The sequence below is a fragment of the Cavia porcellus genome, unplaced genomic scaffold, assembly GCF_034190915.1.
Source record: "Cavia porcellus strain 051 isolate PalLab524CR breed Dunkin Hartley unplaced genomic scaffold, mCavPor4.1 scaffold_27, whole genome shotgun sequence".
In the NCBI taxonomy this organism is placed as follows: Eukaryota; Metazoa; Chordata; class Mammalia; order Rodentia; family Caviidae; genus Cavia; species Cavia porcellus.
Window position 1 is genome coordinate 7,904,320 of NW_026947510.1, and position 54,092 is coordinate 7,958,411.

Here is a 54,092-nt window from a genome sequence, read left to right on the forward strand (position 1 = left end):
ATAGTGGGACTGTTGGCCATACCTTGGGGCAGCGTTATCCACTCGTATCTGAGATCAGGGCTTTCTTGGTTAATGGTGGGTAAAGTAAAGGCGAACCTATGGGTGTCCTCTGGATGCAGGGGGATTGAGAAGAAACAGTCTCTAAAATCTATAACATAAATCGGCCAAGACTGAGGGATGGCTGAGAGAGCTGGCAGCCCCCTCTAGACCGCCCCCAGGGACTGCATCTGTGCGTTGACCGCCCTTAGATCATGGAGCAGCCTCCACTTGCCAGACTTTTTCTTAATTATAAAAATGGGGGTGTTCCATGGGGAGGTTGACGGCTTAATGTGTCCTAATCTAAGTTGTGTACTGACTATTTCTGACAAGGCTAATAGCTTCTCCTTAGGCAGGGGCCACTGAGGTACCCAAACCGGATCATTTGATTTCTAGGTGATTTTGATCGAAGTGGGTAGGAGAGCTTCTTCAGCGGCCCCTAAGAAAAACCCAGCCCTTGCCTACCTTTTCTGTTCTCTACTGGTATTGGGGATGTCCGACCCTGTAGGGCATTGCCCAAGCCTTTGCCGGGGGTATATCCCTGGTTCCTGAGTATATCCTTAGCCTGGGGGGAGCAGTTTGACGTAAGTGTGACATCCATCTGAGTGAGGATGTCCCTTCCCCATAGAGACACTGGCAACTGTAACACAAATGGTTGGAAATGGCCCTGATGACCCTCCTCATCGCACCAGAGAAGGGTTGAGGCGCTAACCTGGGGGGCTGACACCATCCCCAGACCTTGGAGCGTGTTGTCTGCAGTGTTGGTAGGCCAGCCAGAAGGCCAGTCCTTTCTGGAGATAATGGAGCGATCAGCTCCTGTATCTAAGAGGCCTGTTATACTCTTACCATTGACTTTGAGTGAAAGCATGGGTCTTTTATCAAGTGTCATGTGCAGCCCCTCGAAGACCTCCCCGGAGGAGCCAAAGTGTTGGTTTCCTCTAATCTTTTGTTTTGCCGGGAACCTCCCATGGAGACTGGGAAGCAGCAAGAGCTGCGCTATCTTATCTCCCTTATTGATCACCATCGTACCCGCAAGGGACTGGACCATAATTTTGACATTTCCCGTGTAGTCTGAGTCAACGACCCCAGGGATCACCGTAAGACCCTGGAGGGCGGTGGAGGATCTTCCGATTACCAGACCCACGGAATTCTCGGGAAGCGGCCCCCGGAAGGTGGTCTCGACTATCTGAACACCCATGTCAGGCGCTAATATGAATCTGGAGGCGACACTGAGGTCCACACCTGCTGATCCAGGGGTGGCCTTTGTTGAAGGCTGCCATCCTGTGTTGTCCTGTCTCTGGGGCGGGGGCCCGCCTGTGAGGAGGGCCCCCTCTGGCAGTTTTTTGGCTCTCTAGCATCTCGTCCACAAATACGGTTGCCCTGAGCATCAAAGACCGACCTACACTCCTCAGCTTTGTGTGGTCCCTTCTTGCATCGCCCACAAACATATGGCTCTTCATTCCTAGGACGGGGCCTAGCATCTGCATTGTTTGGGCAGTGACGTTTAATGTGTCCTGGCTCCCCGCAGGCAAAACACCCTTTGGCCTTACGTTCCTCTCCTGATCCGCGGGGTCCCTTCTGCTGTACAGCTGCTGCCAGGAGAGCGGCAACTCCCGAATTGGAGAGCGGCCCCCCGATCTCTCTGCATATTCTGATCCAGTTGTTAAGATCCTTGTTCTTATGGGGGGCTATTGCTGCTTTACATTCCTTTGTGCATTGCTCGAAAATCAACTGTCTAACCAGCGGTTGAGCCACTTCCCTATCGGAAAAGATCTTATCGGCGGCATCTTGCATCCGAGCCACAAAATCAACGATTGGCTCTGTTGTGCCCTGGACTATCTTAGAGAGGCACAAGGATGCCGCTCCGGCACCACTCACCTGCTTCCAGGCGCGAAGCCCAATGGTATTGATCTGCTCATAAACTACACCAGGGAACTGAGTCTGATCATCAGCGTGTTGGCCTTCCCCCATAAGCATGTCTCTATTCCACCCCCGGTTCCCTCGGTTAGCGTTTCTTTCCGCCTATTCGGCAGCGAACTCGGCGTACCAGGCCCGCCAATCCAGGTAACTACCCGAGGGCAGACACGCCTTTGCCAGCTGAATCCAGTCCGCGGGGGTGAGGGGTCCCGCAGACAGGTTCTCTAGCATAGCGATGGTATATGGCGCCGTCGGCCCAAAGGTTGTGACTGCATTCTTGAGTTCTCTAATCTGTTTTATCTCAAAAGGCTCCCATGCATTACGTCCCTGGCCCATAGCTATTTGCACGGGGAATATCCCATAGGGGCCACTGTCTATCCCAGGCAGCAGATGGTCCCCGAGGGGCAGACACCCCCCCTGCCAAAGCCGCCTATGAAAGTACCGTCCAGCAGACGGTGGAGCGTCGTAAGATGGCGGCCCATGTATCACTTCCTGTTCTGATGGAAGAAGGGGGAGCTCCCACGCGGCCGCCTCGCGGCGGGGGACCGCCTCGGGGGGGCGGCCCCCAAGGCGGGGCAGAGGGCTTAACTTCCTTCTCCAGCCAGGGGGCGCTCAGGAGCTCCCTGCTCTTCCATAGACCAATTTGGGCGGAGCGCAGCTCGCGGCGCAGCGCGGCGAAGGACCCCCACGATTCTTTGTCAGGTGGCCTATCCTCCTGGCATCCAGACCCTTCTGTCTCGCCTCCATTCAGGTCCTCCTCGTCCTCAGAGTCGGACGACTCCGGGGCCTGAGTCCTACCCTCCCCCCTTGTCTCTCTATTCCCCTTGATGGATCCTTCTCGGGAGCTCCCTGACTGAGTCTGTTCAAAAACCCTGCGTGCCTCGGTAAGTTCTTGAGAGCTTTCCCCGCTTCCGCACTCGACCCTCAGGCATACATATATCATTTCCCACAGAGGCCGAGCGGAAACCGATGCTCTGCCCTCCCTCTCCGCTAGAGAAAGGTCCCTACCCAGCTTTTCCCATGAGGGTAGGTTTAGATGCCCCGTAGGCAAGAACCAGGGGGCGAAGCTGTCAATCTCTTCTAAAAAATTTTCCAGAGTCTTGCGCCCCACCTTAAGATCTCTTGACCTTAAGAGCTTCCGGAGGACCTGCACCAGGGGCTGAGTGTCCCTACTCGGTACATTTCCCATTTTTAATATGTTGCTCACCGCGTGAGGTCTAAGGGTCCACCACTTACGCGTGAGCCTGAGAGGAGTCTACAAACCCTGTAGGTGCGCGCCACCCAGGGCCCAGGCTTATCCCCTACTCACCTGTCCTGTAGCTCTGTGTTGAACGACTTTATCCACCGCCTCGTCTCAGGGCTGATCAGTTCCCCGTACGGGCCACCAGATGTCGGTGTCGCTCCCGGCCGGCAGGAAGAACACACGACAAAATCTGGCGGTGGCGAAGTGTTCTATTTTATTTCTCTCCTCCTTCACAGTCTACCCCGGGACTCGTCCCGGCCGAAGCCTCTGTTGGTCCGCTCCCCGCAGCTCCTTCCGTGCTTCTCCTTCCAGGGGTGGAGGTACTGGCTATATATAGGACTGTGGCCTCCAAATCAAGGCGGGTTGCGTAAGCTGATTGGCTAGCAACATTAGTAGCTAGGCAGACTACCCTGCGAGGCGGGAACTTAGTGGGGTGATAGGGATCAGGAAGCGGGAAACAGGCACCATCTTGGCGGGCTCGATGGGAGGGGTAATCTAGCTCAGGCTTTTGTACTTTCCTATAGGCCTCGCGATCACCGCGTCTGATGACTTGGCAGTGCCACGGCTCCCAACAGAGTGGGGCATACATGTAGCTTAGGTTTGGGGTGGAGCCTACGGGGCCTTAGGGATGCACAGGTAGCTCATTGGTAGTCATTTCACGGGAGAGGGGTGGGGAGTATAGAGCCAAAGGTAAATTCCTATGGGCGGGGAAGATGGAGCCCCTTGGTTCCACCTTCAAGGCTTTACAGGCTACAGTGTCAGGCCTAGGGCAATATCCTTTCAGTGACATTCAGTCCGGCCAACAGATCAGCAGTTATAGCTCCTCCTTCCATCATGTGGGCATTCAGTTTATAGAACTCACTGAGAAGTTCCTCTTTATTGATCAAAGCTTCCATGCGTTCTGAAAGTTTCTTTTGCATTAATGCAAAGGAAACCAGGCTACTTCTTCTGCCTACTGGTGTCTTCAGCCCTGGAAGATCTTTAACACTTGCTGTTATCTTTGCTTGCAGCCACCGGAAACCGGAACAAGTTTTTCTATCAGTTCTAGAGACCCCCCAGAAGAATTTATTTTTATTTTTTGGTACTAGGGAACTCAAAACCTTACTCTTAGCAGGTAGGAGCTTGTATCACTGAGCTCAATCCTTGGCCCACGAATTTATTTTGTCCACAAAGTTTTCTTAGCTCTCAGGCCGTGCTTCAGAGACTGTCCATCAGCAGGAAATTCTGCGTGGGCACGTAGAGTCCAAAGTCTTGCTCAGGTTCAGAGCTGCCTCCATGAAGCCTGTGATACTTAGCTTGGCCATGTTCATCAGGTTCATGAGTTCCTTAGCCCTGAGATATTTAGGGTGGTGCCTGCCGGCCCCTCTGCCCGTGTGACTCAGCAGCAACAATGGCAGCCAGGACATGGCTGTGGACTCTTCCAGGGGAACAGGGGTGAAAGAGGCTGGCGGCACCCTAACCGTGATACAGCAGAAAGAAGCAGGTGGCCACTGGCAAGTCCAGCTCCACATGCTTGTTGAGGGAGGCTGGCAGCCCTGCCTGATGCTACAGCCAGCATCCTTGGCTCTCCACCTCCTCCTCCTCCTCCTCCTCCTCCTCCTCCTCCTCCTCCTCCTCCTCCTCCTCCTCCTCCAGATCCCCCATGCTCCTGTGCTATACCACCACCACCTCCAGCGTGCTAGCCTGTCCTGAGGAGAGCCCTTGGCCCTCAGTGGCCAGGTCCCTGCCAGCAGAAGAGTCCAGCCACCCGCCCCACAATGCAGCCTGCACCCTTAGTGGACTTCTTTTTTGTCTTTCTTATCCCCTTCCACGAGTAAAAAGCCAAATCTGGAGAGCACAGAGTGTCAATTGCTGTTTCTCAAAGTGTTGAGGTTTGGGGTCAAGGACAGATAATAAAAAAAATTCAACCATGGGAAGTTTTAAGTGCAAAGGAATCAAAACAACCAGAGTAACGGGTGTTAAGAGGTTTTTGGCACAATAGAGAAGTAGAAGGAAAGAAAAAGTGAAAGCAACCTTTTTATTTGAAGATGTGAAGAGACGCCAACAACCCTAGGAGGTTTGGCATTTTTCTCCAGCAGGATACAGGGGGGATGGGGTTATATGACCTCTGATCAGAAGTGGTGCATGGGGCGGGCATTGATGACACGCTAGGAATGGAGGACAGGGAAGGAGGGGTGGGCTAGGACTCTTGGAAGAGGCCTAGCAGCCTTGCAGGTCGACTATGGGGCCCCAGCTAAGAAGTGGGGTAAGCTGGGTCATGCAGACAAGGCCAACACTAGGTGGTGGGAGGGAGGGAAGAAACCTTTGCTAAGAACGGGACAGCAGAAGGGCCATCAAGAGGCCACCACAGCAAGTGAGGGGTCCACATGCGGAGGGGCCAGGCAGCTCCTCAAAGCACTGGGTCCTGCTCAGGGTGGTCCTCCAGCCACTCAGCCACACAGCTGCAGGCACCAGGAAGCAGCCCGAGGACAACACACTGCAGAGGCTCCTCACAGCCAGAAGCTTCCCCATGCCCTGCACCTGCCAAGAGCTCATCCTCAGTCCCTAAGACCTGCACTTGAGGGGAAGGGTGCTGGGCTACTCATTAGACTTGGAGCAAATTCCACACCCCTGCCACAAGACCCCACTTTGGCTTCTTCATGCACAAAGGGGGCTCCGGGTCACAGAGTGGACAAGACGGGCCCTGGGGACCCAACCATTGGCTCCCCACAATTGCACCCATCCACTTCCTCAGGGCCACTAATTGCAAAAAGAATGACCTTCCAGGGGAAGAAAGGGATGTTTCCGAGGGTTCCTTTCTGCTGGACATGGTAGTGCTTAGTGGGGTCTTTTTTGTCTTCGTTTACTTCTCCCATGAATAAAGAGCCAAGTCTGAAGAGCACGGTGTCAACCGTTGTTTTCAAAATGTTGAGGTCTAAGATGGGGACCCATCCACATAACACAAAATTCAGCCAGGTAAATTTAGGTGCAAAGGAGTCAAGATGACAGAATAGGAATGGTGAGGGGGTACAACAGAGGCAAGTACTCCCTAAATAGACTGAGTGCCCAGATTCCTAGCAGGCGTCAGGATGTTGCCCAGTCTCCCTGCCTCCCTCTCGCAAGCCCATTTCCTCACTGAGAAAGTAGAGGTGGGCACTACTTCCTGCTGTTCAGCTCTGCTCTAGATGCGGCCCTGCCCTAGCCTGCACTCTCCCATTCCTCTGTGGCATACAGCTGAGGAAGGCTGCTTCCTGGGAACAATTCCCTTGTCTGTGGGGCTCTCGTGGACACAGGCTGTTGATTCTGCTGACCAGCATCAGGTGTCACCCTGGTGCCTGGTCAATTCTAGGGTGGCCATTCTCTTTCATCGCAAGCCTGATATTTGACTCTCTCAACAGTCAATAGCCAGAAAAGAGCTCAGGCTCACTCCCCAGAGGAGCCATTCCTGTGGACAGAGACAAGGCTGGGGTACAAGCAGAGGAACACTCGGGGGCCAGGCAAGGCCTCATGCTTGCAACAGGGTTGCCTTAAGAAGCTTAGAAGACTGTGGCCCCTAATAGAAGGAGATGACCCGCAAGATGTGGACAAGTGGTGACCAGGCCAGGCTCCTCTCTGCAAGGGCCACGTCTGTATCATGGCTTTCATGCTGTTGGAGTTCCTAAGGAGGGTGCCCACCACTGGGTGCTGAGCAAGCCTTTGGGGTCTTCCCAGAGCCCTGAATGACAGTGGGGCTGACATGGGCACAGAACCTGTGCTGGGAGGTCCAGTGGAGGTGCAGGATGGGCCACCAGCAAGCTTCCAGGTTTGTAGGCAAACCCTTGGTAGCTCAAGCAGGGTACCCAATTCTGGGACAGGACCTTTGCAGGGACTTCTGGTGGGAGTTGGAGTTAGAAAGCCAGGTCACACAGGTGTCTAAGTCCCCAGGATGCTCCTTCTGTCCCAGGTTAGCGTGGGTCCTTGTTTCAGTGATGACAGGAGGCAGAACCAAAGCAGGGTTTGGCAGGAAGAGATGTACTTGGGAAATGAGAGGGCAAGGAGGTATCTGCCCCTTAGCAAGGGGGAGTGAGAGGAAGTGGGGTTGGCCAGCTTGGGTAACCGCAGAGGCTTCCATGGAGTGGTGCAGGACACCCCTGAAGGAGGAAGGGCCTAGGTTCAAGGGTACTGGTTGCATGGTGCTTGGTCACTGTCTCAGTGCTGGTTTCCTGGCTCTGGAGCTAATGAAGGACTCAAGGTGGGGATTTTGTCCCCCAAAAATCTAGCAATAATGAGGCTAGGCTGGCAGGATGTACTGCAGATAGGAATGGGTGACAGGGACACCCTGAGACCTTCATCCCAGGGGAAAATGGGCCAGTGCAGGGGGAAGTCTTGGTGATCTTCTACTTGGGAGAAGAGATGAGGTCGACTAAGGGAAGATGCACCCTAAGTGCTGCAATACTTGGTTTAACATTGGGCACATTCTGGCATGGGCATTGCTGCATGGCACCCCAGATTTCAGGAATAACTGCTAGGTTTCCTCCTCTGGCAGCCTGCAGTTCCCAGGCCTGCAGATGCCTCACCACAAGTCTTTCCCTCTCACATATTGTAGGACCAGAATTTCTTAGTTCCCAAGATCTCCAGCTGGTTTTGCTTGTTCAGCCTAACTGGCCATGATTCTGGATCCCTGATCCTCAATCCCTCTTCAGAAAGATGGCCAGAAGAGAGACATCACACTGCTCTTCCGGGTTGGTACCTGTGCTATGCCAGCAGTCCTAAGGCCCTGACTGTCCTGCAAGGCTCCTCTGCTTCCTCTGCCCTTGCTTTCTGTGGTCTAGAAAATGGGCAAAGCTAGGTGGCCTCCCTGGTGACATAAACGCTGCTTTTTGAAATATCCTGCAGATCCCAGGGTTCTCTATTCAGCAAAGCCTGTGTAAGACCCTGAAATTGGTCTTGATGAAATGTCTTGGGGCCAAAATGCACACTGGCTACCTCTGTGCACAAGCAGCATGTGCTCAGAAGGTGATAGTTTCTCAACAGAAGAGACCATTAGAACCCAAGCTTTGCCCAATGTGCCCTATTGATGCCTGCCCAGAGGCATCTTTTCTCAGACCTGGCTTGGCTGTCCTTCACATCCTGTGTTGTCCTGTGTGATTGTCCAGCACCTCTCACTGATGCCCACATGCAAATCACTGATCTTCTCCCCGGGAGAAAAGGGCCACTGCAGGTAGCAGGTTTCTGAGGCCTCCTAGTCTTGGGTATAGCCAACACATTGCTCTCTCAGAATTCCTAGAATTCCTCCCTGGCTGCCAGCACCTCTGATGCCACTGTGTACTTAGCATGACTGCCACCATGTCCTGTACACTGCCCTGGTGGTCTAGGGAAAGCTGGGCCCTGGCTTCCCCTGCAAGCATTTCAAACAAAGTTATCCCGAGGCCCCAAACATCCCCTCATGGGCCTTGCTATTTTTGCCTGAAGGTGGCACAAGACTGCAGCGAGCTACCCACTGCAGTTACTGCTTGGTGAAGAATGAACCTGAACTTCATACCACAATCACAGGTCTTCTGCCTGGGGAGAAAATGTTCACTGCAGGTTGCAGGCTCCCCAATCCTCCTCGTAGGTGGCAGGCTCTCTGGTCCTTTTGGGGAATCTAGACAATGGCTCTTTAGCAACTGGGAATAAGGATAGTCTTAAGCTATTGTAGGGCTCCCCGATTGGTCTCCCTACCACCTTTTCATTTCTTAGGGAGATTTTCAGACATTTCCCTCTGGTGTCATTTACTTGCGACCTGTTTGGGAAGATGGACTGCTTCTGGGAGTTGTAGGATTTCCTGAGTGTGTTTTATAGATGGTTCTTTGTCTGCAAGCCTCTTTCCCTCCAGATTGACGCAGGGGCATGTAGTACCATAAAGGCATACCTGGAGTCTGTATAGATTCTTCCTAATTTCAGTGCCCGAGTAAGTGACACTACCACTGCCTTTTGGGGATAAGTTCTAGCTGCAGTGACCTGTTTTGAGCTGGCCTTTCCATAACCTGCCTTTTGATGTCCTTCTTAGACAAAGCTACTTCCATCAGTGCCCCATGCTTCCTCGGGATGTTCATGGGGCAGAACACTGATGTCGTAGGCTGCTTGTCTCAGAGATTACTTGTTCAGGGCAGTGCCTAATCATTTGGCCTATAGGCATCAAAGAAGCAGGATTAATACCAGTGCAACTTTTTCTAATAATCTCAGGGCATTTAAGAGCACAGACAGATATTCACTAAGCCCTTCCCCTGTTAGTCACAAGTGACCTTTTATCTCCAGGATAGTTCTGACCGGATGGGGAGTCACAACTCTGTCCCTAGGTTAACTTAGCTTTTTTGGTTAGTATAGTTGTAGGTGGTATTGGTCTTAGGGTGGCTATCCAGCAAGTCATCCCATCTAATTTCTTTGCCACTGGTCTTATTCTTTGAATCAGTTCCCCAAAGCAATTCCTCTCTTTTCTTATTCATAGAAAAAGAAGAGTTTTTTTTTTAAAGTCAGGTATTCCCAGTGCTGGAACCTGAGTATGGGCATTCTTTACTTTCCTGAAAGCATTGTCAGTCGCTTTGGTTCACTCTAGGGGCACATACTCAGGCCTCTAAGTGCCTCATATATAGGCTTTGCCATTGGTTTAATATTAGGAACCCAGATTGTACAAAAGCCTGCCATTCCCAGGAAGGAACAAAACTGTTGTTTGGTGGCAAGACTCAAGATCTCACATAGTGTAGATCCAGTCCCTAGACAGCTGCATGAGAATATTACCCCAATATTGAACTGTTTGGAAGGATATATGCACCTTTTTTCTTTGGAGATTTATGTCCCTTCTAAACTAGAACTAAGGGTTTGTACAGTGTTGTGGTCAGATAGTTCCTAAGTTGAGCTGCAAACTGAAATATCAACTATATGCTGTTTTAGCTTTAGATTGCTCAAATCTTGTTTAGTGCCTGAGCAAAAAAGTGAGGAACCAATCCCAGAGTGTTGTAGCACCAGGGCTCCAGCCTGCACCTTCCTCTAGTTGTCTTCCTAAGCTGCTGCTCAAGCCCTCAAAGACCAGAGTCCTGAGAATCATGACCAGGAAGGGGTACAACCCACTGAAGGTCAGTGACTTGGTGAGGCTCAAGAAACTTAATCACCAGTTAGTGACCATCCTGCTGCCACGGAACCACACATGCCAGGAGTTTGGCTTCACATTCCTGGTGAAGCTTCTGTATCCAGCGGAAGATGCAGATGCTGAAGAAGTGTCACCATCTTCCACAGATCCTGCCCGCTCATCTCCCTTCCCAAGTACAAGGCCTACTGAGCTTGCCCCCTGCCTGCACTGGCCTCTTCTCTAGGGAGTGACCCATCAGAACATCATTGTGGCAGAGGCTCCCTGAGGCCCATTCCTATCTGTAGCATGTCCTGTCAGTCTATCTTGCCATCCTGGCACATCCTGGCATCCTAGCTATGCTGCTACTGGCCCTTCATGCCATCCTAGCCTTGCCACTCCTGGCACATCCTGCCATCCTAGCCCTGGGACTCCTGGAACATCCTGCCATCATGCCCTGGGACTCCAAGAACAGCCTGCCAGCCTCATCCTAGAGCCTCCTGTTCCAGCTCCTGCACCACCCTAGGGCCTGCCAGAAGTGGGAGATGGGCTGAAAGGTTGTGCAGAGGAAGATGAGATGTTGCCTGCTGTAGGACCTGTGCTTCTGCCTCCTGCCAGCCTGGGGCCATCACCAACACAAGGTGGCTCCAGTGTTAAGTATTGGGCAGCAGAGATCCAGATTACATTCAAGGAGGCTGAGGAGTCCTGGTACTTCCTGAGAGTGAGGTGTGTCTTGATGATGTCATTTTCAAGTCTCAGGGCTTAACTGTAGGGAGGAGAGGAGAGGATCAGGAAGGCAAGGTATGGGGCAGAGGGAAGACAATTGCCATGGGGTCTACTGCAGAGGAGGGAGGACCATGGCCATCACCATCTATGTTTCCAAATGAGCATCCATTTTGCACATCTTGCATTTTTAGCACAGATCCATGAGTCTTCCTGTGGATGTGTATGTCCTGATAATGGGGGATGGGCCACGTGGAAGGAAGCCTCCCTGATTCACCTTTCAGCCCTTTGTCTATGGAGCTGGAGGGGAAGGGAGGAGGCAAGGTCACTAGTACACTGAGTAGGAGGGGAGAGGCAAGGTGCACAGCCTGGGAAGGCTGTGTGTGCAAGGAGCTGAGATCCAGTGGGAGAGAGATGGAGGAGGAGGAGGGGAAAAATTCACCTGACTGGTGTCCTGCTGTTCTAGGGAGACTCCCCTGGGGTCAGGGAGGGCCAGGCACTACATGGCCTTCTGATTGTTTTCTTGGTTTCATTATTGTTATACAGGAATACTAATGATTTTTATGTTGATTTTGTATCCTGCCCCTTGGCTGAATTTGTTTACCAACTGTAAGAGTCTTCTGGTGGAGATTTTGGGTTTCTATGCAAAGACTCCTACCACCGGCAAATGAAGAAGTCAAAGTTGATCTACAGTGTTAGTCCTTATCTTCATTGTATTTGGGAAGGCAGGAGGGAGGAAGTGACTATTGAGAGTATGAGATAGGTTGGTCCTACTTTTTGGCTACACAAGTATATTCATTTTGTAATCATTGAACCAATCATTGAATCATTGAATGCATGAATGTTTTGTGCATATATTTCCATGTGCTAACATAGCAATAAAACATTGCTAACATAGCAATAAAAATGTTTGAATATTAAATATTTACACAAAAATCAGAGGCTCTCAGAATCACAGCAGAATTCTGGTCTGTGCCATGGCATGGTCATTTGTATCTTCATCTGGTGAATTTTAATTTTTTGAGATTTATTCATGTCTTAAACATTCATTAAACTCCCCCAGATCTACCAACTTTCACTTTAATTTGATAAGTGGTATAGATTTAATATGCTAGGAAGCTGTTTTTCTGGCAAGCACCCTATAATGGTGCTGACTGAAGCCAAAACATGTAACACAGGCCACTGAACATACAGCCTGGCCCTGTGGTACAGGGCCAAACCAGAGACAAAAAGAGCTTGGCCCAGCAAAGAATGCTTGACTAAGCTTGGGCCTAGCAACGAATGCTAAGTATAGGAAGCTGGTAAGACTGAAAGGCAACAATTCCACAGCAAAGTTTCTACATTCATTGGAGAAACAACTTGCAGGTAGTTCAGCAAAAGATGTTAAGGCCATGGCATTTGGTCTACACTTCACACTATGTTCACCTGGAGATCTTTATATCAGTGCTGAAGTCTCAGTACAGGGCCTATATATTTCGCTTGTCTTCATAGTGTTATAGTTTGTGTCTGGATGTCCCCTGAAAGCCTCATGCAGTCATGGGTGGGGGTGGGCTTTTTGGAGGCAACTGAATCTAGAGTTTGTGATTGGTTCATGGCCTCATGCTGGGATTAAGGTTGTGAGTGCTCTTCCCACCTAGGCTTGTTTCTCCCAGTTTTGGCTCTTGTTACTTTTTTTTGAACTTTTTTTTTTTTTTTTTTTTTTTTTTTTTCTTTTTTCCGGTACCGGGGATTGAACTCATGACCGCCTGCTTGCAAGGCAGGTGCTTATACCACTGAGCTAAATCCCCAGCCCCTCTTGTTACTTTTGGTATCTCCCACAGTCATGAACTGTTGGTTGCCACTTAGCTATGGTATCCTCTCTTGCAGCCAGCTTAGTATATACTGAAACCTTCACAAACTATAAGCTAAATAAATCTTTCCTTAATTTTTGGCATCATATACTGTGTCTCAGCAATGACAGGAAATTAAGACACATTGTAAGACATGGTTTTAGCCATAATTCACTTCATTTTTGTTGGAAATTATGCACAAATAAGCTACAAATACCAAAAGGAATAAAAAGAATTTGCATATACAGGAGTGATTTACATAGCTTCAAGTGATTTGTATAGCTTCAATGAGTGATAAAAAATATATTAGCCCTTGACTTCCTAATTTCAGTCCTCAGCCATTCCCCCAAATTGTTCCAAGTCTTAGATGCTTCAGTCATTGTCTCAAGCAGATCCCAACAGTGACAGGTATTAGATGGACTCAATCTTGCTTTTATGTAAGTGTCACTGGCCAAGACCTAAAAGACAAGGGAACTTGTGTGGGTCATGTGGTCTAGTGGACATGTGTGGGCTCTAGGTCAGGAAGAATTGATCCTGAGTTCTAGCCTAGCTACTTAATAGCTGTGGAATTTTGGACAAGTTGCTTGCCTTGAACAGTTACATAAAACCTCATCCCCAAGAAAAGGCACAATGACACTGAGTATAAAAATGTCAGCAGCTCTTCATCCTTCTCTGTTGTCTTGATTTCAGAAATGTGGTCCTAGTGATGCTCTCATCAAGAGGCAGAATCTGTTCCCAGATTGTGTGTATTTGCGACACCTTGAATAGCACTGTGATTCTAAAAGTGGACTTGGTTGGTGTTTAAGACTGCCAAGACCTTGAATGTTTTTGCTTTTGCTTTCAGAACTGTCCACATCCATGAGAATATGCCCATGGTAACCTACTGGAGGGTGAGTTGTCAAGTAGAAGAATGAAGGCACCCGAGTGCACAGCCATCTCACCCTCCAAAACTGAACCACCTTATTGCCCATCAGCTAGGGGCAGGCCTCATGGGGAGCCCAGCTGAGCAGGAAGGAGATAATGAGTCTTGGAAAGATTTGTCACTGAGTAGCATACAAGTGACAATCACAATATATCCACTACAGATAGGATGCGGAATCCAGTGATGTGTTGATTACATATTACATGGCAAACATAGATTCCCTATTAGCATTGATTTCCTTTTTCTCTAATTTAAAGTAGGATCTCGTGTGAAATAACATTGTTATGCAGAAACACATGGAAATGTGTAGACATATAGTTAGTGCTTAAATTCAGACAGAACCTACAACACAGGAAGAAACCAACATCCACAATGTGATCATTAGGTCAAAGAATAAACTGCCAAACATGTTAGCCTATTGATCTATTTAAACTTCCTCTTCCTTGTCGGTGTCACTCCCGGCCGGCAGGAAGGACACACAACAAAGTCTGGCAGTGGACAACCTTTTCTTTTATTTTCCTTCTCCGTACAGCCTGCCCCGGGAATCCTCCCGGCCGAAGCCTCTGTTGGTCCGCTCCCCGCGGCTCCTTGCGTGCTTCTCCCTACAGTCTGTCCCGAAGCCTCTACCGGTCCGCTCTCCGCGGCTCCTTGCGTGCTTCTCCCTACAGTCTGTCCCGAAGCCTCTACTGGTCCGCTCTCCGCGGCTCCTTGCGTGCTTCTTCTGCTTCTTTTTTCGTGGCGGGAGAGGCACTCACTTTTATAGGGTTACAGTGGCCAATCAGTTCAAAGCGCGCGATGCGGGCTGATTGGCTAACATCAGTTGTTGCTAGGCAGACTATCTTACAGGGCGGGTTGTGAAGCAGGAGATCTTACAGGACGGGTTGTTTACCAAGCAGGAAGCAGGAGATAAGCGCCATCTTAGCACACTCGATGGGAGGGGTAATCTAGCTCAGGCTTTGCTCTTTCCTACAGGCCTCACGTCCGCCAAGTAAGGCGACCGGGCTCGGGGCTGCGGCTCCCAACATCTCCCCCTTTTTTATTTTTTATGAATGTGCGCATCGTAGCCCTTCCTGGACTGGGTGCAGAGGCTTATGCCCTATGCGTAGGCCCACCGTAGGTCCTTGGCTTAGACCCTGGTCGGCCGTCCCATGGTCTGCCAAGGCCCTGAGGCCCTCGTCCTTTTTCTAGGGCCAGGCACAAACTGGACGGAACCTGGATGCACACAAGCTTGCACTCATTTCCTCTCCATAAAGAAATCCCCTCGGAGAGAAATTTAGACCTGGGCAGCATCTAACAGTCCAGCGGCTTACGTGCAGGATGGGGTAGGGCCTGGCTTAGGTTGAGTCGCACCGGGGGAGTACGCTCTTACCCGTCATTGACTCTCCTACCCAGCTATGTCATAATTTTTTAGAGGAGGAGTGTGGGAAGCTCACCGCCCCTAGACTCGGTCGTAGGCTAGGCGAGCGAGCCATGCATATGCCTGAGGATCTTTTTGTCCATTTTGGGCTACCGCTATTTCTATTCATCTTGTTGGTTGGTCTGTGATGGATCTCCGGTAGGGCAGGTCTGATCTTCAGTCGAGGGCTTTGTTGCCCGTGTCAGTCTCTCCGGTACCCACAGTGGTTCTCGTCCCGGTTCCTGTGGGAAAACACAAACCGCGCCTCGGTTCCAGCTAACCACCGGATCCGGGCCCATCCATTGTCCTGTTAGGACATCTTTCCATTTAACCCACCCTTTATGGTTGGAGGAAGGGTTGCAGTGCTCCATAGCTGGGGAGCAATTATCATTATTTAAATTTAAAAAATTGTGTGTGAATAGTGCCATGGATAATCGTGCCTTTGGGGCCAGGCCTTGGCCTACTCCCCCTTTTTGTTTTTGTAAAATTTCTTTGAGGCTTCTATGAGCCCTCTCAATGATTCCTTGACCTTGGGGATTGTATGGGATACCATGTTTTAATTGAACCTCCATCATTTTGCAGAACGCGAGGTCCCCTTTGTTGCACTGCCGCAGCCAGAAGAGCTGCAACTCCCGAATTAGAAAGCGGCCCCCCTATTTCTCTGCATATTCTGATCCAGGCGTTAAGATCCTTATTCTTATGTGGGGCTATTGCTGCCTTACATTCCTTTGTGCATTGTTCAAAAATCAACTGCCTAACCAGCGGTTGAGCCACTTCCCTATCGGAAAAGATCTTATCGGCGGCATCTTGCATCCGAGCCACAAAATCAACGAATGGCTCTGTTGTGCCCTGGACTATCTTAGAGAGGCACAAGGATGCCATTCCGGCACCACTCACCTGCTTCCAGGCGCGAAGCCCAATGGTATTGATCTGCTCATAAACTGCACCAGGGAACTGAGTCTGATTATCAGCGTGTTGGCCTTCCCCCATAAGCATGTCTCTATTCCACCCCCGGTTCCCTCGGTTAGCGTTTCTTTCCGCCTGTTCGGCAGCGAACTCGGTGTACCAGGCTCGCCAATCCAGGTAACTACCCGAGGGCAGACACGCCTTTGCCAGCTGAGTCCAGTCCGCGGGGGTGAGGGGCCCAGAAGACAGGTTCTCCAGCATGGCAATGGTGTAAGGCGCAGTCGGCCCAAAGGTTGTAACTGCATTTTTAAGTTCTCTAATCTGCTTTATTTCAAAGGGTTCCCACACATTACGTCCCTGACCCATGGCCATCTGTACAGGATATATCCCATAGGGGCCGCTATCTATCCCTGGGAACGGGTGGTCTTCATTAGACACAGGACCCCCACGCCACAGCTGTCTGTGGAAATAACGTCCCGCCGGCGGCGGAGCATCATAAGATGGCGGCCGTGGCTGAACAGAAAATGGCGGCCTGTGCGTTATTTCCTGTACTGACGGAAGAGGGGGGAGTTCCCATGTGGCGGCATCGCGGCGAGGGACCGCTTCCGGGAACGAGTTCCAGGGCGGAGCAGAAGGTTCTGTCTCCCTCCCCTGCCAGGGGGCGCTCAGAAGCTCTCTGCTTTTTCGTAAGCCTAGCTGAGCGGAGTGCAATTCGAGGCGCAACGCAGCGAAAGAGCCTTGCGTCTCCCCATCAAGCGACTTAGGCCCCTGACAGCTGGTCTCTTTGGCCTCCTCACCATTCAACCTTCCCTCGTCCTCGGAGTCAGACGACTCCGAGGCTTGAGCCCCGTCCTCCTCCTTAGCATCTTTGTTCCCCTTGACGGACCCCTCTCGGGAGCTCCCTGACTGGGCCTGCTCAAATACCCTGCGTACTTTTGTAAGCTCTTGAGAGCTTTCCCCGCAACCACCCTCACTCTTAGTGCCGCTACCTAGCATGTTTCCCATATTTTAATATGTTACTCACCGCGTGAGGCCCAAGGAATCCGCCACTTACGCGTGAGCCTGAGAGGAGTCTACAAACCCTGTAGGTGCGCGCCACCCAGGGCCCAGGTTTATCCTCTACTCACCTGTCTTGCAGCTCTGCGTTGGAGCGTTGTCCACTGCCACGTCTCGGGGGTGATCAGCTCCCCGTATGGGCCACCAAATGTCGGTGTCACTCCCGGCCGGCAGGAAGGACACACAACAAAGTCTGGCAGTGGACAACCTTTTCTTTTATTTTCCTTCTCCGTACAGCCTGCCCCGGGAATCCTCCTGGCCGAAGCCTCTGTTGGTCCGCTCCCCGCGGCTCCTTGCGTGCTTCTCCCTACAGTCTGTCCCGAAGCCTCTACCGGTCCGCTCTCCGCGGCTCCTTGCGTGCTTCTTCTGCTTCTTTTTTCGTGGCGGGAGAGGCACTCACTTTTATAGGGTTACAGTGGCCAATCAGTTCAAAGCGCGCGATGCGGGCTGATTGGCTAACATCAGTTGTTGCTAGGCAGACTATCTTACAGGGCGGGTTGTGAAGCAGGAGATCTTACAGGGCGGGTTGTTTACCAAGCAGGAAGCAGGAGATAAGCGCCATCTTAGCACACTCGATGGGAGGGGTAATCTAGCTCAGGCTTTGCTCTTTCCTACAGGCCTCACGTCCGCCAAGTAAGGCGACCGGGCTCGGGGCTGCGGCTCCCAACACTTCCTATTGCCTATGATCTTGTTTGCTGTGATCTCTGCAAGGGAGTTGGTTCTATGCACAGCAGGAGTTGGGAGCATTGGTCTCCTCTGGACATTTCTTGGTTGGAACTACCTCCTCTCCCAAGGCTATCTCGTCCTCTTCTTGGGCCTGAGAAGAAATATTCACAATGAGGGTTGTTTTCTCACCTCTGGCATGAAAGAGAGGTGTTCAGGTGCTTTCTCTATGAGAGGTTAAGGAATCTTAACTCTCAAGCCAGGAATGTGGCCACTGGGTACTGAGATGTGTGGAGCCTCACACTGGAGAGTAAGTGTTAAATAGCTAGTACAAAAAAACATTTCGACATTAATTCTAGGGAATTTTAAATTACACTTTTCTCTCTTATTTTATTGGATTGGATACTGCTGTCGAAAGGGAATGCTTCCCTTTTGAAAGCTGAGGTTGCTTTCTCAGAAGACTAGAGAGTGAAAAATTAAAATTTAGCATGTGTGTGTATATGTGTTTGTGTATGTGTAGTACTGGAGATTGAACCCACTGAGCTACATCCCCAGCTCTTTTTCAGACAGGGTCACTAAATTGCCAAGGCTGAGCTCGAATTTGTAATCTTCCTGCCTCAACCTCCCAGAGTGCTGGGATTACTAGCACCTGGATTAAACCTGATGACACCACACCTGATTTAAGAGAGGTTTTAAAATAATTATCATTACATTCTTTCCATCTCTATATAACGCACCCTACACACACACACACACACACAATTTCTGAATCGACATAGTGTTATACACAAGGGTAAATATCAGTGTCTTCTCAGTGTGGCCATTTCCCTCCACACAGGGAAACCCAGTTTCAAAGCAGCTACCACTGGAAGCTCCGGGTTCAATTGCAGCATTGGGTGGGGGAAGCTGAAATTAAGAACTTGCTCTGTGGGGGTTGGTGCCATCTACTGTCAATCAGGCCGGGGGGACGGGGGCGAACGAGGAGGAGAATTACCCAATCAGGAGCGCAGACACTGGCGGGGTTGCGCTCTCCCAGGTACCAGGCTTTTGCCTCGGGAGTACGGTCCTGGCCTGTACTGGCTCGTTTTTCTTGGGAGTACCAGATCGCCAGGCTGTTGTTACCTTTGCGTACTGGGAGAGCCACAAGAGGACCCCCGGACACCAGGCCATGGAAATGGTGAGCTCGGTGTGGCCTTAAGAACCAGTAGCGCGCCTGTTTAGGAGCCGTGGGAATTACTGGGGTGGGACCAGGCCTCCCCGCCATCTATAGCCGAGGCCGCAGCCTGGGTCCTCTGCTTGGTTCCCTGAAGTTGAGGGTGATTTGGGTCCTGGCCCGGCCACCAGCCGGGCGACGGGACCCGGAGGGTCTTGGGGAGCGTCCCGCCCACTTGGTTTCCTGAGTGGGAGCGGGTGTGCCTGAGATCCAGAGGGGGCTCAGTCCAGTTCTGCCCGAGGCTGGCAACAGGTTCCCCTAAACTCTGCCTGCAGGTCGAGCTGCCAGGCTGCATGGCGCATCCCATGTGTTGCCGGCCTTCGTATTAATGCTGCCAAGTGTTTTGTCCTTTTCCTCCAAGATGCACCCCGCCTCCAGCCTCCTACTGGGGCTCAAACTCTGGAGCGCCCTCCACTGAGCTACACCTCCCACTCCTTTTTATTTATCTTATTTTTTGAGACAGTCTTAAGTTGCTAAATTGCTTGGGCTGAACGAAAACTTGCACTCTTTGTGCCTTAGCCGCTCAGAGTACCGAGATCACAGGCAGACATTACTCTGCCCCGGTCCAGGGCATATTTTAAGTTTTCTGATTTTGAACATTTCACATGGGAGGAAAGCAGAAAAGAAGCAGTTGATGCCTTCTGAAAAAATCTTCGTGCCTCTTTGCCTTCCCTTTGCAGACACCTGACCAGAAGTCTTTGGGTCGAGCTCCCGCTAGGAATTTTACTGGATGATGTGTCCTCAGCCACTCATCCCAGTATTTAACTGGGTTTCAGGACTGCTTGACCTCAGAGGCTGACAGCAGGTGCCCACAGCTGCCATGTCCCTGTCCCTTGGGTGTCTAATGAACATCAGCCCCTGGTCCTTTCCTTCAGCAGCAGCCTGAGGTGTGAGTGGGAACCCTCTGGGAGCTGGGTGCCCTGGGACTGGGAGCAACACTGTGCTAATCTTCATCTAAATGCACCTGGTGCGTTTCTGTGTCTCACTTACAGTGAAGGTGGAAGTGTGGCCATGGCTTTGTCATACTGATTTCTACTTCCACTCACACCCAGAACTGATTGCTGAATCTCGTAATTCTATCTTTAGCTTTCAGAGACCATCTGTACTATTTCAAAAATGCTGTAATAAATTTGTACTGCACAAGGGTTTCCTGTATCTGTGACCTCTTGAGCACTCGTTATGTTTCAGCCTTAAGATAACCATTCAGCTTACACCTGTACCCAGGTGCAGGAGGTTTGCTGTTTGGTGCATTCAGTTCCTGATGCAAGTCTGTTAGAATCCAGGCTACTGGGTACTAACTGGGACACTGCACAGGCGTGCACAGGGATCTGTGGTCTTTAATCTCCTCTGTGCACTACCACTACCACTGGAGCTTGATCCCTCAGAACACCCATCAGAAGCTCTTGTTTGTGATCTGTGGGCACTTACACACTTCCCGTGTCCTGTGCTTGGAAGTGTAAGATGTCACCCCCTGAAAGGAAGATGTTAAAATTAGTGTTGATGTTAATTTGAGCCCTTGCTTTAGTGACCCTGAATATTTAAATAAATTGACAGTGTGAATTACAGTCAGATCTTGAATTAAAGGGAAGATAAAGAGTACTTGAGTGTGAGTAGCTGGAGGGACTTACTGAGGAAGAGGACTGGCCTGGCCCTCCATAGAAGAGGGGCATCAGGCTGAGAGGTGCTGTGGTGGTCTGGGGCCTGGTTGGTCATTATTTCAGTCCTCATTTGTAGTTATGGAGGAATCCTCATGGCAGGAGGGTAATTTTATTACTTGAAAATGATGGTATTATAGTGTGTGAGGCTCTCTGGGGATCCAAGGTGACCCAAGGCTTGGGACAATGGCTGGATGGATCTAGGCCTCACCCCAGGGAGGGCCTGCAAGTGCATGTTGTAAAAATTGGCACTCTGTAAATCTTGCATATTTAGTTACTCTTATGATGTTCTTAATTTTGGAAATAAGTGAGGTAGACTAGGTAAATTTAGGCAGAATAAACCTCGTTTTGGCAAATTTTGAAAAATTATTAAGATACCTTTATATCAGGTCTTAAGATAATAAAAGATACAAAGTAAAGGTCATCCTTTCTTCTTTGTAGCTTCCTGTTGGGCATCTGTAGGGCTACATCAAAGTCAGTTTTTGGCAAAATCACTTGTAAGTCCCTGTGCATCTTAGATGAAAACACATATTATACTTTTAATGAGTAATAGGTTAAGGGCCCAGGAATCTCTTCTCTGCAGTGGCCTCTGACAGTGTCAGACTATGGCACTGGTACTTTGTCCATTGACGGACTCTGTCCAGGAGGCATTTGAACCTAGAGGAAGAGCTACGCTCCACTCAGACTGCTAGATGTCCACTGATTTTGTGCTACTGACTCCCGATGTAGGCTTGACCAGGGCCTAACTGTGAGCAACAGCAGCCAGCAACACAGGCAGGAAAACCCCCTCCAGGAGAAACTGGAACCTGCTACTTTAACCCTGTTCCTGTCCTTACCCAAGGGATGAGGCTTGTGCAAGTGCTTAGGTAACCACATGAAACCACCATTTTTCCTTTGGCTTTTTGAGGTGTGTGTAAACCTAGTATTGTTCTCTCCTAGCTGTGTAGGTGAATTAAAAGCCAAACCATACAAAACTTTAGCGTTTGAGTGCTATGTGAATGGTCTCAGTCTTTTTGTCCTCAGGGTGATGTGAGATGTTGGAAACCCTTCTCCAGTTACATGGCACATTGTGAAAGGTAGGATCTATGCCCAGTGTGCCTTGGTGTTTGTTGTAGATGGTTTCTGAATTGCAGTGTAGAGAAGTTTCTTGACTCAGGTATGACTTTACCTCAGAGGGTCCTGAAGTATGAGTAGATGGTCATTCATGATGTCTGTGGATGGAGGAAGAGTCAGAATTCCCAATATCATTCTCCCTGAACATCTGTTCTTTCCTGGAGCTTTGGTTAAACCAGGACTTAACCCATCCTAGGCCACCAGCTCTACCATCTGCTTTACAATTGGGTTGTTTAGTCCAGAGGTACTAGTCCATGACCTATTAGAACCTGGGGCATACAACAGGAAGTGAACAGGTAGAAAATCAGCAATGTTTCATTTGTAATTACAGCCACTCTCCAACCACCCACATTATTCCTGAGCTCTGCCTCCTGTCAGTGACTGCATCACATTCTCATAGGAAGGAAAACCCTTCTGTGATTTGCGTATGGTAGGCATCAAGTTTATATGCTCCTTGTGAGAGTCTTAACACCTGATGATCTGAGGTAGAGCTGAAGCAGTGATGCTAGCATTGGGAAACAGCTACTAAGATAGCTAAGTGTTAGAGAGGGCTGACTGCACAGAGACCATGATAATTCAATTGCCTGAAGGCTTATCAAACCCTATCAGTGAGCAGCAAGTGACAAACTGTTTCTGGTAGGAACTTTAAGTTAGAATCTGATACTTTTTCGCTGTGGGGGTCTACCCATTATTTTATTTACCACTTGCACCTGTGCCTATTTTTCCTTTACTGTGTACTTGTCTCAGTCGCAGTTTGGGAAGCCCATAGCTAATTCTTGACAAATTGAGTAAGAGACAAATATCACTGGAAAGCTGCTTTGGAAGAGGGGAAAGACTCAATGACAAAACAACAATAGATTCTTTTTAAAAAATTTTTCTTTATTATTTTGAAGGTAGTAAATACAACAGAACAAGATGGAACAAAGCCAATTTAGACAGTGTAGTGAAATTGGTACAGAACTTCACACCAGCCCCTTTGTTGGCAGTCTTAAGAATCTTTTGGCTATGGCCGCTCCAGGGTGAAAACCAACAGCGTCTCCCGAGATCCGCACCATGTAGGAACTTAGGGCATTGGGAAACCAAACAACCAGCTCGCCTCCTTGTTAAGCTGTAACGAGCCTACTGGCGCACGGGCTAAGAATCAAACATCCCACCCCTCAACCCCGTTAGAAAATGGGAGCCAGAGAGCTGAGCATCTCTTGGGAAGTTGACCATATGCAATATAGCAAATAAAGGGGATTTCCTTCTACTGTCTCTTTGAAGGCAAATATTTTTACTACTGTTTTGCCTTATTCTGATTAATGGTATTGCTCTATTCAATATTCTGTTTTGATAAGTTCTATAATGTTCTGTATTTCGTTTTATTTTGCTATACCTGACTGAAAGAACTACTACTGTGAAGATAACAAGATATACCGTGGTACCTATTACTGTTACCCCAGTAACCTCGTGTGAAGTACCACAGCTGGATAAAATGATGAGGTAGCAAAGGATATTGAGGCACAGTTGTTAGAGGATTGATGAGTCACTGTGGTACACAATCCAGGTTGACACATCTATTTGCCACAGTGATTTGTATGATTTGTTATTGAGAAGGATGTGCATGAAGATACATTATGTGCATTTTTCTTGCCAGCCAATACTATTTAAGTCTTTGAATAAGTCCATACCAGGAGAACTGAATTGGTCATTTTGTGTCCGTGTATGCTCAGATGGAGCAGTGCTGTGACTGGATGACTTCTGGCTTCGCTGCTTAGGTCAACAAGATCAATCTATATGTAGCTCTACCCACTCTGCCAGTCATAGAATGCTGGTAGTGAAAAACTATCATCTGAACTTAACATTTTACAGGAGGTGATTGAAATTACCAACCACATTAAAATATGTGCCCTTAACTTGCATCTCTTCCTGTAGTTCTTTTTTTTTTTTAAGGAGAAAAGAAAAGAAAAAACAGTGAAGGGGTACAAGTTATACAGATTTACAGAAGAAAAAATGCGCAGTAGGAAATCACTAGTTAATGGATTACATATTGCCATCTTAGAAATAATTGTTCAAGTCACAAAATTAAAGCTTGTAGAGTGGACATTCCAACAATGATACTGCAAACAGTTCTGTTCAATGATCCAATAAAACTCTGTGATATCATTTTCTATCTTATACACTTAAATATACATGCAGTTATATAGTTTAGAGCACTTTCTTTTCCTCTCTTTTGTACAATGACTATTACACATTTTGGGTTTCATTGCTCCCACGGTTCTTATTGCTTTTTTGGAAGAGAGTAAAACCAAATGAGACATAACAGGACAGAATCGGTCAAGTCAAAAGGGTGGACATAATAGATAATATAAAAACATAATACAAGGTGATCAACAATGGTTACCATAATGCCTCCCGCTATCTCTAATAGAATTGCCTTTATCATTAGTTGTAATACAATTGAACAAAACAGTAAAGAACAAAACCGACAAAACCAAAACATTGGAGACATTGTAGGTCTTCAAAAGTAGATAAAAGTCAACGAGAATGGGCGTTATAATGAATCTCATTATCTTCTCAGCTGATGCCTAAACTTTCGAACCTGATACTATCCAGCAAAACAGAATAGGGGAACATCAGTTAAAAACAAGATGGTGAGAGTAATACAGGGCTTCAAATCGAGATAATAGAAAGTCAAAGTGGGTTACTATATTATATCCTGCTATTTTTTTCCCTTTAATTAAACGGATAAAAATAAAAAAGTAAATAATGGAGTGGAGATTGAGAAAAAAGAGGGCATAACAGTGAAACAGGGCAGATCAAAACATAACCATTTAAGCAGAATAGTGTTTCACCACCAGATATTTCCGACCCAAAAGTAGTTACCATATTGACTCTTTCCTTGAAGTCCTTGAGTACAACTTCGTATACTGTAGCATTAAGTATATCAAAACAATGTAAAACCATTTAAGAGAATGACAGCATTATAGAGTATTTAGAATCGACTAACAGAAAATGAACAATGGTTTCTGTATAGTCTCCTTGTCTTTAAAAGGTTTTTGCTTATACTATTGTACATAATAAAATCCAATAAGATACAACCTGTTTAGACCATTGGAGACAGAAGAACAAAAGCTACATGAGACTTCAAAACAAGATGGTACTAAATCAGTATTACCTATTAAGATGTCATTTTCTCCAAAATAGCTGTTCCTATCATCCAATCTTCTCTGTCTCATTTCTGTTGAGCTCTTTTTCTGTCAGTAGCTGTCAGTTTGTCTTCTTCATTTTGTTCTCTGCTCCATTCGTTGTGGCCTCCCTGCCACTATTTCTGGGTTCTTTGTATTTTTCTTTTTTTAGAATATCCTGCAATACTTTCTGTAGGGTTGAATTGGTGGTTGCAAATTCCCCCAGTTCCTCTTTATCCTGGAAGCACCTCGTTTTTCCATCAATTTCCAGGGACAGTTGTGCAGGATATCTCAATCTTGGCTGGAGATTATTATCTTTCAAAGCTTGAATTATTTCCCCCCCATGCTCTTCGTGATTTGATGGTTTGTGAAGAGAAATCTGCTGTAATTCTGATGGGTGTTCCCTTGTAAGTGATCTGTTTCTTGTCTCTTACAGCTTTTAATATTCTGTTCTTGTATTGAATTTCTGGAATTTTTATTATTATATGCCTGGGTGTTTCTCTGTTAGGGTTGTAGGTAGCTGGGGTCCTGTATGCCTCATACATCTGAGTATCTTTACCTTTTGCTAAATTAGGAAAATTCTCCTGGATTATTTCTGTGAGTAGCTTTTGTAGTTCACTTGTTTGTGTCCCTACTTCTTCTTTTATGTTCTTAATCCTTAAGTTATGGCTCCTCTTATCATCTTCTTGTCTTTGTATTATTGCTGTTTGTTTCTTTGTTATTTTTAAGAAGTTTTTCATTTCATTCTCCCATATTACAAGTCTGCCCTCCAGTTCAGATAGTCTGTCCTTAGTTTCTTTCAAGCTGTTATGCCAGTCTTGGATAGACTTCTTAATTTCTTGATAGTCCCTTTGAACCTGCTTCACATACTCAATGCTTTCTCTGTTTTCTCCATCAAGCAATTCTCCCCTCTTTTTCTGTTCTTCCATACCACCATCTGTTTTTTCCTGGGTGGTGCTTAGCATTTCTCTAACTATTCTGCATACTTCTAGCTTCAGGTCGTTGATAACTTCATTCCTGAATTGGTCTATGAGGCTCTCTATATGGCGCTTAATGTATATTGGTGCGGTGTCCACTATTGCCTGTTTCTCAGAATTGGGGGCCGAGGAGCCTTTCTTGTTGCTTTCCTTCCCCATATTTTCTGTTCCTTATAAAATGCAAGCTTACATAGGAGGCCTGGCTTCCCTGCCTGTCAGCCACAGCCTGATCAAATTGCGCTAGCTAGTTGTTCCCGCCCACCGCTGTGCACCAGGGAGTTGCGGAGGAGGCAGCCTACGCGGGAGTCAGTCGCTCCTCCGGGCCACCATCAGGCTCTGGGATCTGGGTTAGGCCAGCCTAGGGAGTCTGCCAGCAGCGTCACGCAGGCCAGGCACTTTTCACCAATCCCGTCCGAGAGGGGAATATGTGGCTGGAGTCGCCACCGCGCCCTGCTCTTACAGGACTGCCTGAGCCCAGAAAGTCCTCCGCTGGAGTCAAACTGTGGTAGGGGGTCAGTTTCTCTCACCCACCTCGCCACCAGTCAGTTTTCATGTACACCTCCTTGTCCGTCCTGTTTTCGACTCCGTTTGCAGACTCCCGTTCCCAGAGCTTCTGTGCGTCTCTCCTTGCCGAGCCGCTTGTGGAGGCAGCCAGCCGCCGGGCGGCGGGAAACCCAAATCGCAGTTTCCAATGGCGCGGGGTCGAGCCTCCACACCGAGTCTTTTCTGTTCCTATTTTAGCGCCAGGACTGTATTCTAAGTTGGTTTCTTTCAGCCCAGTTCGTTCCTGAGTCAGCAGAGCATATCTCTACCGGTTCGTGTCTCCTTAGTCCGCATCATTCCTGGCCTCTGAGCCGAGCCTTTCAGAGAGCCTCCGGTAGTTGCTGTTGTCTGTCCGCCATGTTCTCCCGGTCTCCTTCCTGTAGTTCTTTGAAGAGATGAACACAGAATGTAAATGCCTTCCAGATACACAGAAGTGAGGTGGCTTCCTAAAGGTAAATCACCAGACAGAACTTGAGTTACAAGAGCCATTCCAGAGATGTCTTCTAAGAAGACTGTCACCACTGCTAGCACATTTCAGTGACGCGGAATGGGTCACAAAACTTACCTACTTGTATGACATGTGAACCTCCTCAACAAAATCCACGTATCACTTCACGGGAGAGTGACATCTGTATTCTAGTTGGCAGATAAGTGGCTGCATTCAAAGTCAAAAGAATTATAGGACTGAAGAGTAAACACTGGGATTTTTGTTGTTTAAAATTTTAGCAGAGATTTTGGGAGATTTGGTTCATGATTACCCATCTCATCCTTCAAGAGTTTGAACACAACAGACCCCTAAACTGGAGAGGAGTGGCTCTGTAACCCATTTGTGAATAAGCCAGGTTCTGTGCTAAAAAAGATCAACTGCTTGAGGAAAAATCTTAACAGTGGCCTTAAAAGTACTGTATGTTTGAGACAACTTCAAATCTTCATATGTTCGGGCTGGGGATTTAGCTCAGCGGCATAAGCACCTGCCTTGCAAATGTGTGGTCGTGAGTTCGATCCCTGGTACCGATGAAAAAGAAAAAGACCAAAAAAAAAAAAAAATCTTCATATGTTCTGGATTAAAGTCAAGGTGGAATACTCTGAGCTCACCACAAAAGCACTGAGAAGCCAGCTCCATTTCCATCCTCCTGTCCCTGAAAAGCAGAGTCTTCTGCAATGAAATTACTTAGTGGACTGGATATAGCAGCACCCTTTGAGTGTCACTTGTTATGGTTTGAATTTAGGCAACCTCTGAAATCCTTGTGTGCTCACAGGTGTGGCTTTTGGAGGAGCTTGGATCATGGGTGTGTGATTCTCATCACTGGATGGGTTTTGTTGATGAATGTGATGTTGGGAGGTGAAGCTGGTGGGCAGAGGTGAGTCACAGGACCTGGCCTGGAACAGTGTATCCCCTCCTCCTCCCTTGATTTAGCTCTGCTTCCAGCTGTGCTATGAGCTGATTCTCCTCTGCCACGCTGCCCTGCCTTGGAGCCAGCTGACTATGAGCGAAATAAACCTTTCCTCCTCTAACTTGTAGGTGTCAGGTATTTTCTCCTGAAATGTGAATATAATTAAGACACATATCTCATTTCCCCCACATGGGACCATTTAGTTACAGAAAAACACTGATTCTGTATTATGATGAGATGTGTGATTATTTTATGATATAGTATAATGTAGGAATAGTAGAAATAAGGTGCAGAATGAATGTAATGCACTTGAATCATCCTGCACCACCACTCCACTCCTCCATCCTGTGCAAAACTTGTGTTCCATACATCTGTTCCTTGGTGCCAGGAACGGATGGGACTATTTAATTCCTTTATAATAAATGTTATCTTTGATATATATGGGTATATATACCTTTTGCCTTTTGCTCTTAACAATTGAGACAGTTCTTACATCCATGTGATTCATCTATTAGTGTTTTTCTGTTTTAATTTCTTAGTCTTTATTTTTTGTAGTGCTATAGTTTTATAACCTACATTAGTGTCAATAATGGTAGTTATTGTTACTCTTAAAATTTAGAAGTTCTTTGGGTGATTCCATATACGGGGAAACATTGGTTTGTGAGCATAATTTGTTCTGGAAACATGCTTGTCATTCAAAGCACTTGTATATAAAAGCAGATTTCCCCACAAGAAATAATAGAAACTCAAATGATTCGTTCCACAAGCTCCAAAATACTATTTATGTAATAATGATTACAGGGCCAGGGATATAGCTCAGTGGTGCAGCACCTACTTGGCAAGTGCAAGGTCCTGAGTTCGATTTCAGATACCATCCCTTAAAGGATAAAATGTTTAATAAATAAAAGTAAAAGTGATTACAATACTCTCATATAATATAAAATATGAAGAAAACTAAATTAACCTGCACTTATCTTTGAAAACTTTCATGGCTGGTTAAAGAAGACGGGAGTAGAGGGTTTTGTGTGAGACACCTTTCATTATCACTAACAGAATCACTGCTGTTTATTAGCTCAGTGGAATCTTTTTCGTTTTGTGCAACTTTAATGAGGAACCTATCCAATGGCACTTGCTTTTGGCTCCTTTGAAAAGTTTTGCAGAAATTCGACTTTGCACTGGAGTTAAACAGATTCATCACTCACACTGCTACAGCTTTAGGCAGGTGGTGCTTCTCTACAATATTTTACACTATTTTGCACATTTTACACATCTTGCTAATCTCGTTTGAAGTGAGGAAATCCTCTGCCTTTTTCTCCTCCTCTGCAGAAGAGATCTCCTCCATAACCTCTTGATTTCAGGAGTTGATCATCCATAACCCAAAAATGAGAGAGAGACAGAGATGGGTCATTGGCTCCGTTGTGAGCATGTGCTGTTCAGCATCACATACTGCTCATACTGCAAGATGCTGCTCGTTCATCAGGTTAAAATTTATTAGACATATTTGTTACTTGCAACTGATGGTTTTACTGTATGTCTTTAACTTCCTAGATAATTTTTCTTTTTCATGTTTTGGTACCATCTACTAAAATGAAAGCTTTAAAAAAATTACAAAGAAAGCTTGTTGAATTTGCTACAATAGGATGGGTGTTATTATGTGTGTCAAATGTGTACCAATAAAATTAATTTTTAAAAAAGCTTGTTGAAAACTGTAGTATATTATAGATTACATTTGTGTACAATGGTCTTTATCACAATGAGTTTTGCCATCTGCATTCATTCTATATGTTATGAATTTTTTGTGCCTTTGTAAATTTTTGTTTTCTCATAATTTCAACATGTTTTCTTTGCAACACATGTTTACATGTGCTGTACCATGTGTACATGACATCTGTATAAAAGGGGCATTTAATACTAGCTGTAAGACTGGACAAAGGCCTAAAATATGAACGGTCAGTATAAAGACCTCGAATATGGCTGGTCCCCACATGCTTTATTACTTATTTTTCGGGGTACACCTCCTCATGCCCCATCCCCTGGCTTTCTATTCTTTGTTTTTGTTACTATAGCTCTGTAGTATATCATGCGCCATTTTTCTCTCCCAAATTACTGTGGCTCATGTTGTGTTCATATCCAGGAGGAGATTTCAGGTGAATTTCCGGGGCTTAGTTTTGTGAGGAGCGGAATCTCCCTTCCATTAAGGTTCTTGAAAAGTGAGTACATTTTCTCAAAAATGAGTAGTAGATGAGCTAATGAGTTTCAGTTTCTTTTTTTAAAACATTCCTAACAGTCTGTCCTCTATCCCCATATCTGGACATTGGAGATTAATACGAAATCCTGTAGGACAGTACTTGTCAGATCCTATACACGTTCACATGTGACTTACTGTTTTGTGTGGTTCTTTCTTAACGTGGAAATGTCAATAAACTGGTGTATGTGTTACTTAAAAGGGGAGATAGTTTGACTTTTCCTCTGGAGAGAGGAAATGCAGCATACCTTACAAGGTTGATACCTCCTTCAGACATGAAAACTGAGTTTCTTTCATTATCTTCACTGGACTCTTTACACGGGAAACTTTCTTATTTAAAACTGTGTGAACAAAGATAAGCGGTAGAGAGGCCCTTGTAAACTTCCCCCAACCTCAGGCCGCTGCAGGGAGGACCTTGAAGCCGTGTGCTCTGAGGTCTCCACGGGCAGATTCTAGTGCAGCTTTGGTTACAGGACTCCTCTGTCCTGAGGGGGATCCCCAGCGAAGAGAAGGAAGAAATGGCTTTTTCTCAGGTAAATGTGTTGCAGGACAGGGCCTTCAGACCCTTAGAATGAGCACAGCTGACCACTCTGGCTTTCATCCTCTTGCTTAGCAGAGGTTTTCCCAGCCAGCTTATTTACATTTGTTCTTAGGATACTGAGTTAACTCCTCTACATTCTCCTGTACATTCGGAGCCTTCCCTCCCTTCTTCCATTTCGGTCTTTTGCTACCACACACAGTTCTTGGGCTGAATAACTAACCTTCGGTATCGGAAATGATTTCTTTCTGAGAATGAGCCTGGAAGAGGTTGGTATCTGGACACCCGCTGAGGGTTGGAAGGACCTTTGAATATCGCTGCAGGAAGGAAACGCGCAGTGTTTTTCTTCCTTCCCGATGATGCTCCCGGACAGCTGGGTTCACACAGGAATGAACGCGATTCACATTTAAACAGGACGAGTGTTCATTTGCCCAGAATAACTCGGGAAGTTCTGAAAAGGGAAGAAATCACAAGTTATTCTCTCTGCTTTCACGGACTGTAGGAGACATGCACAGCTGGAACTTTACGTGACGCTCTTTACCAGGAGATTGAGATCATGCTTCTCTTTTTTGTTTGGTTTTAGCCACTAACATCACAGCATTTCTGTGCACTCACACTGAATCCCCGTTTGTCCTCTTATGGCTGATTTAACTTTGTTCTCTTGGTTAAAATGCTGTCAGCCAGATTCTGCAGTATAAAGTTAACTGGTTTCTTCTTTATCAGTAGTTAATAACCTGCGTGAATCGTCATTTAATGTGGAAGCTGTTTTCTTTTAAACTTCTCTTGTAGTGTGCTTCTGACAGTGCAGGCTCTTACATTGGTTTATTGAAGATACTGGTGCATTACTTAGTCTTTAAGTTTTAATTTTATCCCACTTTCATGGCACCTACACCTCTTTATTACTTCCTATTATACTCAGCAAAAGAAAGTAAGAAAAACATATTTCAGAGTCTTAAATTTCAGAATTATAACTCAAATCATAAATGAAAGTAAAATGTTCAGTAAACCATCAAACTTAAAATGTATTTTTTTTTTTTTTTGAGACAGGGTCTCACAATGTAGTTTAGACTGGCCTTCAACTCACTAAGTAGCCCAGGCTAGCCTCGCAATCATGGTGATCCTTCTGCCTCCACCTCCTGAGTGCTGAGCTGATACGCATATACCACCATGCCCAGCTACAGCTTTCATTTTAACTTCTGTCCTTAAATTTAGTGTCTTTATAGTGTCTCAATAAAGCCTCATACCCAAATAAACTTTTAAGTTTCATGTAATTGATTATATTTCTTTATTTCATTGACATCAAAGATACTGTTTTTATTGTATGGTTAACATTTTTATGTATGCATAAAACAACACTTGATCAATTTTGTATCACTACCATGTTATTATGTTTCCATTCTTCATCCCAGTTATGAAGACCCGGAAGAACCTTTTATCATTGACATGTTCTTTTGGACTATGTGTTCCTTTTATAAAATAAATTTGTGTATATAACTATGGCTCTATCATTTACAGGATGTTTAACAAAACATTGTCAAAGAGGAAAAACGGGCCTGGGGATTTAGCTCAGTGGCACAGCACCTGCCTGGCAAGTGCAAGGTCCTGAGTTCAATTCCTGGTAGCCACCAGAAAAAGAAAAAAGAAAAAGAAAAAATGATGCTGTTACTGTTATTATAGATTTTCTTGTATCTCTGCATTGTTATGAAAACAATTAGAATTCTGTTATGTTCAAAAACATTGTTGTACTCATTGTGTTATTAAATCCTATACATTTCATAAGGTTCAGGTACACTTACTTATGAATTCTTACATGATGCTCTGCCTCTTTACCTATTCAAGAGTGTCTTCCAGACCACTGACCTTGCATTGCTACTGAGCTTGCTGTGTATTCAGAAATTCAGGCCCCACCCCAGAGCAATCCAACCTGCATTTAACAATATCTCTAAGTCTGGGCTATAGCAATAAAATTTGGAAATACCTTTCTGACTCACCATGACTTTTCCACCTGAGTAATAGACATAGATTATCTTGTTTAATATAAATACCACACTAAAAAGTGTATTACCTTGCATTGGAGCCTTAAGTTTATACTTTATATTTTCTCAAAAGTGTCGTGTCTACTCTGGTTTCATGGGTCTTTTACATACACTCTACTGAGATTTAGATAATATCTTAGAGAACATGACTGGGTTTTTAAAGTGTTTTATTGAATAATTAGGGTCTCATTTGTGTCAGAAGCCAATCTCTCATTTCACACTGGTCCAATGAAGAGCTCTGTCAGTGACTGCATGGTCAGTGTGCTATTTCTTTTCTTTTTTTTTTCAGGTGCTGTTGACATTCAGAGATGTGGTCATTAATTTCTCTCTGGAGGAGTGGGAACGCCTGGACCCTGCTCAGAGAACTCTGCATAGGGATGTGATGTTAGAGAACTACAGAAACATTTCCTCCTTGGGTGAGAAGATTCCCAGCAGAGGTCCTGATTCACTATTGACATTTAATTTCCTTCCCTTTGGAAACATCTCTTGGGAGCTTCTGCTTTTAGTAAATGAATTTTAGATTCCAGTTCTCAAAGAAAATAGAAGTTGCTTGATATAGACAGGATGTTCATGCTGTTCATTTTGGTGTGTAACCTGCCCCATTTCTTGAGGTGTCATGCACCCCTTATGCTAGATTAGTGGTCTTTTTGCAAGTTCACTGGCACATGTTGTGACCTATATCTTAAAGGCCATTCTCTGTCCCATGGCTTTGATTTAGTAGTAGTTGAAAGTTAAGCTCAGGATGTCAAAGTGAAATGCTTGCTGTATAATCTAATAGCTCTTTTGGAAAATAGCATTTAGAGAAATAATTTTCTAGAATTTTCCATGCTGTCTTTCTCGAAGCATTTTAATAGTTGTTGGAGAATCTCAACTTGTGTCATGTTCCATTTGGTACAAAACAGGTCTCGCTGTCTCTAAGCCCCATCTGATCATTTGTTTGGAGCAAAGCAAAGATCCTTGGACTTTACAGACACAAAAGAGAGCAGCCACACCTCCAGGTAGGAAGGAGTGGGTGAAGCAGCACACACAAGCATTTTTAATGTTTCTTAGTACATATATGCTGTACATAATTACATTCATCATGGGGAGGTGCTTCGTGGGCAGTAACACAACTGTTCATTTCCTCTTGCCCTTTTCTTTCCACCCCAGTCCACCCTGCATCCTCATTTTCCATCTGTAAGAGACCTGTCTCCCTATTTCCTTTGTCTATTGTCCTTGTCCTATTGTCTTTCGTTTTGCTCTTTGAACTATTTAAGGTAGCTCTGAGTACATCAGTTCTGCCTTCTAGAGCTGTTATTAATGTTTTTCTTTTTTTTTTCTTTTATGGCTTCTTATAATTCAACCTATTGATATTTCATTTGTTTCCCATTGATGCCCTTTGGAGCAGCTTTTGGGAGGTCAGGAGTTTGGGGTGCATTTATCACCTTGTTGGCCCATATTTTGATGTGCTAAGGCTTCAGGATTAATTAGGCAGCTTTGCTGCTGGTTTAGAGATCTGTTTAGTTGATATGTAAATTCCAGTGATGCAATCTTGGCTTTGGTTACATTTGGATATTTATCTACCTCTAAGCCTACTTAGTTTATAATAGTATCAGACACAATCATTGATCCTTACCAGTTATATATCATCAAATGGATCCAACCATAGGTAATCATGTGTTAAAAGGTTTTAACAACTTCAACCTCAAACAGACTAATGCCTCAGACAGACTAATGTAGCATTACTAACAAGTACGTTGAGGTGTAGATGGAGGGGAAAGAAAAAAGGAAATAAAAGAGAAAGTCAGTAGATGAGAAACAGTTGAAATCTGTTGGAATTATTATTGTTGGAGTGAAGGGCTGGTGTGCAGGCTTGAGAGAATGTTTGTGGAAGAAGATGAAGGGACCCGGGCGGTGTACTTGGAGGTTAAGGGAACTGTGAAAAGGTCAGACTAGATTGGCTTGAGTTTGGAGCCTGTAGGTACAGTTTTGGTGAGCGCTGCCCTGACTTGCCCTGGAAGATACTATGAAGCCGAAAGCACTGCTTCATTCTTACTGTCACCTACTATATTTGCCAGATGAATGGAGGGAGGAAGAGAGAAAAAGGGATGAGAAGAGAAGAGGATGGATAAAAAAGAGTGCAAGAAAAGAGAAGACGCACAAAAGAAACTCATGGGTTGCAAAAATACACAGTCAAAGCATCCTCACAGTTGCATTTGAGGTGCAGACTTGAGTTCACTCCCAGGTCTCTGACACGCACGCACACATGCCACCCCACCCTGTGGCTTGCTGTGTCCTGTGTGAGCAGGAGTCTTGTCCATCCAGAGGGCCGCACCCCGGGAACAGTTGCTGTGACCCTTTGCCTTTAGCCCCAGGTCCTGCCACCTCAATCATTCAGGAAGAGAAGGGAGTGGTGCAGCTGCCACCAGTGTCCACTCCTCCCTGACTTCCACCTAGTTCTCCTTAGTCCCCACTCCTTTCCCTGCCTGGCAAATCCTGCAGTTGCCTCTACAGTCCCCCCCACCCCCACCCCATCTGCTTAGAGCACCATTCTGTCTTCTGCCATGGCTCTCTCTCATTGACTGTCCCCACAGCATCGCTCCCACTGCACAAACTTGGTGGCCCCTCGGCATCCTGAAGCAGGTGTTTGAGATTCATGCAGTGATGCACACGGGTGATGGGCTACCACAAGTGTCCTGTGGTCACAGCACTGCTAATATTTGGGGGTGATGGACAGTGTTTGTTTGGGGAGCTGTCTGATCTCCTCTCCCCTGTTCCTTGTAGTAGTGCTGGCTCACACAGTTCCACAGATCTCAGATCAGGTCCTGCATCAGGGCGGTGTGTTGGTTTGCAACTTCCCAGCACCTACAGAGTTTCTCTGTACAGTGTTCACCATTGTCACTGTCTGCTGTGCTGGTTGGTGAATGTGTCATCCGCTGTGTTCCTCCCCCTGGTGGGAGTAGAAGGGCTGGGAGCTGTTGCAGCAGCCTGGCTGCAGCCAAGGTGCTGCTTCCTTCCTCAGGGTGCCTGGGGTGAGCAGACTTCCTGTCCAGAAGCGCCTGACCTCTCTCTCTAAACCCCCTGTTCTGAGCTGTGCATTTCCTGTGTCTGGCTTCTCTGCCATCGAGCCTCAGTGTCCTGCTTTCCTCCAGTGCCCTCGATACTTCCCTCCCTGCTGCCACGGCCTTGGCGATGGTGGCCCTGAAGCCAGGCTTAACTCTGTGAATGTAGCTCTGGAAATGACTTCAGAAGCCAAGGTTGATCGCTTTTGCTGTCACAGATGGCCCTCTCCTGTGACATCTGCCAAGGCTTCTCCCTGTAGTGATTACCAGGACATTGATGATGACAGCCACATTCTCCTCTGCTCCTGCAGACGCTGCCCAATCTGATTGCTCTACCCCTGCTTATGTGTCCTTATCCTGATCCTGTCCTTTGTGTTTCTGCAGATTTTGCTGTTAATGAGCTCATTAAGAAGTTGCTCTAATGCCACTTACGTATTTAGTAACTAGAGTTGTCTCATCCTAGTGCTTCAGGAATTACAGTGGATATGTGTGTGTGAAATTTTCCTGTGTGCACCGAGTGTCAGTATTCAAAGTGCCCATGCTTCGTGTGTGTGTAGTTAGAGCTGAAAAGAAAGATTTTTAGAAGTAGTGCCTCAGTGTTTATTCAGGATTTCATCCTCTGTCTGTATCTTTGTCACTTTGTCTGTCTCTCTCTTAATCCTATTTTCTATTTTTCACTTTTTAGAGTATGTTTCTTCAGACAGATTAGTAATGGTTTTAGATTATTATAATGGGTGGCAGTTTTATCTTTATATGACATCCTTTATCTGATGTGAGAATTTTTACTTAAATTAGCATTTCATCTCATATGACAGTTTTGTTTTAAAATATGTTTTTGTAGAATTATAACTGCACTCTGCTCTCTTTTGATCAGTTTTCTATATAATATAACTTTACATATCTGTTCTTTTAGGGTTCTTAAATGTAAAAAGAATCTCCAGTTGAGAGCATATATTTGGAGTCTTTTAGCTTCATTGTTATTAGCTACTTTATTGTTTTGATTAGGAGTCGAATCCACTTGTATTTAAAGAAATTACTGAAAGGGAAGAAATTCATATTGCCTCTTTGTTAATTGTTTTCTATTTTTCCTCATTTTTCTTATTGCTTTAATTTTGTGTCACTTCTGTAGAGATGCGCCTTGACCCCTGTCTCATTTCCTGTTATCTTACAGGGGTCTGTCTGTGTCATTAGCATGGGGGTTCTATGAAAGTACTTTAAATTTAGGGGTTATTTTACACTGGTAAAATTCAGCTCTGTATCATCACTCTCTGCATCTCTCAGTGTTATATCAGTGGCTTTGGGTCACAGCCATCCTTGCACTGTACACCACCTTCCAGCAGACATCTGTGATGGTTTTTTATGCTTTCACCTCTCAAACTGCATAGCAGACTTAAAGGTGTCTCAGGCACCTTCACTCAGTAGTACAAAATTATTAGTAGGTTTGCTGGCTGCAGCATTCTGGGTTGGTAGTTTTTATTTGTTCAGCACTTTCCTGATCTTTTCTGGATTTCAAGGTTTCTGCTGAGAAATCACCTGGAAATCATGGAGGAGAAGTTCTGTAGATAACACTTTACTTTTCCTAATGCTCTCAGGGTGGTTCTGTGACTTTTGACACTTTGCTTTTCATGCACATTAGTTTAAATCTCATCTTGTTTATCCCAGTGAGAGATAATTGAGCTTGTTGAATTTCAGTCCCTTTGTTGCCTCATATTTGAGGATTTCTCAGGCATTATTTCTCATTGAATTCTTCAGCCACAGCATTTCTAGTTTTTATGTCTTTGCTAATAGTCTCATTGTCTTGGTTCAGTTTTCTATGTTTTGTTGATCTAATCAGGAATCTTCAACATGCTTGTTTTGAATTTTTAGATAATGCAGATCTTTTGCTTGGTTACCATCTCATGTTTTGTTACCCTGATTAGGCTGTATTAATGTGTGTTGTCTGTTCCGTTACAGCCCTCTTGCTGTAGATCAGTGAAGTTAGCATGGAAAACAGAATGAAAGACCTTAGAAATAGTGGTAGGGAGGTAGTTCAGCTTCAGAGCACTTACCTAGCGTATGTGAGGCTCTGGGTTGGATCTCCAGCCCCACAAAAAAGAAGAATGGAACAATCACACGACCCAGTAATTCCATGGTGGGCTGTGAAGCCAAAGGGAATTAAATGAGTATATTGAAATATTTCCACTGCCAGGTGTGCTGTATCATTATTCAATACACGAACTCAATCCAATTCTCATCAATACTAGAATATATAAAGACATGGTACAAAATTCTTGCCATGTCATTCAGCATGGGTAACGCAATCCTTGTAGTGAAGTGAAACAAGCCAGACACACATAGTCAACTTGGCATCTTGTTAATATGTTGAGCTACAGAAATTGACCTCAGAAATATGAAGTGGTAGCTAAGGGGAGAGTTGTGATGGTGTTGATGGAAAGCAGCAGAACTTCAGTTAACTTGTCATAAGAAGTCCAGGAGATACACTGCATAGCGTGATGATTATAGTTAATATACTGTGTTCTTGAAAAGTGCTATAAAATATATGTGCTGTTGCAAGCACAAGATGGTAATTATACAAATTATGCTTATAATTATTGGGTTAATTAGCTAGAGTTAGTCATCTATCATATATATATTTCCAATCATCATGATGTTTATTGTCAGTATATAGCAATTTAAATAAAAATAAAAGTTTAAAAATGCAAAGCAGTAATTTGTCCCAATCTGTATGGGTTAAGGAACAATCCATTGGACTAGAATACATGTCTTTTCTAGATTTGTGTGTAGTTTTCCCATTAAAAAAGTTTACCTGTGTCTTGTCTTAAACCTTAGAGTCTTTCCTTACTCTAGTTGGCTGTATGGGGTGCTGCAATTGTCACTTTCTTGGTATAATAATCACTTTCTTCTGTCTCAGCTGTTGTAAGTCTCATCCAAAATACGCTGAATGTCAGAAAACTGATACTGTTGAGACACCCCACAAGTGTAAAGAATGTGGCAAAGCCTTTAGTAGAGGCCCATCCCTGACAAAGCATATGATAGTGCACACCAGGGAGAAACCCTACAAAAGTGAGGAGTGTGGCAAAGCCTTTAACTGCGGCTGCAGACTTACTAAACACCAGAGACTCCATACTGGCAAGAAACCCCACAAGTGTGCAGAATGTGGCAAAGCCTTTGATCGAAGGTCTAGGCTTATTCAACACCAAAGACTTCATACTGGCGAGAGACCCTATAAATGTGAGAAATGTGGTAAAACCTTTGTTGGAAGCACAAGCCTAACTCGACACCAGAGAGGTCATACTGGGGAGAAACCCTACAAGTGTGCAGAGTGTGGGAAAACCTTTGATCGAAGCTCCAGACTTCTTCAACACCAGAGAATTCACACTGGGCAGAAACCCCACAAATGTGTGGTATGTGGCAAGACCTTTGACCAAAGCTTAAGCCCTATTCAGCACCAAAGAGTTCATACCAGCAAGAAACCCCACAAGTGTGCAGAATGTGGCAAAGCCTTTGATCGAAGGTCTAGGCTTATTCAACACCAGAGACTCCATACTGGTGAGAAACCCTACAAGTGTGCAGAATGTGGCAAAGCCTTTGATCGAAGGTCTAGGCTTATTCAGCACCAGAGAGTTCACACTGGTCAGAAACTGTACAAATGTGCAGAATGTGGGCAAGCCTTTAATCAAAGTTCAAGCCTTACTCAACACCAGAGAGTCCATGCTGGAGAGAGACCCTACAAATGGGAAGGATGTAGGAAAGCCCTTGATCAAAGCTCCAGACTTCTTCAATACCAGCTTTCATAGTGTACCCACAAATGTAAGAATGTGGTAAAGCCTTTGCTGGATGCTGCCCTGTTAGTTCAGTATAGGACACCTTGAACTGGAGGTCTCCTCTTAGAAGCTGTCCAATCACTGACCCCTGGATATAAATTTCCACATTTACTTTTCTGTATGCACAGCTGGGCTCAGATCCATGCTGAAGTCTCTTCCTTTGTCAACACTGCTGAGTAAACTCAGTCTTTGCTGCCTTTAACACTGTCCAGGTCACTTCTTGTCAACATCTGTGATTTCGTGATAGTTTTAAATGCAGGTATAAGTAGTCCACAAATAAGTCCACCTACATATACAATAATTGTGAAATTCTATGCAAAATGATTTATTAGATAATATATCTACATATCAGTTAATATAAATTAATGCCAACATCAGTGTGTGCTTTGTAGCCCCAAAGAGGTGACATGTAAATAAAACAAGAAAAATAAATATACATAATTAAGGACCAAGCAAATAAGGGCTTATATTTTTGTACAGCCACCATACTATCCCAGTAAAAATTTTAAAAAAATGAATTAATAGTAACACATGGGAATAATGGTCTCTAAATTATCTTAAATTTCATAAAAAGATTACTGTGAAAAAAAGATTGCTAAAATCTAATTTTCTTTATATTATTATCATCTATTATTATTATCATCTATTACCTGTAAGATTCCATAGGTGGAGGAGTTTAATAGTTAATATTTAATAACATGTCATTCAGTAGTCAACACTGTAACCCAGGAAGAGCCATACACTTTTATTTACTAAAAATTTTAAGATTACTAGAAAATACTGACAGTAATCCAAAACTCACTGTATGTTCTCTGATTAAAACACAAAGTTTAGAAACCAAGGAAGTAATCTACATTAACCAGTGTGAGAATTCAGCTTCCTTCAGTTCTCTGATTGGAGGCTGTTAAATAACAGTTTATATCAGTTCATTTTTAGCGAGGTAGGTTTGGTTTTGTTGAGACTGAGTCTCTCTGTGCAATCCAGGCTGGTCTTGAACTATGTAGTCTAAACTGACCTAGAACTTGTAGCTATCCTCCTACCTCAGCCTCTGGAGTGCCTGTAATTACAGGTGTGTACCACCATGCCCAGATAAACTTATATAACTTCAGAGATAAATTATGAACACTACATAGTATCTATGAGGTATCTTTAGTATCTATGAGGATTTTTGTTTTCTGCCAAATCAACTATTGATGTCCATTAACTTTTAAGCAACAGTTACTACTTGTCCCATTATCTGTAATTATATTTCCCTTCATTAATAATTCTCTCACATATATTAAAGATCTAATTTGTTTTTATGTATGATATTCTCTCCCTCTGTGTGTGTGGGTGTGTGTGTGTCTGTCTGTCTCTCTCTTTTTGATACAGAGTCTCACTTCATAATTCAAGCTGCCTTGAACTTACTATGTACCCTGGACTGACCTCAAACTCATGACAATCCTCCTGCCTCAGTGCTGGGATTATAGGCATGTATCCTTGCCAAGTGCTGGGATTACAGGCATGCATCACTACATCTGACCATGTCTCATTTTGATACTAAACTTTCTTTAAATACATTTCTATGTTTTTTTACTTTTGTAGAGTTTCTGTACAGGACAAATTCTCTACTGCTAATGACATGAAAATGGTACCAGGTGTGTCCAAAAACCTTCACATCCACAAGATTTTTATCAAACATGAATTCTGTGACACTTTTTAGATGTAAATACTGGGTAAAATCTTTGCTACATTTTGAACATTTGTAAGGTTTCTCTCTAGTACGAATTCTCTGTGCTGAGCAAGAGTTTGTCTTCCCACAAAGGCTCTACTATATTCTGCACATTGGCATGTTATCTCTCTAGTGTGGATTCTCTGGTGCCAGATAAGATTTGAGACTTTTATAAAGGCTTTACCATGTTCTTTCCATTTGTTAGGTTTTTTTTCTTGTATGAGTTCTCTGAATAAAACTTCAGCTTAGTTAAATGGTTTTGCCATGTCCTTTGTATCTATGAAGTTGTATCTATGAAGTTCCAGTATTTATTGTTTAGTAAACAGTAAGGTGTGAAATTTGTATCTGTAAAGTTTCTTCTCACTATATATTGTTTGGTGAAGAGTAAGATGTAAAATTTTACATTGATAAACCTTCTCACCAGTATGAATTCTCTGGTATGCAGTAAAATCTGAGCTTTGATGAGAGACTTTGCCTCATGTTTTTACATTTATAAAGTTCTACCCCAAATCTATTTCCTGGTAAAATATGAAATTTGATCATCCTCAAAATCTATTACTAAAGCCACAACCTAAAACAGCTATAAAACAACTCAATATTTTTCTGAATTATAGTCAGCATACTGTACTGTGCTGCGTACTCATGCATACTCATACTATACACTTACTTACTCATGTCTACTGTGGTACAATTCACAATAACTAAACTAGTGGGGCTGGGGATTTAGCTCAGCGGCATAAGCACCTGCCTTGCAAGCAGGCAGTCATGAGTTTGATCCCCAGTACCGATAAAAAGACAAAAGACAAAAAAAAAAGAGAAAAAGAAAAAAAACTGAACTAGTAAAATTCTTGGTGCCTACCAAGTGATGAATGTATTAAGAAAATTAAACATACATGCGAAATGGACAAATACTATCTTAATTACTTTTTCTCATTGCTGAGACAAAATACCCAACACCCCAAATGAAGGAAGGAAAGGTTTATTTAGCTTACAACTTTTGGAAGCTTCAGTCCATACCCTACTGGCTCCAAGGCAAGGTGCCTGGCAGAGCTGAAGGGCAGCCATTCATATAACTGACAAGAGTGGAAAGAGCACAAGGGATAAACATGCCTTCTTCTTTTTTTTATATTGTATGCCAGCTACTCACCCCTGAGTAGATGTAGCACTCACACTGCCAATCTCAGTGCTAGATAATGGAGTAATCATGAATGCAAGACTCAGCCACCTCCATGACTGCTTGAGGCTTTGGAAGGACAACCAGACACGAACTGTAACAAGTACTACTTAATCATGAAGAAAAGTAAAGTCTTGACATTTGCACATAAAGTGATGGAACTAGAGATCAATGCATTATCCAAAATAAAAATCTGACTTAAAGAATATCTTAGGACCCGGGATTTAGCTCAACACCATAAGTGCTTGCCTTGCAAGCACAAGGTTGTGAGTTTGGTCATTGGTGCCAAAAAAAAAGAAAAGAATATCTCAGATATTTTCTCTCACGTAGGATCCTTAAAAAAAAGATAATATGAAAGTAGGTGAATATTATAAAAGAGAAAGAGAATATGGGAGATGGAGTGTAGAGCAAGAGGAAATTATCCAAGCCTGTTCTGTGGATGTATGAATAAGCCAAATAAAATCGACTGTTCTGTATAAATAATATGAATATGAGCTAATGATGAAAATAAGTCAGCTCACAATAAAGCATTGAAATGAGTGAGTGAATTGGGTGACAGAGCAGCACAGTTACAACAGATTGAATAAAAGTAACCCTAGTTTTTTTTTCTTTTTCTCCTTTTATCGGTATCGGGGATCGAACTCACGACCGCCTGCAAGGCAGGTGCTTATGCAGTTGAGCTAAATCCCCAGCCTCAGTAACCCTAATTTTTATAGAATTATGATGATAATAAGTTATTGAGAACTCAGAAGAAGCAAAAGAATGATTTTTCACCAACACATTTTGAGTTAGCCCGGGTCTATCTCCCACCACTGACCCGGAGCTGCTGCAGCTGGCAGGAAGTGAGTCCAAGAATGGCTTCCACTCCCTCCCTCCGCTGACAGGACTCCGCAGTCAGAGACCAGTGGGAATGCCTGGCTGGAACACAGGTGGTGGACAGGTGGTACAGAAAAGTCTGAAGAAAGCCAGTAATCTGCGCATCTATTTAGAGGAGAGCAATATGCAAATGGTAACTACTCTGGGGGAGGGGAAGAAAAGGCTGAAGCAACAGTAACAGTATAAGCCAGTCAGCATAAGTTAGTGAGTCAGCCTTGTGCTTGGGAACAAAGACACGTGAAATAGAAGCAGATAGGTAGGTCCACCCTCTTTTCTTTTTATTCTTATCTTTCATTCTTGCATTTTTAATCTTTTTTTCCTTCTTTTTAAAATGGCTGGGGAGAGCTCCAGTCACAGAAAACTAATCCCATCCCCCAAATCAAGAAACAAAGATCAGACTTGGACCTATCCCAGAACTGTAGACACTAGAGAAATCTCATTGCTTTTATTTTTCTCTGCCTGATGGGTTTTCCTCTTGGTAGTTGACTGAATTAATGTTTTTTGCTGTTGTTTATTTGTTCTTTTTTTGTTGTTAGTTTTGTTGTCCTTTGTTGCTGTTTTTGTTTTTTTTTCCTTTCTTTTTCTTTTTATCTCTGTTCTGTTTTTTTTCTACACATTTGTACATTTCCCCCATATTTGTGGTTATTTTTATGTTTTTTCTTTTTTTATATCTCTAAACTTTCTTTTTGTTTTATTCATCCTCTTCATTTTCATCAACTATCTCCCTTGATTTTATGATGTTTTCATGTGAGAAAGCATTGTCTCGTCTCTATCTGGTTCACTTTAATACACCTAGGCATTCTCTTTCAATCCTTTACTCAGTGTCCTACAATTATTGAAAACTTGGATGATCATCCTATGCCCTCCAATCTTACTCCTACTATATTTTATTTCATCCCACTCTCCATTATACCCCCTATATCTCTTAAACCCCCCTAATAATAGGGTAAAAATCACTCTACTAAGGGGAAAACCTTGCATGCAAGCTCCTGGTTTAAGTTAGATTATACTACACAACCACAGAACTTGCTCCTATGGTTAAAGATATCAGGCTAATAGTTACCAATTTGTCGGTAGCCAGGCTGTACTTGAGTCCAATGTTATTGCTAACTGTACTTCTTTGGCTAGATGTCATACCTGTTATACTCAGTTTTTCTCTCCATATGACAACGCTGTGACTGTAGGGGTCATAACCACCACCATAGTCCAGTACCAAAGGAATGGACCTTGAGTCACATAGATAGTAATTTCACATTCTGCATACATTAGGAAGGTAGGTTCTTGGGATAGACATAAAGACCAAGAACCACCTACATCCTGGGAGATCAGACATCTGCTGAGAAAGCCTCAACACCAGGGATAAAGCTATCTAACATTTAAAAATCTACAGGCATCAATACAGAAAACAAAATAAAAAGTAGAAAATGATGAGACAAAGAGGCAAAATGCAACCTCATATACCCCCCCCCAATCCAGGACAATGCCAGAGCACAAAGAGATAGAGGAAATTGGAAGCCAACCACTGAAACTCTGAAATGATAGCAGAAGAGGTGAAAAAACAAATGAAAGAGGCCATACAAAAAAGAGGTATGCACCCAGTGTTTGAGCTAGCCAGGTGAAAACCAGGAAGCAGTGCTCTCCCTGTGAGTCAGCCAGTGAATGGGGAGGGAGAGAAAATCCCCACCCCCACCCCCACCCCCATAGGCAACTGGCTGATTTGGAGGAATGCAGCCTTAAATAATAGCAACTGAAGTAAAGAAATAATTTAATGCTTATATTGTTTGATTGACTTTGCAGATCTAAAGCCAGTCATCTGAACATTTATTTAGAGGGTAATTGTTGTAGTCAGGGGTTTCCAGGGGAATAAGACAATTCGGATACCTCATTTATAGTATTATTTTATGACAGTCACCCAGAGTTAAATATAAGAAGTGCAGGAAATCTATCCACACATTGAGACCCAAGAAATCCAGCTGAGGGTCTGGATTCTACAGCAAAGTCCTGCATGTCAGCTAAAGACCTAGAGCCCATGACAATGCCTCCCATGAGTCCAGCTGGAGGCCTAGAGTCCGTGACAATGACTTATACAAGTCTGTTTTATGGATCTGAGCAGGGAAGGCCCAACTGTCAGCAGTGGAAGCTAAAAAGTCTACGTTATTGGGATGAAGGAGCTGGGCCAGCAGACCAATGGTTCTACATAGGAGCCAAGAAATAACACTAAAAATAAGGGACCAGGGCTCCCCTGGAAAGTACCACAGCCATCCTCAACAGCAAGGTCCTAAGTTCCTCCAACACTGAGAACAGCTGAGTTCATATTGGGATGCCAGCATGACAACGTTCTCCTGGAGGCTGAACATCACACACCTTTCCTCTGGAGCCAGGGAGCAACACTCAACATAAGGACCAGAGCTCCCCCAAAGTGAACCACAGCCACTCTAAGTGACAAGGTCCTGAGTTTCTCTGACAGTAACAGCCGAGTTCATGTTAGGGAAGCTAGCCACGACAAGCTCCTCAAGGAGAACCAACAGCTCCAAACAACAGCACCAGTTAGGAGAACTCAGATGTTATGCTCTTCCTCTTCATATATCCTTTTATGCCGCCAACTTTCCTCAGGTGGGCCATCTATACTCAGCACCATACTGATTCATTTCAGCTGGTATTAAGTTGTCCACCAGTTTTTAATCCATAACAACAATTATATGCAATATAGTAACTATTATGGATTTCCTACTGTGTTGTTTATTAAGCTCAACATCATCCTTATAATTTTGTGTTGTGGTTTGTTTTATTCTCTTTAAAATAAAATAAAATAAATATCTAAGGTGCAAAAAATGACAATCAAAAATGAAGACAGATAAAAAATTAGAAGAGCTTCAGAAAATGATGAAAACCATAAATGTCCAATGCAGACAGTAAACAGAATCCATGAAACAGATTCAGACAGAAATCCAGGAAAGTAAAGACTTTAATAAAAGTATATGCAAGCCAGGCATGGTGGCTCATGCCTGTAATCACAGCACTTGGGAGGCTGAGGCAGGAGGATTGTTTCGAGTTCGAGACCAGCCTGGGCTACAAAGTGAGCTCAAGGCCAGCCTGAACTGCACAGTGAGACCCTGTCTCAAAATATATATATATATATATATATATATATATATATATGTATATATATATATGCAACACTCTCTATAAATATATTCTGCTCTTCAAAAAAAGTATATGCAACAGATTGAATGAAGGTGAGGAAAGAATATCAGACCTAGACCACAAGAATGTGACTAGTGACCAAGAAAAGAAAGATACCTTGAAGATAGCAAGGGACCACAAAACAATCAATTCAAGGGCTACATAATGAAGTAAAAAGTGACATAAGATTGACTGGAGCCAGTGAGAAAGCTAATGACAGCCCAAAAGCCATTAAAACCTCTTTACAGAAATAATAAAAAACTTTCCAAACATGGATAAAGAATTTGACATACACAGGCCCAGTGGAGAAAGGGTCATCCCCCCCACAGTGAGCCCACCAATGCAGGCCTGTAGAAGAGACCATGCCCTGGGACCCCAACGCCATCAGAGGATCTTCAGTGGTCACCACCCTGTGCCTCTCTGCCACCCAAGGAGCCTCAGATCAGAAAAGCCCCAGTGCCTGGCCCTGTCCCCTGCACCACATGATTTGCAACCAGTGCAGGAAATTCCTGGGACTCAGCAGCCAGCTGATTCAGAGGAACACAGGAAAATGTCAAGATAAAGGAGCAAGATATAACCTCAGACCTCCCACTCCCCCAGAACAAGTCCAGGAGACATAGACACAAAATAAATTAGAAGTCACACACCTGAAATTTCTGAAGTGATAGCAACTGAAATAAGGGACAACTTAGTGCTTATACTGTTTGATTAATTTTGTATGCCTATATGTCACCCAGACCGAGTCCAGGAGACATAGAAGAAATTAGAAACCACATATCTGAAATTTGTGAAATGGTGACAACTGAAGTAAAGAAATAACTTAGTGCTTGTATTGTTTGATTGACTTTGAATGCCTGTGTCTGGTAGTCTGAGAATCTATTTAGAGGTAACAACATGCACTATAGTAGCTATGGTTGATTTCCTACTGTCTTGTTTCTGAGGGCCAGTATTGTTCTCTTGGTTTTATTTTGTTTTATTGTTTTGTTTTATTCTCTTTAACATAAATAAAAGAATTTGACATAAAAATAAATGAAGCATAGAACTCCAAATAGCCATGACCAAAATAAGTGTATCCCAAGGCATATAATAATTTAATTCCAGAAATTCAATAAAGGAGCAAGGTAGACCGTCGACTGTTAGTCAGTGAGGTGCAGCTGGGTGGGATGGTAACCAACCAGCATCCCTTCAGAGAAAGGAAAGAGCCAGGAGGGATGCAGGCTGAAGCTGCAGGGAGTGAGGGTGGCAGGCCACAGGCTGGCTGGTTCTGAAGCAAATGACAGTGTGGAGGGTCAGCCTCCCAGAGAACAACCAAGAAGCATCAACCCTGGCATCTGGAGAGGCAGGTGTCTGCTTGACATCAGTGTGCGGCCAGGTGCCACTCCATACTCAAGATGTGGGCTTTCAGGTTCTTCCTGATGTTCACACTGTTTGTGTGGGGGCTGTTGCTGCTCAGCTGCTTCAAGTTCAGACTTTCAGAATCTGTGTCTCCAAGTGGAGTTGTCCCATGGGATACTGAAGTTGTTGGCCATCCTCTGGGAAAAACATCTACTTGGAAAATTCTGTTCAATTTTTTTATTTCCAACCACCTGCACTGTAAAGGAGAACCAAGAGGTAAAGGCTTGCAAAGAGCTGTTGAACCTTAATGAGACTGAGTGTTTGAGATTCAACTGCTGTTTTTCATCATCTAAGACTATGCTGTGCTTTGCCCCATCCTTAGATAAGTCTACACAGATGATCTGAATATTTGGGCTTAGTGTGGTCAGTTTTGCTCGTACTGGGATGGCTTCCCATTTGTTGCTGCTATCTTTGGCAGAGGAGCCAACTTGCCCATCCTTTCCGTATAAGAAATGAAAGAATTTTGAAGAATTTAAAGAAGCAAAGAACTAAAGTGAAGGAAGGTACTAAAATGCTTGGAGCAACAGTGTAAGGAGAGGACAGTGAAGAAGAGGAAAAGGAAACCAAAAAACTGCTTCCCCACTGAGTTGAATGCAAACCTTACAGAGCAAAGGAGACTGTCCCAGTCATCTAAGCCTACGAGCTCATTTTAGAAAGACAAAAATCTGGTCTTATTTTTGTCATCTTTACTCTCAGATATAAAATAAAATTGACAGTTCTTTTTTATGCATCAAAAAGGAACAAAATATTAAAAATCTCTGGAGGAAGGAAACAAATTACCTATAAAAGAAAGCCCATCAAAATCACAGCAGAATTCTCCGTGCAAACCCTCAAATCAAGGATAGCCTAGGGTGAGGTATTTCAAGCCTTAAAAGCAATCTTAAAACCCAGATTGATGTACCCCACAAGACTATTTTTCAAAATCAACAGAGAAATAAAGTACTTCTATCTACAACGATAAACAACTGAAGAAATTCATGGCCATCAAACCAGCTCTACAGAATGCTCTGAAGTACATAGTAGAAAAAGATCATGATGACCCCCAACACTGAAACACCAGTAGAAACTGCCAAGTAGGGCAACCACTTATACAGAGGAGAAAAACAGGAATCAACAACATGAAAGAATTAGCCAATACATATCAGCAGAAGCTGGCTGCAACCCCTCATAAAGATGGCACCCTGGACCCCGATTCTCCTGCTGCACCATCTGCTAATGAGACTCAGGGACACTGGATCACAGATAAGGATACCCCTGGTGGACTGGAAAATGAACATCTCTGTAATTACACTGTTGCATGCCCACAAATGAATTCCACAGGACTTAAGCAAACTATGATGGCACCGCGGTGCCTCCCCTTTGACCAACAGACTTCTGTATTTGTTATCCCTACATGCTATTTATGGAACTCCCACTGGTAGCAGGACAAAGGACCCACTGATGGCCTCCCTGCATGTGAAGTTTGAAAGAGGGCAATGAGGGGCTGGGGATTTAGCTCAGTGGCATAAGCGCCTGCCTTGCAAGCAGGCAGTCGTGAGTTCGATCCCCGGTACTGATAAAAAGGGGAAAAAAGACAAAGAAAGAGGGCAATGACTAGCGAAAGGGACAGCAATGTTTTAGAGCTGGTAACTTATGGGATTCACGTGTGTCCAAAAGTACAGAGAGTAACTGTGCCAAGAAGGGTCAAACATACTGCCCACAATGAGGTTGTGAAACCATAGGACTCTGGAGGGTCCAATTGGATGGGTCAGATCCAACCATTAGAACAACAGACCCAAATCCTTTGACTTATTTGTGGGCACCAAATGATAAATAAATTCAAGTATATAGAGAAAAATGGGAGGGCTGCACAGCCAGGTACTCAGACCCATTCTGTCTGCAGGTCAGAATCATCCTCAAGGATATTACTAATCCAGTCTGGGCCACAGAGCTCATTTTGGGTGTCTGTGTGCACCTGCAGAGACCAGGGGGATGGAGGAATCCAAGAATCCTTATTTATATAACAAGAACAGAGGTGACACCCTTTAAGCCTGTAGCTGCTTTAAAAAGCAGCTCGTTGCTTTTTTGTGTTTGCTGCTGGCTGCTTGCCTTTCTGTTGAATGAACTCGCTTGTTTCTCAACACTTGGTTTCCCTTAAGTGGATATCTCACTGTGCCATAACAGAACTTTTCTTGCTCTATTTTGTGAGCTGCATTGACCCACTGATCTAATACCTCCCATTCTGCCTGAAGCCTCTTTGAAAGGAAACATTTCCAGCTTAAAAGACATTCAGGCCAGTTTAAACAGGGTTAGAACACAAATTGGAATTTACCAGATACTCAGTGAAACTTATGTGCTTCTCAATCCCACCCCAGACAAGAGTTGTTGGATGCATGTAAGGCCAAGTCCCTCTTTGTTTGAGGCAATTGCTTCCTTAACTGAAGCCACACCTAAGGAAGTGAAAGGAAGAGGCCTTATGGCAGAAACTGTATATGGAGAAGGACTTTCTGTCAAACAAGCTCGCAACCAGGTCAGATGTAACCAAACAGTGCCACAGGACTCTACCTACAGGGTGCCCCTAGGGTCCTGGTTTTTCTGTACTAATGGAGGGCTCAAGTGCCTGCACCATGGACAAAAACTCAAACAGGACCCTGTCTTTTGGCAATGCTTGTCCCCAGGGTAACAGCTATACAAGGAGGCCCTGAGGCTACACACTGGTTGTCCAGTCAACAGGCACAGTACAAGTGAGCTGCAGCTTGGCAATATTAGCAGGGCAAGTATAGCTGGGCACTTGGAACGGGAGCAGGAGGAGCCGGCATCTGGAAGTGGGACTCCAAAGACTCGATAAATTGACACACACTATAGAAATGGATCTAGATGGAACACAGGAAATTGTCAGACAATTGCATAATCAAGTCAATTCTCTGGCAGAGATAGTCTTACAGAATAGGAGGGGATTTAACTTGCTTTTTATGGAACAAGGAGAATTATGTGCAGCCTTGGGGGAAGAATGTTGTTTTTATGCCAACAATTCAGGAGTGATTATAGAAGCATTGGACAAATTACAGCAGAGGTCTAAGGAAAGGGCAAAACCTAGAAAAACAGCCAGGACAGGTATGAGCAGGGCTGGTACGAGCCCAGGAATAACCTCCCTCCTTGCTGGATTCACAGGGCCAGTCGTAACCATAATCCTGTCCCTCACTCTTGGCCCAGACCTGCTCAATTGGGTGAAGAATAGAATACAAACAATGTGAATCGGGTACAAACGATGGTGTTGACTTAGGTCTCCACAAATCAGTCTAATTGTGACCCACCATCATATGAAGTATTATATGTCATAAAGAACAAAATATGTCCTCGAGGGGGGAATGGGAGAGCAAAAGTAGCTCCATTTTCCTTTTAGCCTCCATTTTAGCTGGTCAGTAAACTTTAAATGAACTTTAGTCCCACTCCCCTAACAGAGCCCCCCTTCTAGTTAACCATACGACCGTAAAAAGAGGGACAAACAGTATTAGCACAAAGTGGTCAAACTGACCATTGCCCACATCCTGTGTGCCAACTAACCAGATGTTTGGAGAAGGAATGACATTCCATTGCAAGTTCAACAATGGCCTAGAACACATAGGGAAAATGACCCACTGGGTTCTGAGTGCGAATGAGGGGACCTGGCCAAGTGCCAGCGAGACTGCTCCTTACTTCCCTGTGACTCCCTTTGCCTCTCCTGAGCTTTGGGCCACTTGGAAGAGGCTGAGAGAGGGAAAACAATGGGGACTCAGCCTGCACACTCCATTCACTTCCCTCCTTAGAGGAAAAGACTCTTCCTGGGCTATGGCAGACATTCAACCTCACTGCAGGGCAAACAGCCTTTCAGAAGCCCTATTGCTGAGTGCTCAGGAGATGCTTGACTTTGCTAGAGCCCTAGAAAAGGGCACAGCATCTCCAGGCCTCTGGGAGGGACTGAGGTTACTACTAAGAACACCAAACCTTGGTCACTGGAGGAAGTTGTAGCTTGCCTGTCCTTTTCGGAAGCCCCTCCTGGGTCTTCAGGAGGCAAAGCAATGGGATACAAGGAGGCCCCTGAGCTGAGTACTAGTGAGGACATAAACTGGTCCGGGAGGAAGAGACCTGTGATGTCCCTGCAGCTGTCCAGGCATATGGGGATCAGGGCCTCTGCTAAGCCTGTGGCATTGGCCTGGTCTTTACCCAAGTGACTGTTCTCCTCAGTGACACTAGGTGGAGCTCCAGGCCTGAGGCAGGAGCCAGTGTTACCCTACTGGCCTTCAGCAGTAGAGGCCCTACACAGCAGGGAGAGAACCAGAGAATGACCTCGAATCAGCTGTCAGGGCTGTATGGCATATGCTTGTGCCTACATGACATGCAGTGCACAAAATCTTTCCTTGGAATCCTAAACCTAGTGCCGCCTCTTTAGGGCCAGAATCATAAATCTCAAATGTAGAGTGACTGGATTGTCAACTCCTAAACTCGGGTGCTAAAAGAAAGCTCACAGAGAAAGAAAGACTTGTAACAAGATATCTGGGAAGATGGTGAAGTGGTGAACACCAAAGAAACAGCCTCTCTGAGATTTGGGTCCAGACACTGATATACAGCAATGTGAGGAAGTAGGGAAGTGGGTTCCCAAGATCCAGTGAGGATCTGAAGTCAGAATTGAAGCCTACGGGGAGAGCAAAGAGAGGGACCTCCGTGCAGAAGGAGGTGGCAGGCAGCACTTTGTCCCTGAGCTGCATGGGAAGAGCAGCCCAAACCTGTAGACACAGGGTGACTACTGACACCAGACTCCTCCATGGAGAAACACATCAGTGGATTGGAGCAGTGGATGCAGCAGACTGAAGCGGGTGATGAGTTGTTCTGGTCAGACTTGCCCCTGGAGAGGGCAGTTTGCCAGGAGGCATACTGGAGAGGGGCCAACTGAGCTCAGAACTCAGAGTGGCTGTGGGCTGAATCCACCTAGCGACTCCAAGGTGTCAGGGTATAGTAGAACAGAGTTCAAGCCACCAGGAAGTCAGGGAGCAGAGTTCAAACTGGGAGGAGGTACATGGAGAGTTGCAGACTTAACCAGGTTCCAGCCTCACAGACAGAAGCCAGCCTGAATTTCAGTGGAAATGAAAGTGGGTTGCTGGGGTTATACACTGCCCTCAGATCTCAGGGACATGGTAATAGGGACGTGCCCTGAAGTGGACAATTTTTTTTTCTTCTTCTTCTTCTTATTTTTACTTTCTCAGCCAGTTCCCAGCAGCGCTGCCAGCAGGGGCCTGGAGGGAAAAACCTTTGCAAGAGTGAGACAGCACAAGGGCCACTAAGAGGCTGCCTCAGATGTGCAGGACCCATGCTTAGAGGGGCTGGGAAGCTCCTCAGAAAGGCCCAGTCCTGCTCAGGGTCTTCCTCCAGCCACGCAGCCACACGGCTGCAGGTCCCAGGGCACTGCCCAGGACAACACACTGTGGACGCTTCTCACACTGAGGCAGTCAGAAGCTTCCCCAAGCCCTGCACCTGCCCAGAGCCCATCCTCGGCCTCTAAGACCTGCACTTGAGGGGAAGGGTACTGGGCTGCTCATTAGACTTGAAGCAAATTCCATGCCCCTGCCACAGCCCCATTTCGGTTTCTTCATGGACAAAGGGGCCCAGAGTCACAGAGTGGACAAGTGGGCCCAGAAGACCCGCCATTGCTCCCCACAATGGCTCCCATCCACTTCCTCAGGACCACTAATTGCAAAAGAATGACCTGGTTCCAGGGGAAGAAAGAGAGGGGATGTTTCCAAGGGTCTCTTTCTACTGGGCTTGGTATTTCCTAGGGGGTTTATTTTTGTCTTTCTTTACTTCAACAAAGGCCAAGTACGAAGAGCAACTTCTGTGTCTCAAAATGTTGAGGTCTAGGATGAGGGACAGAGCATAACACAAAATTCAGCCAGGTAAATTTAGGTGCAAAGGAGTCAAGATGACAGAATAGGAATGGTGAGGGGGTACAACAGAGGCAAGTGCACCCTAAATAGACTGAGTGCCCAGATTCCTAGCAGGCGTCAGGATGTTGCCCAGTCTCCCTGCCTCCCTCTCTCAAGCCCATTTCCTCACTGAGAAAGTAGAGGTGGGCACTACTTCCCGCTGTTCAGCTCTGTTCTAGGGGCTGCCCTCCCTCAACCTGCACTCTCCCATTCCTCTGTGGCATACAGCTGAGGCAGGCTGCTTCCTGGGAACAATTCCCTTGTCTGTGGGGCTCTCGTGGACACAGGCTGTTGATTCTGCTGTCCAGCATCAGGTGTCA

General features: G+C 45.1%; 2 protein-coding genes across 2 annotated transcripts; both read left to right on the forward strand.

Annotated features, from left to right (window-relative positions):
- Positions 1-5,417: 5,417 nt before the first annotated feature.
- On the forward strand, positions 5,418-35,125 carry LOC111756774 (zinc finger protein 679-like). The gene is made up of 3 exons (XM_023565077.2): positions 5,418-5,441; positions 32,922-33,048; positions 33,535-35,125. Exons 1-3 carry the CDS (start codon positions 5,418-5,420, stop codon positions 33,810-33,812), a joined length of 429 nt encoding a protein of 142 aa, XP_023420845.2. The 3' UTR covers positions 33,813-35,125.
- On the forward strand, positions 34,493-39,696 carry LOC134473440 (zinc finger protein 79-like). The gene is made up of 2 exons (XM_063237583.1): positions 34,493-34,557; positions 38,585-39,696. Exons 1-2 carry the CDS (start codon positions 34,493-34,495, stop codon positions 39,468-39,470), a joined length of 951 nt encoding a protein of 316 aa, XP_063093653.1. The 3' UTR covers positions 39,471-39,696.
- The last annotated feature ends 14,396 nt before the right edge of the window (positions 39,697-54,092 follow it).

Bases quoted from the DNA above. Each gene is read 5' to 3' on its own strand.
- LOC134473440 (XM_063237583.1), top strand. From the start codon at position 34,493: ATGTTTGTGGAAGAAGATGAAGGGACCCGGGCGGTGTACTTGGAGGTT. The intron at 34,558-38,584 runs GTCAGACTAGAT...CTTCTGTCTCAG, and splicing joins GTTAAGGGAACTGTGAAAAG to CTGTTGTAAGTCTCATCCAA.
- LOC111756774 (XM_023565077.2), top strand. From the start codon at position 5,418: ATGGGGCCCCAGCTAAGAAGTGGG. The intron at 5,442-32,921 runs GTAAGCTGGGTC...TTTTTTTTTCAG, and splicing joins GGCCCCAGCTAAGAAGTGGG to GTGCTGTTGACATTCAGAGA. The intron at 33,049-33,534 runs GTGAGAAGATTC...GGTACAAAACAG, and splicing joins CAGAAACATTTCCTCCTTGG to GTCTCGCTGTCTCTAAGCCC.